Source organism: Cyprinus carpio, chromosome B16, assembly GCF_018340385.1.
Source record: "Cyprinus carpio isolate SPL01 chromosome B16, ASM1834038v1, whole genome shotgun sequence".
Taxonomy (NCBI): domain Eukaryota; kingdom Metazoa; phylum Chordata; class Actinopteri; order Cypriniformes; family Cyprinidae; genus Cyprinus; species Cyprinus carpio.
In genome coordinates, this window is record NC_056612.1 from 12,585,074 (window position 1) to 12,644,749 (window position 59,676).

A 59,676-nucleotide genomic window follows, 5' to 3' on the forward strand; every position below is an offset into this window, starting at 1 on the left:
TACAAAGAATATATATATATATATATATATATATATATATATATATATATATATATATATATATATAATATTGTGATAGAAATTTGAATTGCTGTAATTTATTCCATTTATTATTTTTAAACATAAAAACATTTCTTTCCCCTCTCATGAATTTGCATACCGAAACCACCTTTTCCTTGGAGTTTCAGGTGTTGCAACGCTCACTGCGCAAATAAAAAGGAGGCTTGTGGGTGCTGGAGTCTAACTGAGAACCAGGGAATGACGTTGAATAAAACTGTTTGACTGTTTGGTACTACGTTTCCCAGTGTGCACTTCTCCACTATTCAAGCAGACAGAGGCACACAGAAGTGTAAGGTGTATAGTCGGTGACACTCCCCGACGATTAAAAAGTTCGCACAAGGACTGAGTGGGGAAACTACCATGTTCCAGGTACGTGTTTTAAGTTTAAATAGTTTAAAATAATCTATTTCAGTTATATAGGCTGTTTGTCCAAACTAAGCATGAATATAAAAAGGCGCATTTGACTACATCAAGTCTTTCACGTGTTTTGATTTAAATAGATTGTCTGTGCACGAGTACAGCGTGGAATGTGTGTCCTTATGGCGTTTTAATAGGCTAATCCTTAAATTATTGCATTTATTTATTTAATAGAGAAACTCGCATTAGAATAGAACGCTTATGTTTTTAATATGGGATGACGTTTGCATGCATTACAAAACAAACAGGTGTATTGTGACGTGGCTGATGCAGGGCGTGTTAGCGCGTGTTGATTTGAATAGAGTACTCAGCCCTTCACCACCGAGACAAAGCCTTGTCAAAGACACACTGATATTTAGACAAGACAGACCTGTTTTCATGCATTAATGATAATGAGTCATTGCCGGAGACAGCACAGAGAGGATACTGGACAGTGATTCAGAGACTTAAGACAGAAGAAGTGATTCAAAACAACAAGAGAAGTTTCACTGATTGACTCATTGAGTCTGTTTATCCATAAAGTTTGAGTTATTTGTTTGTAAATGTCTATTGGTGATTGTTTACTGTTTAAATAAACAATAAATCACTCAAATTATTGAGAAGAAAATAAAGCTGAATATTTGTGAAAAGCATAATTTATAAAACATATTTCTCTAGGTCTTTCCAAAAGCATATACTGGTTCAGATAAGCACTCTCCTGAAGAACCTATAACAAACATCAATAAATTAATCTACAATGACCATACAGGCAACTCAAGAACAGTATACAGTAAAAATGATCATGATAGAAAGGGGTACTTACTGAACCCAAGCTGCTGCAGTTAAATCTTTTATTTTTAATAATGTAAATTAGATTTGAACATTAGAACAATATTAAAAAATGTTAATTTGTTCATCCTTTTTCAATAGCTTTGACATTAGAGAAAAGACTGTTGTCATTTCATCTTGGATATTCAAAATGGCAGCTGCCAAAGTAAAGTCAAACAGTCATGCAGGGAATCTGCTTCGGAGTAGATCGGAGGGGACGCTTATAGATATAGACGAGAATGTGACCATCAACAACAACAACCTTCATGGTAAGTATTTGTTAATAATGTGAAGACATTTTTTCTTATTTGCTCCACAAACATACTTTTCAAACTGATCTAGTTTTCCAAAAAAATATATGTATTAGGATTTTGTTTCTTGTCTGTGTTGACATTTGATATCTTCTATTCTCTTAGGGGGCTATGGTTATGAGATTGGAAAAACCTCAGAGTGGCCTGTCCTACCGAAAGAAATTGAAAATCCAAAACAAACTACCAACCCCTTCTGGAATCAGCTGGGCAAGTCAAATCCATTCTTAAATGAAATCGTCCACACCAGCAATTATGACTCTGGTGTGTCGATGCTGAAAGAGGATCCCTTATCTCAGTTTGACAGTATTAACGAGGACTCACTAAGCACATCCTCCGATGAAACAAACTTTGCCCATTTTTTAGCACCCAGACAAAACAATTTAAACCGATCTGGGAGGTGGAGAAGTGCCTCGGATATACTTGACAGCCTTGAGATGAAGGAAGATAAGAGGATGAAGAAACTTAACTCTCAAGAACCCTTCCTGAATCCAGATTTTGAGTGGTTGAAGAATGACAGAGAAGCTTACAAAATGGCTTGGTTGAGTCATAGGCAACTAACCAGGTCCTGTTTGGACCTGAGACTAATGAAACAAAGTCCTGGATGGGCCCAGACTCAGGCCACAGACATTCAAATCTTCTGCAAGATCGACCACAACGGTGGCTCTGTGCAGTTGCCAGAAGCTCATATCACTGCCCATATTCCTCAGGGACATGTCCCCCCAGGTGAGATCCAAGAAATTGGCCTCAAAGTACTACTCGATCCTCCTGCTGGAATAAACAACAACTACACCACAACCCTGAGTCCTCTTTTAGAGGTCAGCCTCAGTAACCAAAATGTTTCGGGGGGCATTTCGCTGGAGATGAGAATGGCTGCCAAAGTAAAAAGTGACCCTACAAGCCACGTCCTGACCTCATTCGTGGGTCTAGCCTCTCAAAGAAAAGAAGGTCCTTATCAGAAGATGAAAGACTGTTACATATACAATGACATGTTACAGATGAAGCTCTTTGATTTAAAATCACGCATGTATGTCATAACTGCTGCCGAGGCCACAGTTTTGGAGCAACCTGCTATGTCAGTGTGGGATTACTTGGATCGCCATATCACGGTGGCCGTCTATGGTCCCAAGCACATACACCCATCGCTCAAAGTGGTGCTGGTCATATCGAGCCATGATAATATTCCACCCAGGCTCCCTTTCTCTGATATCCAGAGGGGTGACAGGAACCTGCCTCCTGTTGTCTTGGAGCTTTGGGGAAAGCATCAGTTCAACCCACATGGTCTTAAAGATCTTCAAATTGCTTCTAGGGTGTTGGATACAAACTTCGAAGTGAAACCAGTGGATCTGAATAAAGAGGTCACGCAGGAGCAGCTTAAAGCAGGAAAAGTGCTTCATCTACCGTTAGATCTGGTCAAGGTGAGTGGAGGTGAAATGTGTCCCTTCAAACTCAACATTCAGGTGAAGGATCCAAACAGTCTCACTTTGGGAGATTTCAACTTCACCTCCCCTGAAGCTACCCCTCTGAGGTCAGAAAAACACAACCACAGGCGAACAGATCGGCAGAGGGAAGTAACTCATTCCACGCCCATACCTGAGGAATCAATCCCAGAGATCCTTACCCAGAAGTTTCGGGACAGACCTGTGGATTTGCATTGGTATGGGATAGCAATGAAATCGATTCTCAGACAACCAAGAGTGGAATATCTTCTGGAATACTTCAAAGGTGATACAATTGCTTTGCTTTCGAAAGAAACCGTTAGATCTGTTGGTCATATGAAGGTAAAGGAATGGTACATTGGCTTTCTTCGAGGAAGAGTTGGCTTGGTGCACTGCAAGAACTTGAAGGTCATAACCAAGGATCAAGTCATCGACTTCACTGGAATTAACCTCACCACATCAGTCCTCTTGGACAATATGACAATTCCTTTTAAAAAACTCACCTACATGTACTCTGGTATTCAGACCCTGGTCACAGAGCATGTCAAGTGCTGGAGAACCTTCGCTGAGGCTCTTGGTTACTCCGAGGTCTCAATTGACACTATCTCCAGGAGACACGCTGACACAGAGGCAGAGAAGGTAGCTTGTGTTCTAGAAAAGCTCAAGGAAGATTGTCATGCAGAGAAGATCAAGAAAAAGTTCCAGCATGAGCTTATCAATGTATGCAACTTTTATTCTGATGTACATTTATGTGTAGAACAAAAATCTGAGGGAAACAAATTTTATTAATGATTGGTATTCCCCACAGGGGCTGTTAAAGATGGATGTTCAAGGTGTAGTAGCCCATCTCATCCAGGATATAGTGATTCTGTCCACAGCAGTCGAGCTGGGAGTGCGATGGCGGGAACTTGCCGAGAGACTCTGGAAGCTCTCCAATGCCCAGATTGCTGCTTATGAGGCACCACACAAAGGGAAAAATGGAGAAGTTAGTGCCCAGGTGAGCTAAAATCAAAAACATACAAGTAAAATAAATCATTAAATACCTTGTTCAATTTACTATCATATTACTCACTTTGACGTTCATCATTGACAGATCGACAGAATAAGCTCTAACCTAAACCTTGTCATGCCCTTTGACATCTAAATATATTTTTACTAGATTTGATTTATTGTTTTACTTCATTCAATAGTCAATGTGGAAGCCTGCATATGACTTCCTGTATTCCTGGAGTAAGCAGTATGGGGATGGCTACAGGGATATGATCCAGGACCTTCACCTGGCCCTGGATAAAATGAAGAGCCCAGTGACCAAGCAGTGGAGACAGATTACTGGAGCTCTCATTACTGTCAACTGTATGGAGGTCCTAAGGGCATCCGCCTTCCTCAGAGATTAGGAGACGACTCCTGGAGCACCTGCACGTCATATTGAGGTGATCCTGCTGAGTTCATACTAATAGCTGTGCCATATTTTTGACGTGATAAATATCGACTTTAGGTGGCATCTACCCTGTTATCTGAAAAGTACTGAATATTTTTTTTACTGTACACCTGTCTGTATATTTTATGTGTTGTATTCATGTGGTATTCACTGTGACATTGAAATTGTGAAAACAGTTGTCTGGTTCTTAAAAGATTCTGAGTTGTTACTAAGTCCCTTATGCAATGTTAAGGCTTTTAAGGGTTGTTGGTGGAAAGAGAAATAGGAGAAGATTTGGTAATTAATTTTGATAGAGATGGAATCTGAAACATTTTCATTATAGATGAACTGCCTCAAGGTTACCTCCTTTCTTTGTTTTACTTAAACAGTTTTGCTTAAACAGTAAGTGTCTAAATAAATACATTTTAATATTTGAAGCTGTATGTAGAATATCTGGTATAAGTGTTACATGCATTTAGGCCCTCTTGGAATGTGACTCATTATTAATCCGTGTCAGTGTATATTGATAATTTCACTATCCAAGGATGTACCATTATACTAGGTTTAACATCTAACGTCATATCTTTGTATGATACTGCAAAACTGTATTTGATATATTTTTATATTTTGTGTATTTCTAGTTGTCATTTTAAATGTACTAACTGCAGTGTTTAAGAGTGAGGGTCCTTGTATAATTGCAAGCCTTTCCTGTGTTAGAAGAGTCTTTAAAATCTGTTTTGTATTGCTGTATTTTTTAATGCTAATACATTTTGAGATTTATTATAATTAAACTTTAATGTTTTGGCATGAAGGAGCTCTATCATAAAGGGCAAAGATGTTAATAATAAAATGTTTTCATGTATTTTAATCTTGAAATTACTTCAGTAAACATTGTTTAAAATATCTTATTTGATTTAATGGGAAATGCACTACATGCAGCATCATTACAACACATGGCACTATATCTACATTGCATTATGAGAAGTGCAGTGATGTGCAACTCAGCCTCAAATATGTCAATTACCAGTGGATTCTCCATTGACCTAGTCTTTTTTACAATACACGATATTCATAAAGCTCATTAGCCTTCAGCTATGCTAGACTATCCAAAGTACGGTTGCTTGGAGATCTCAAGTGCTCTCAGTCACACACAAGCATAGTCTCTTCAAATTCCCAATCTTCCCTAAACGTGCTTGCACATCAAAATGTCCTTCACCCTTTCCTGTGGTGTCTGTTGCTTATTTAACTTGCATGTTTACTTAGGCCTTATCCTGCTAAGAGTTTCATTGTTCAGTGTCACCCTCTTAAAGTTTGGTTAAGCTATATTTGGCCTTTTACCAAGTCATGATTGTGTAGTACTAGTATAAAAGTCCAGGAAAAGGTTAAGAATGTCAAAGGAATTGGTCGCCAATAAGAGTCATTATGAATACCCAATAATAAAGAAACAGTTTGCATGATAGTCTTGACATGTGACTGTCATTTATTACACCTTTTGATTTATCACACCTAGTTTATGACTTCTCTTTAGCTCAGGACTCATTTTATATATAAATAAGTTTCATTCCAAATGATTGAGTCTGCTTTTGGATGATTTTTTCTAGATATATAATAGGCTTATTCCATTTCTGAAGGCATTGACTGTTTACTCTGAATGTTATTTGCACTATGGCAACTGTATAGATCTGTTATTATATAATTTGTTGTTTTTTTAAGTTTAGAAAATGTTTAAAACCTTAATGTGATAAAGAAGCTTTCCCAGACATGACTTGATTTTTAAATCTGAAAGAATTCCAAGAGACACAATCAATGGGTGTTGCTGTGCCTATTTGTAAATGACTGATAATAATACACTACATTAGGTACACCAACATTGTACCAAAAACCTCAGTGACGTTCTGAATTTACCTTTTTACTTTAAGGTTTGGTTGTACACATATGAAATTCGGCAGATCTACTAAAATAGCATGAGGCCCAGTAAAGGCTTGATAAAGCTGGGGATAATAAGAGTGTTTTTCAAAGTGAAAGAAATGAAAAATAGCCAAGCCAATAACTTACTAGAAAGTTTCTGTTCCTTTCCAAACATCATTCACTGCTCTTTGTGTTTTTGGTGAGAAGCCTTAGCCATTGTTTTCATACTGTATGGTGTTACATCATAGCGTCTGGTATGTGAAGAAATGGTACGTTTTACCTCACAAAGAAGCTAAGAAATTCTCAAGGACTGGTTTGTTCCATTCTGCAAGTAGCTCACCCTTGGCATCCATTGCGTAATAGAGCAAAGCCAATTCAGCTTTAAGAATTAAGGTCATTACCTACAGTGAAATGAGGTGGAATAAAAGTCTTTTATGGAGTTTTGGCCAGTTAGGTGTTTGTTATTTAGATTAATAGCTAGGATGAATATGATTTTGTAAGCACAGATGAGTTTAGTGTGTGAATGCCTTTAAGATTAGGTCTCTGTGATTTTGGTTTTAGTTTAGTAAGCTCCATTGAGAGTACAACGGAGCAGCTGTGCATGCAGTGAACAACTACAGGTAAAATGATCTATTTACATAATATCCAAAACAGTATCAAAATATGATAAAAATCAAGATTTTATTGTAGATTTTATTTTCACAACTATCTTGAAAAAACTTGATGTATGAAGAAGCCTAATTTTTGAAAGTGCGATTTCCTGGAATATTCATGTAAATGATTAAGTCTTAAAACTCCATGGGCATTTTCATAATTAATATACAGTTTTCATTTATGCCAAGCTCTAAAATATTCTGTAGGGTGCAAATTATGAGTACAAAGAATTTATATAAATCTTTATCCTATCACAAAAACTAGAAAACTAATGACAGAGCAGAATAAAACAGTGAAACAAAGAATAAATATTTGATTGAAATGAGAGTTTACTCTCCATGCTCCATGAGTATTGTGTGGGCAATATGTCCTGCATGTCCATCCAGTTCAGAACTTGCAGGGCTCCACAGTGCCTGGGACACCCACACGTTAATGAGAAAAACAATGGTAATGACCGGAAAACATACTGGCTTCACACTTCAGAGGCACAAACAGGGAAAACAGCAGGCTTCACACAGCACCGCTTCAACACAGTGACCTCCAGCGCAGTGCAGTCTCTTTTCTAAAATCAGCTAGCAGGTCACAGTAAAGTAAAATCAAAACCTTTTAAAAACAAGGCTTAGAATGCAGTCAAAGAAGCCATTTAAAGGAATAGTTCACCAAAAAATTTTAATTTTGTCATCATTTACTCACCCTCATGTCATTCCAAACCTGTACAAGTTTCTTTCTTATACTGAACACAAAAAATATATTTTATAGAATTTTGAAAAACCAAACAGTTGTCAGTCTCCAATGACTTCCATAGAAATAGAAATTGAAGTCAATGGGGACCATCAACTGTTTGATTACCCAGCATTCTTCAAAATATCTACTTTTATGTTCAACATAAGAAAGAAACTCATACGGGTTTGGAACGACACGAGTGAGAAAATGATGACAAAATTTTCATTTTTGGAGTGAACTATCCCTTTAAGAAGCATAAGGAAGAAAGGGAAAGACATTAAAAATACTGAATGAGAGTATATGGACAGCATTTGTTTTATATTACACAAAAATGGCAACATGAATTGGTTTTATTCTAGTCCATTTTTTTTTTTCATTACTGAATCAACCTCAATATATTAATTTATACAAACAAAACACATTTTGATGGGTTAAATCAGTATAAATATGGAAGTTACCATGTGTTACAGTGTAGAACTACTTTAATAACATCACCAGTTACGTTTTTAGTTTGCTTGTTTGGTCTGAAAAATACAGTGGGGCAATTTAACACTTTTTAATGAAGGTTTGAGGCGGAGAGATCTCTGTATATCTCAGAGAGTGTGTGAGAAGTGCCTGGAGGTAAATCAGCACAGAGCGGTCATACTCGGCAGTATCACAGCCCCTGTTTTCACAAGCACTGAGGCACATCAAACTGAGATTAATGAGATGTGACTGCCTTTGTCGTAGGACCCTTTCACCAGATCACATGCAGAGGGTGACCAAGCAGTGTCACACTCACTGAGGGGATCTGAGCACATCAGTGCGGATAGTAGGCCATGTATCTTGAGTTTATGTAATGATGAAAGATAAAAATAGATCTCTTTCCCCCCACTGAGCTATTTCAGAGTCATGACTGTCATAATGCATTTGTTAAACTACAGTTATATTAAATTTGTCAGATAGAAACAGTGAGGTGTCACCTCCGTCGGATATGTTGCCAATAATGTTTAAATATTTAGACTTAAAGTGAAAGTCCAACCAAAAATGAAAATTCTGTCATCATTTACTCTCATCGTTTAAACTCATGTTGTTCCAAACCTGCAAGACTTTCTTTCTTCTGTGGAACAAAAGATGATATTTTGAAGAATGTTGGTAACTAGTATCTTGGACGTCAGTGGGACCCAAAACTGAAAACTTACCAACATTATTCAAAAAGAAAGAAATGCAGACAGGTTTAAAATTGGTGTCATTTTCATTGTGTTCAGTTCCTGTTTTACCTGCCTGTTATCTAGTTAGTTACCTGCCTGTTATCTTTGTTCTCATTTTCCTGCCACTAGTTTGTTATTATGGTTATTCATTAATTATATCAAACCTGTTTGTATTCTGTTTGTTATCTTGTGTATATAAGTTCCTTTCTTCTACGTCTGCTATTTAAGTGAACACTATTTCATTAATATTCTTCTGTGGATTACCTGCGTTTACTTTGTTTAATAAACCAAGCCATTACTTCTAACCTTCCTAGTCTACCGTCATCCTCTTTGGATCCATAATGTGACAGAAATGACATGAGGATGAAGAAATTATGTTCATTTTGGGGTGGAATATCTCTTTAATTCACATCCCCCACCCCCCAACCCCCCCAAAAAAACACACCATTTATTTGGACCCCACTAACCTGAACCACACGTTCAAAAGAAAGTTCAAGTCATAACCTGAACCATACGTTTTACAGAAGAAGAAAGAAAGTCATTCAGGTTTGAAATGACACGAGGCTGCGTAAATGATAACAGAATTTTCATTTTTGACTGAACTATCCCTCATTCAGGGACCTAGACCATTAGAAGGCTGCATAAGTTTATGGTTTGTGTGTTAAAGGTCAGGTAGTCATGTGACCTGTGTGACCATATCACAAACTGTCCAGCTGCATATAATCAGAGAAACATGCATTTATATTCAATAAAGGACAAGAGCTGCACAGAGATTTAATTTTGATTTTGCTTGTTTTAGGTAACGTGTTATAATTCTTGCAAAACTGAAATCACAGTTTAAACTTTAAACTAAACACTTCATTTTTTCTTAAAGCTGGAATGTGTAACGGAAGATCTGCATAGCTGGCTGGCGAGGTGAGAGAGGGATTTTCTGCCTTTGACTCTTTCTCACAGTGCGAGGAATGATGCCTGGAGGAGCATGTGCACCAAGCGAGTGCTTGTTTGGAGTTTGCTGGTCCTCTCTGTCTTTCATATGGGACTCGGGGTGTCCTGCATCTCTCTGGGTGTGCTGGGGATCACACAACCCTGCAGGCTACAGAAAAGCCAAACCTCCTTCTCCACACCGATATGGAGCGGCGTGTGTGTAAGTAAAAGACCTTAATGTGTCTTCTGCACGAGACTAATATACTATATTAATATATTTATCAGCAAAAATGTATAATGAAAATCTTATATATATAAAATGCAGATAAAATGGTGAATTTTTACCTGAATAAATCTGCTGATTTTTACTCTGCTTATCAAATCAAGTAATTTTAACCCAATTTTTCTCTTAAACCTGACGAGATTTAATGCAGTAATGCAAGTAAACCTTTTACTTGCACATTATTATATTAATTATATTATATTATATTACATACAGGTTTGCAGAATGGATGGATGAATATTATATTTTTCTGTCAATTTAAAAAAAAAAAAATTTATTCAATTGTAAATCAGTCATTCAAGTATAATCATTCACATGACCTACAGTATGTCTTAAAGAACATAATATTATATTATATTATATTATATTATATTATATTATATTATATTATATTATATTATATTATATTATATTATATTATATTATATTATATTATATTTGTATGATTTTAAAGTATTACATTTAAAAAAAAAAACAGTTTACATACTGTTATTATACTTCTTTTTAAGCTTAGAGTCAATCATTGTGATTTCTAACATCACAATTTCCAGTGTGAAACTAAAATATGATATCCAAAATGTGTCATTTGAAATTGTTCTAGAATTAGTAACACATCTCTTGTTTTTCAGTTTCTTGTCTGTGGACTATGTGGGATACTGTGTGCAAAGAAACGAACTGGAGTGACTGTAAGAGTATAGAGACGCAAGGCGCAACATTATAAATATTTCTTATCTAATCTATACACACATTCACAGAGATAACATCCATTGTAAGCCACTGACACCAATTTGTAAACATTGTCTGTAATCCCTGCTTTATCACTCTTGTGATACTAACATGCAATAAGAACCTGTTTCATATAGTTAGTAATGCTGCATAATTACTGTTATCTCATACCCGTTTTGTCCTGCCTCTCATTACAGATGATCCTGTTTTCAGCTTGTTGTGTTTGTGGACTTATTGGGGGAATTCTCAATGTCCAGTTTGTGCATGCAATGGTGAAACGAACAAACAGCCTGTACTATCTGCACCTGGCCTTCCTCTGCCTGGACAGCCTGGGCATCTTGGGCTGCACCCTCTCCACCTGGCTCACCTGCAGACTTGCCAGCTGTGAACAGAAAAGACTGTTTCTGGAAAGGGATCTGTCGCTGCATCATTCTGTGGAGATGGGCGAGAAGGTGAAGGCGATGTGTGGATAATCTGTGAGATCTATTTTACTGTTATTTAAAATGTAAAAGTATATATTTGGTTGAATTGCTTAGTTTGAGTTAAAGGGATACTCCACCCCAAAATGAAAATTTTGCCATGAATCACTTACCCCCATGTTTGTTCCAAACCCGTAAAGGCTTCGTTCGTCTTCGGAACACAATTTAAGATATTTTGGATGAAAACCGTGAGGCCTGTGACTGTCCCATAGACTGCCAAGTAAATAACAGTGTCAAGGTACATAAAAGGTATGAAAGTCGTCATCAGAATACTGCAATCTAGGTTATATGAAGCTTACACTTTTTGTAAGCAAAGAAAACAACTTTATTCAACAATTCCTTTGTCAGCAGTCTCCTCTGTGTCTCTCCATATCACCGTATGCTACGTATGCTCTTCTGTATCAGCCGTGCCACAAGGATGCGCTGTTTTCTTTCAAATCAAAGCTAAATACACATAGAAACAGCGCATCCTTGTGGAGATGAAGTATTCTGACTATGACTTTCATACCTTTTCTGGACCTTGACACTGTTATTTACTTGGCAGTCTATGGGACAATCTCAAGCCTCCTGGTTTTCATCCAAAATATCTTAAATTGTGTTCCAAAGACGAACGAAGCTTTTACGGGTTTGGAACAACATGGGGGTAAGTCATTAATGACAAAATTTTCATTTTGGGGTGGAGTATCCCTTTAAGTTATGATAATTTGTCTCTTGTGAGATAGCAGGTATTCTGTTTAATGTCAAAGTTGTTCTTGTTAAAGTTCTATAAAAATCAATCCTGGAGTATGACCATTCTAAAGGATTTGTTTTGTGCCATAATTTATATCTTTGTTTATTCTACTTTATTCCTGGTTTGCTGATCAATTACAACATTTCAACTGTCAGTGACTGAAGAGTCAGCTGTGTCAGTTTGCAGTATGAAGAATGCAATAAATGTTAAACCCTCAAAAGGTTAAAAGGTCAATATGATCAGTATGTGCTAACCCTGTAGGGGCTAACATATAAAATAATATTCAGAAAATCTTTGTTTTTGTTTTTTAATGGTACAGTTTATTCAATGTTTAGAAGAAATGTTTTTCACAAAATCAGATGTTTTGTGTAGAGTATTATATTTAATACACTTCGGCTTGTATGGAGAAAAGACACCTCAGTTTTATTCATAGGCTCAAACTGAGTAAAAATGTGCATTTGGTGCAGCTGCTGAAACTTATATGTCCAAAATATGATTAAATTCTGAAGCTTGTAACGTAAAACAATGAGACCTTTATTACCATATACCATAAATATCAGCTGTCACTCTATATTTGTCAATGATATGTCTTGAAAGATGATATTTAAATGCTTAGCTTTATTATTAAATCTCTGTAGTTTTTATTTTGGGGTGCGGGTGAAACACATAATGCAATGCAATACAATGATGACTGAGATATGTACAAAGAAATATTCATCAAAAGCCTTGTGTATCATATTTGATTTGATACATTTTAACAGAGGAAAAGGCAAACCAAGTCCAGATGAAATGTTACAAACAATTTAAAAGTTATTTTTACATTTACTTTATAAAAATCAGAAAGCATTTCAAAGCAGAAAGACATGTATTACTTGCTAAAAAAGCATCAATCTGAGGGCAGAAGGCATGTCTTGTGTGCAGCAGGTTATTAAGCAGTTTTGATCATGTTGATAATTTAGAGGCCTTAATGTGTGTATCAAATATGATATGGTAAGCTTTATAGAGAGGAACAGCAAAGGCATACTTTTTATCTCAATGTGTTACTCTCTGTGTATGTGTGAGCGAGAGCTAGAGAGAGGAAATGATTACACTGACTGTTGTCTCTGGCCTGTCAGGAAGTTCAAGTGAAGCATGCCACGCACAACAGGGGCACGTACACCTGGTACTGATTGACTACTAAATGCCAAAAAGCTAAAATATTGCAGTCACAGAAGGAAACCCCCAAGCTGTTACTTAATAACCAAGGACAAACATACCGGTGAATGGCCCTGATGGCTGCTATTCGGAGTTTACAATACAACAGGGACATCTGCTGGAGAAATGCGTCAGGAGCTATCAATGCCTCACAGTAGAAATCAATCAGGGATTCCCTGCAATGCAGTCAATGGCAGTCGAGTCGTTAAAGGAATTTCGGCTTTTAAAGAACTTTTAAAATTGATGCTGAATTGTTTAAAAGTAGGCTAAAGTAAATTCGTTGTTATTCGCGTCCGTCGTACACAACACAAATTTGCGCCAGTAGCCGTTAGCTAACTTCAGTTATCTAAAAGATGTTCAAACAAAACGAAAGGTTCCGTTATCTGTATGTAATGTGTACATCTGCAATGAAGTTTCATATAATTACAGTACTTGTCGTGCTTTATCGATACCACCCTAAACTAATCGTAATGAAAAGATGTGGCGAACGCGACTTATAATCGAACTTGTGTGCTTTTACTTTTTGTTTTGACCACTTTTCCTTCAAGAAATTGACTTTTAATAATGTTTCTGCTTCAGTTTTATATGATGGACTCATGCTAGATAAAACTTTTGTTTTTTGTTTTTTTGTTTTTCTGCACACCTGCATTCTAATACTAGAAGAGAAGGTGTCTCAAACTTACTGATATGCTAATTAATGAGAAGAAGCACATCATTCATTAATTTCAGGCATGAGAAGCGATCACTTCTGGATTTATCAATCCATAAATCCCTCCTTGTTTTAAAAATGAGCCTATTTGACAGGTGAAATGTCTGCTGCGTCTGTGAGGATCCTAGAGGGCGCTGTTCGCAGCCACTATAACTCAAGCCCTGCTCTGCTGCCCCTTTACTCCCTTCTTCCACTTTGTGTCTCTGAAGCTGACAGCCCATGAACCATTCACAAATCATGGTCATGAACAGAAGCATTCCTTTGTCCTCTGGGTATATAGGGCTTCATTTGGTTCATTCCCATGATATATGCTGAGGGCAAGAAGTCGTTTAACACACAATTTATTAGTTTCCAGATTTATAACCCATGTAAAAAAAAATTGGTCCATGGACACCTCCCCCTTTACTCTTCAAATACCCTTTAATAATATTTTAACTAATGATGTGAAAAGGGAAGAAACACAATAAGAGTAACAATACAAAGTACAATAAGAAAACAAATGCAATGCGTGCCTTTTCTTGGTACTTTGATCATCCATAGGCATAAGCATATCCATAATGTCTATATCGTAGCTTTTATGTTTAATGCTCTTTTATACATAAAGGGTTTCATTTTGCTGATCAGAACAATTAAAAATACAGAGCACAACAGTGATCACCCATATTTTTAGTGACCTTGGTCATTGAAAGTATTTTTTCCATTACTCTTCTTGCTATGCATTTAAAAAAAAAAAAAAAAAAAGTTTTAAAAGACAAAAAAAATTTGATCGATGCATTGTATTTGAATGACTCAGGATGACATTTTGGTGGATGGTACAGGATAACATTTTGATGTATTATGAGTATAAAAATAATATAATAAAGTAAAATAAAGTAGAATAAAAAAGTAAGAAAATAAAATAGTGTAATATATCTAAAGCTATATATAATTTTAATACATTACATATTATATATAAAATATATAATTACATTTATGTAACAGAAATTAATAGACATACATTATATTGCTTGATGTTATATAAAGCAGTCTCACTGACTCGCGACTTCTAGAATAGGATACATCTTCACTTTCATGCCATTATTCATGGTATGACTTTCTTGAAAGGTTTGTACATTATCATTAAAAAGCTATTTCTCTATAGAGAAAACGAATGGGATTTTCGGACTATTGCACTCCGTTGCCTGCATCTCACTAACCTTCTAAAGCATCCCCCATTTTATCTTAGATAAACATAAACGCCCTGTTCAGATGGAAAATGTTTTATGGATAGTTATCGGAGGACAACTTGCTCAATCAGCTGGAACAATGTTTCTTTAAATCGGACAGTTTGTTTCTCTTGCTGGTCGTTTTCCACATTCGCTCGTCTGGATGAGCGGCGACCTTGTTCCACTGACTCATACAAGCAAAGATTTTGTGACTCACTGTTGGCGGTGTCTGAGGGATGAGCTGTGTAAATCATCTCTGCTCTCCTCCCCTCCCAGAGCCACTGAGAACTTGGGGTAACCTGCACCAGTGGGATGTTCTCTCCATAACTGTCTCTCTGAGCATTTAACCACACTGCAATCACAATATGAGTGAGTATTTGGAGGAAGCTAGTGGAGACAGGAAGTAGTCCTCTGTATCGTTTGCTGGCTCATCACTCTGGCAGAGGATGCTTGGAAATTTAAATGTGGTTGTGTGGTTAATTTCAGAGGTGCCGCTGAGTTGATTTTGAGTGCAGAAAGTTCTACTGACTGAAGTTCAAAAATAACTGTTGCCCTTGGCTAAGACACTCTATAGAGTTAAACTGATACATTACTGTATATTTAAGGCATAGTGCAGCTTTTGACCACTCAAAACAGATGGCTCTACCAGGTAGCGGCGTGTGTGGTGAGTGTTTTAGATGGAGAAGATGAAGGGAATTCTCTTGTGCCGGGTCACATTGACGTTGTAGCAGCTGATGTCTGCCAACCCCGCCTTTAATGGAGAACACAGACACGGAGAAGTGCACTGAAGGATGTGGTCAGAGGGAGACGAGGCTTACCAAATTTATTAATGACTCATTAATTGTCTGTATGTTAGAGGTGAATTCCCAAAGTACACCCTTTGGTACACCCCATCTGATCCTGGATCAGAGTGGAAATTTGATGAAGAGTTATTTATTTTTACTGATTAAAGGGATACTCCACCTCAAAATGAAAATTCTGTCATTAATGACTTACCCCCATGTCATTCCAAACACGTAAAAGCTTCGTTCGTCTTCGGAACACAATTTAAGATATTTTGGATGAAAACCGGGAGGCTTGTGACTGTCCCATAGACTGCCAAGTAAATAACAGTGTCAAGGTCCAGAAAAGTATTAAAGACAATATCAGAATAGTTCACTGCCATCAGTGGTTCAACCATAATGTTATGAAGCAACGGGAACACTTTTTGTAAGCGAAGAAAACAAAAATAACGACTTTATTCAACAATTCCTTTGTCAACAGTCTCCTCTGTGTCTCTCCATATCACCGTATGCTGCGTACGTATGCTCTTCTGAATCATCCGCGCCACAAGGATGTGCTGTTTCTATGTGTATTTAGCTTTGATTTGAAAGAAAACTGCACATCCTTGTGGCACGGCTATTAAGACCATTTTAAGAATATGTCTTTAAAATAATTTTAAGTTACCAAAAATACTAAAAAATAAGTACCAAAGATTTTAAAATTTTTAAAAAAACTTTCAAATACTTGTAATCAGACTACAGTTACTTTTTTATTGATTACATGATTACATATTATTTACACAATAGCAATAGATTATTCATAATTTATTTTTTTCTCCCTAATTCCTTTCTGAAATAGCCTACTGATTATATACATTCATAAAGTCTTCTAGTTTTGTGTATATTCATACAAAGAATAGGTGGCTAAACAGCATTTGACCACTGGATTTACAAAAATGACTTAACATTTAAGAAGTATTTCAACACTTAATGAACTCCTGATGAACACATTCATTTTTATTTGAATTATCATTCAGTGAGTTGTTTAATCGTGTGTTACTATGTCTTTGGAAAGCTTTAGTCTTTCAAACACATGCACAAATTCACATTAAATTCACATTATGTTAATGGTCACATGACATACAGGTAAACGTAAAACATTTAATCTTTTTAGTGTTTATTTTTCTGATTCTTATTCTGATTTTGGTTTCGTTTTTCAATTAATTATTAACTTTTCATTAAACTCACGAAACCGCTGCGGTTCTTTTATAAACCCCATTTTTTAAACTTGATGGAATGTTAAATGCACTTCATGTTATTCACGACATATGTAACATATTTTCTTACTTTTTGTATTTTTATATCAATATGCTACATAAATATGGTTGTCCTACTTAAAGGGTTAGTTCACCCAAATATTAAAATTATGTCATTAATGACTCTCATGTCGTTCCAAACCCGTGAGACCTCCGTTCATCTTCGGAACACAGTATAAGATATTTTAGATTTAGTCCGAGAGCTTTCTGTCCCTCCATTGAGAATGTATGTACGGTATACTGTCCACGTCCAGAAAGATAATAAAAACATCTTCAAAGTAGTCCATGTGACATCAGAGGGTCCGTTAGAATTTTTTGAAGCATCGAAAATACATTTTGGGTCCAAAAATAGCAAAAACTACGACTTTATTCAGCGTTTTCTTCTCTTCCGTGTCTGTTATGAGCGCGTTCACAGCACTGCAGTTTAGTGATATCCGGTTCGCGAACGAATCACTCGATGTAACCAGATCTTCTTGAACCAGTTCACCAAATCGAACTGAATCGTTTGAAACGGTTCGCGTCTCCAATAAGCATTAATCCACAAATGACTTTTACACACAAATTCATTTACTCAAACAGTACACTGACTGAACTGCTGTGAAGAGAGAACTGAAGATGAACACCTAGCCGAGCCAGATAACGAACGAAAGATTGACTCGCTCTCGAGTCAAGAACCGTTTCTGTCGGACGCGTGCGATTCGAGAACCGAGGAGCTGATGAAACTGCGCATGCGTGATTCAGCGTGAAGCAGACTGACACACAGCGCGTCTGAACCGACCTGGTTCTTTTGGTGATTGATTCTGAACTGATTCTGTGCTAATGTTATGAGCGCGGGTAAACCGAAGGCTTGAATCAAGTGCAATCATCGCCAATGAAGTCATTACGTCGAGCTCAAAAGAACTGGTGAACCGTTTTCTTCAACCGGTTTATTGAATCGAACTGTCTGAAAGAACCGGTTCGCGGAAAAGAACCGAACTTCCCATCACTACCGGTGATCCGAAAACCGATGCAACCGGTTCTTGACTCGAGAACGAGTCAATGCTTCGTTCGTTATCTGGCTCGGCTCGGTTCAGTTCTCTCTTCACAGCAGTTCAGTCAGTGTACTGTTTGAGTAAATGAATTACTCCGGGATATTGGTTTATTTGAACTCAGAGGGAGTGTCAGCCACATTAAAAAAGTTAACAGCTTAAGTCATTTGTGGATTAATGCTTATTGTAGACGTGAACCGTTTCAAACGATTCAGTTCGATTTGGTGAACTGGTTCAAGAAGATCCGGTTACATCGACGTGGACAGTATACCGTACATACATTTTCAATGGAGGGACAGAAAGCTCTCGGACTAAATCTAAAATATCTTATACTGTGTTCCGAAGATGAACGGAGGTCTTACGGGTTTGGAACGACATGAGGGTGAGTCATTAATGACATAATTTTCATTTTTGGGTGAACTAACCCTTTAAATCAATTTTATTAACAAGTTTGGTCAAAAGTTATCTAAAAGTAATTAAAAAGTAGTCTGATTACCTAAAATGTGTAATGTTATGGATTACATTACTAACTACAATTTTTGTCATGTAATTTGGAATCAGTAATGGATTACAATTTGTAAGTTATCTACCTAGCTCTGATTAATTAACTATTCCTTGAAGTACAAACAATGTGGGCTTGTGTCTGTCTATGTATATGTGTGTGTGTGTTAAAGCAGGTATTTGTATGTGCACCTGCAGTTCACGCCTATAACAGCCATCTGCTGGACATTAGAGAGGTGACGGCGGGTCGCTGTTTGTCTGTTCAGGATACAACTGACTCTCAGCACAGTACACCAGGGGCTTGTGTTTAATGGTGAACTATGGGAGAGGCTGAATGACTCACTTAGACAACAATAAATTAGCCTGAATCATACATACACAGTTATCAAAGAATGAAAATATTTACAACTTGTAGTATCTCCAAGTGACACGTTTTTTTTCTTGTTTATTTTTTCTGGCAAAGGCATCACCAAATCCACTGGTAACTGAAAAGAATGGTTACAATTCTCACTATTCGTTGTTTATTAGCATGTCCATTATTAACATATTGGCTGTTTATTAGTGCTTATAAAGCACATATTCTGCATGACCATAGTCTACATCCCTAATCCTACTAATACCTAAACTTAACAACTACCTTACTGTTCATAAGCAACAAATTAGGATTTTATTGAGGTAAAAGTCAAAGTAAATGGTTTGAGAATTGGACCTTAAAATAAAGTGTGACCAAAAGGTTTTATGAAAAAAGAAAAAAAAAATGTTGCAAAACTATCAAATCACATCTTATGTTCAGTTGAAATAAATATGTGGAACTTCAAATTAACATTTTAAAGTAAACAACTAATCTCAGGTGTTTTCATAGTTTACAAACACTTTGCATTTTTCAATGCTACGAGTTGCAACATTAGTTGCTGCAAGATTGATCTTTTTTTAAAAACTTTATTTTCTGAAATACTTGCAAAACTAAAATATCTAGTTCAATATATGTTGGCAATTACACATAAAACACCATAATTAAACACATAAGAGCATATGCACACTAAACACAATCACAACTTACCAACTGTAATGTCAGTCCTCACAAGTCCCTTCTCCTTTGAAAAAAACAACAACAACCGTGTACATATATAGATGCCACTTACTTTTAATTAGTAAAATTAATTAATCAATTAATTAAAAGAGAAGATTGTTTTGTAATTTTTGTAAATTTGCTTAAGGCCAAGTGATTTCACATTTAAGTTACTTTGACAAATCTATAGACTTGAGCTTGATGATTCTCCTTCCCTTGTTTAAAGTATACATATCACCGTGTACCAACGCTCTTCTACAGTGGCTGTAGTAGCATTTCAATTCTCTCCCTTTTTATTGAGCCCCATCTCAGCGGAACCCTACATATCTCAGGAGAAAGTGTCTGTAAGTTCAAAGTGGCGTTTCCAGGAACCGTGGCCTGGAGATCACTCAGGAGGGGTGTAGCTTTCAGTGTCCTGCAGAGAAGGGCTGAAGGGTGGCGGAGTTCTCACTGCTCACTTTGCACCTCTTTCCTTTTGGACTTTCTCTCTCACACTGCCTGTTCCTCTCGCTCACTGTCTGTATCTCTCAAGCTGTTCGTCTCACTCTCACGCTCTGCCTTCCATGATCTATTTGACTCTGTTTGCCTGTCTCATAAACTCTTTGCTTTTCTCCCACTCACGCTGTCTGTCTTCATCACTCTGTCTGTCCGTCTGTCTGTTTGTCTGTCTCCCTTGAGCAACTCAAACTGGCTGAGATGAGAACTCCATAGTCGTGCTGTTAAGTCACTTCATTAAAGTTAAACAAACAAGCCGCCAGAAGCTCTGAGAGGTAACATGATATTCAGCCCAATATCATGAATTCAGATTATTCTGGGCTAAAGTGAGTTTTCACAACACATTTCTGCCAGTGCATAATAAAGAAACTGTGGCTGTCTGCAGATGGTTCCAAGAAAAACATTGTTTAGCATTGATTGTGTACTGACAGGCGGGAGTAGTTTCCTGGGAAAACTAGGCCTGTAGGTGCATTGAACAGTTGGTGTGATGGAAAAATTGTGATGGTGCAGACAAGAGGAGAGATATTGTTGTTGCTCCCACACATTTTTGGAGATCTCCTGCTTATAAAAACCTCTGAAGAATTAATCGTCGGTGTAACACCAGGTCTTAAAGCTGACAAAACAAAAACTATTCAGATGTCGGTGGCTCTAAGTACCCCACTTGAAACGAAAGGGTCACACAAATTTTAATACCTCAGACAACCAATGCTTGACCCCAAACACAATCTCTCTTTCTATATCGCTCCCTCTGTTCCCCCAGCTGCAGAGTTGAGGAGTGTTGGTGGGAGGACGTTGCGGCCGAGCTTCCCTCGAGTGCAGGCTGCAGAGCCAGCGGGAGCATCCGTCCCCTTCCTCTGTTGTTTTTGGCATGGGACGCCCGTCCCCTCCCCTGCTCGCGCTCCCTCAGCCTACAACCCCCAACCTCTGCCTGTTACCCCAACGTCCCATATTCATCCCCACACACAGCTGTAGCACTCTTGATGACCCCGACTGTCATCTCACACACACACCAACAAACACGCATGCAGTAATATACCTCAAGCTCAAACAGAATGCTGATACCTAAGATTCATAGATACAGCCCAAGGGTGCTTAACAACCATAGTGCGATGCACTGTTGGAGACTGTAGTAGCATGGCTACAACCTCCCTCAACAATATAGGACTATTGTTAATGCATAACTCAATCAAATTACTTATTTAACTGCAATATGTAATAGGCATGCTCCTATAGACTATACAGTATATTTGGTTATTTCTCTGAAATACGAAACATGAATTCTGAGAACTACCCAGCAAACACAGAAAGTTCACCTGATGTTCCCATTTGGTTATTTTTTGGGAACTAAATAAGAACATTTCCGGGACCTATAATTGTTAGCTGGGTACGTCACTATTATTGATCCCTCTACATCATTCTCCATGTTTTCCTAATGCATTTATGGACATGCACACTCTTCCACAATTACGCTGATTATTAACACACTAAACTATATCAATTTAAAATTTAAAAAGATATAGAATGTAGTGTATGTTAGCTTGCTTATACTAAAAGAAACTATACTTCTAATCACAGGTCAAGATGCTGTTTGCAAATGTTTCTTGGAACTATGCTATCAGGAAACGCAGAATCATTGAACTATGTTATTAAATGCATTAACCTGAATTCACTATCTGAATCATACAGTGAACTCGGCAACATATTGTAACTGGCATTGGCAACTGTTATCACTATGCCACAGATACTGTGCTATTTACTTTAGTGAAAAAATGTTGTTGCTTTTAAAACTAAAACACCACAGTTTGTGTGTGTGTGTGTGTGTGTGTGTGTGTGGTCTGGCATGACATACTGAGTGATGACTTGGACTGGTATGGAGCGACTCAGTGTCCCCAGGAACATTAAAACAATGGAACAGTGTCTAATCTAAAAACATAAAGGAGACCATGGGCCTCTAACAGATTTATTGTATAATTTCATCGGTTTTACTGAAATTTCATTAAATACATGCTAAACTTTAGCACTTATAAAAAGGGAAATAACTTTAAATGACTTGACTATATAAACAATGTATACTTTATGTGGATATGGTGTATACAATATGTCTACAATGTATGCAATGCATGTCATGCTAAATAATGATTTTACTGTATGAAAATATAATTTATTACAAAACAACTCTACTGTTTTTTGTGTAGCCTATTATCAACTACAAGTTGATAATGAATGTTTATGAATAACCAGTCAGTAATATCAATGAGTAATAAGTTGGAAAATCAAGTACAAAAAACATGAAATTAATAAAACAATTAATGCCACACACTATACACATTTTTGAAACAATTATATGAAAGCCATCTGATTACTGTTAGTATAAGCTAATGTAAGTGACTAATTTTTACCAGTAATGCTGGGTTTGCGCTACATAATTTTTTAGGCCAGATTTTTACTAACCCACAGATTACTGGAGATCAGACAAAAACCCAAAATCCGAGGCAAATGTGCAAGTACAGTGCAAATTTTGCAGTACATCTATTTTAAAATTATGTTTTTGTTGTGGTGCTGGTGATTCCAAAGTTGTGCAGGAAAAACACTTGGCTTCTTTTCACTCTTGGCCTCTTTTTCATCCTGACATTGTGAAAATGTAATGTTATACACTTTATTTTAAAAAGCTCTCTCTATAAATGATGCTTGGTTGGTTGGCTCATGTCTCATTAGTCCATGTGCCACTTCTCTGCTGCTCATCCAGCCACATCCAGACCAGCACAGCCGTCCTCATTGAAAGCACTCATTCATAGTCCAATCCTCAGATCCAGACAGGCTAGATCTGCCTATATTCATCCTCACCTCTCTAATCTTCACCCATATCCTTTCTCTTTTGTGGGCCAGACAGGTCCTATCAGGAGCCGATATGATGTCTGGAGTCTGCCTCTCGTCATGAGGTTAGTTCACTTGAGGGCCTGAATGTAATGAGAATAAACTTCTAACCCCCTCCAGCAAACAGTTCTCCTGTACCTGAAAAAAAAGATGTTAAAAATGATGAAATTAGGATTTTTCCCCAGTGACTTTATTTTGATATTTATGTCTTCAACCTTGTAATCCTATATATGAAAGAAAAATGGGCTTAGGAAACATTATCTATATATCCATCCATCCATCCATCCATCTATCCATCTATCTATCTATCTATCTATCTATCTATCTATCTGTCTGTCTGTCTGTCTGTCTATCCAACTCTGTCTGTTTGCTCATCCATCTATCCATCCATCCATCCATCCACCCACCTACCCATCTATCTATCTATCTATCTATCTATCTATCTATCTATCTATCTATCTATCTATCTATCTATCTATCTATCTATCTATCTATCCATCCAATCATCCATCCATCTACTGTATCTATCTGTCCATCCCTCCATATGACTCTCTGTCTGTCTGCCCATCCGCCTGTCAGTCCTTCCATTCATCCATCCACTGTCTGTCTGTGTGTGTCTGTCTGTCTGTCTGTCTGTCTGTCTGTCTATCTATCTATCTATCTATCTATCTATTCATCCATCCATCCATCCATCCATCCATCCATCTGACTCTGTCTGTCTGCCCATCCACCTGTCCATCCTTCCATTCATCCACTCTATCTATCTATCTATCTATCTATCTATCTATCTATCTATCTATCTATCTATCTATCTATCTATCTATCTATCTATCTATCTATCTATCTATTATTTTCAGCAGTCTATTGCTCAGAATATCCCACCTAGAAATAATTTATAGGCCTATTTGTCCTTCCAAGTATAGCATACAATGTAAGATGGTAAAACAACTTGTAAGGAAATCCAGAGAAAGAGATATTCACGAGCAGAACCCACTGATGAGCCTTCAACATTTTGCCTCCACTTTAAGAATTCTGCTGATAAGGTAGTAGTGAATATGAAAATAGTCAGTTTAGTAATAGTAATGTAGGTATACAGTACAACATTGCTGCTTGTTTCACCACTTGACAGGAGTGAAGGCCCAAAGAGACAAGACTGTTCCTTATACAGTGCTGTTAATACACGATAATGCAGTTATTGGAGCCCTCATTATGTGCTTTGGCTTTAGAGCAGTGCTGGATCTGTCCTTGCACTCTGTGCAGCAGGAGGAGCTGTAAAATATCAGATTCTTGGACTTCTCGAAATTTGAGTCAGAGCGTGAATCATCATCACATACTTAGTGCAAGTCAAAATCCTCACTCACTCAGCAGTCCTGCACAGGGAAATCGATTATATGCCACGTGTGTGGTGTTAGATGTATAATGTGAATCCAGGATTTGTCTTTTAAGAGACCCAAGGAGCTGAAACTGGACTGCACAAACATTGGACTGAGCCGAAGCAAAATCCCCTAACATGTTTATCAGTCCCCCGCCCTAGCTGCACAAATTGTGCAACAACCTTAAATTATGCAAGAGGTGAATATTGGACATTACCAAGATAATTTATGTCCCCTTGATAGGGCTACAGCCCAAGTGTTATAGGGTTATCTGCTGGTGCTCAAATACCTTCAGATATAGTGTGCTGCACTCTGTAATTTTGTCCCTGGATAAAAACATGAAGCATCACTGGGTGAAAATGGGAGATTTGGTTTAGTCTTTGTCTTGAGATAGTTCTGCCTTTAAAATGTGATGAATTGAAATTATTCTCAGGAGAAATGGGAAAAGTGTAAACTGTAAATGTTAAAAGTTGTATTGGATACCTGCCAGTCTTCCAGATCAGTCTGGATTTCTGATGGATAATTCAAGATAATTTGTGTTATTATCTGATTTAGTTCACTGCCAGTTAACTTGTAACTCTAGTATTACGAATTTGGAATGAACAACCAGAATATCACGACCCCTGGTGGAGAACGTTTATCAGTTCCCTTTGTATAAACAAAACTATAAAATTACAAATCTGTGCAGTGTTACAGTGGACAGTATTTTACTGATGTGTTAAAAGTACATAGAATCTGATCATTTACGCTTGACATGTTTAGGTTGTATGTCTTGGTTTGGGTTTCAAATGGTTCTGGCAAGTGAAGGGCTGTCACAATCAAGATAGATTATGTAATATATAATTCATGTAAATTACTGAGTCTGAAAAACACTTATTTGAATCCTAAAATATTATATCGAATTAGAGCTGATATTTTCAGACATACTTCTGCATTTATAATTCCTAATTGATTTCTAAACACAAATCAAGCTGAACCTGGCAGACTATATTCAGGCAAATGTGTTATTATTAATTTTTGGACATAGAGTTTTTCTCAGTGGCTTTTTTGTATTTATTTATTTATTTTCCTTATGGTTTCGTTTCAGTGACCAAATGTTGTTGTGTTCGTTCGTTCGTAAAAGAATATGTTCGTGTGATGAAATAACCAATAACCGAATTAGGTAGGTTATAATTACAAAGGAAATACCGAGTTGATTCTAAAACGCACTGACTGTACATTGTTTTAAAATCTAATCAGAGCACAACGAATCCTTTCATTTAGTTGAGCGTGCAAACGCTATTTTTTTCTGCTTACCAAAGAACTGTCAGACTTGTCAAGGAAAATATCTCTAGTTTAAAAGAAAAGTTTCCCCCACCCTCCTTCTCGCGTCTTGAGCCTTCTTGGCCAATCGTCTCTCTTCTCACAAACACTTTAGCAGACTATAAGAGCTCCCCAACTTTTTCCTTCAACCCAACTCAAAGTTGCTTGGAATCCCGGATACCTAGTTATTTCTCCGAGAATAAGCAACGCACACTTGGAATTGTATTTCACCCTCACGAGGGAATAACGTCTTGGATCGCACGCGCTTTCAGCAGACTTGAACGAGATGCCCGAAGAGCCCGCGCGAGACTCCTCCAGCTCCCCCGTGTCTCCCGCGGACAGCCTCAGCAACAGCGAAGGAGAGCCCGACAGGCCACCGAAGAGGTGCGGAAGAAAAAGACGGTCGAGCAGGAAAAACGGGGAGGATTCCGATAGCTCGACCCTTGGGAAAAGGGGGAAAAAGTCTAGCAACAGCAGCAACAGCCCTCAGTCTTTTGAGGAGCTGCAGACGCAGCGCGTGATGGCGAACGTGCGCGAGCGACAGAGGACGCAGTCTCTCAACGAAGCGTTTGCGGCTTTGCGCAAAATCATCCCCACTTTACCCTCCGACAAACTGAGCAAAATACAGACGCTAAAACTCGCCGCCAGGTACATCGATTTTCTCTGTCAGGTTCTACAGAGTGACGAGCTGGACTCCAAGATGGCAAGTTGTAGTTATGTTGCTCACGAGCGTTTGAGCTACGCGTTCTCAGTTTGGAGGATGGAGGGCGCATGGTCCATGTCTGCATCTCACTAGTGCGCAGGGAAACTTTTTTTGTTTTCAAATGGTACGCTTTCACAATATCCCTCGTGTGTAATGATGTTGTTAACAACTGAGTAAGAGCTCTCTAAACATTTACTTCATTTTACGCGTTTAGTCACAAGTTGGAAAGCCAACAACTGTTGCATGTATTTCAGATCGTCTGGATTTGTTTACTATCTGCATGGCTTTATTTTTACACACTGCCTCTTCCTTTAGATATAGTAATAACGCTAAATAAATAATTAAGTTTGGTCGAAATGTAGCTTAAGTCTATAAAAGCTGGGAGGCTGTTAAACAGCTTTTGCATGAAATGCAACTGAATTGTTTACCAGCACGGCCTACTGTAGCACTTTTTTTTTCACACAATCGATAACAATGATTTTTTCCCCCCTCAAAACAAAAAGGTTACTGTAACTAATGTTTTTCCTATAGCAAAAATTGTCCCGCCTTAATCATGCTGTTATTCGCAGGTGAAAGCCAAGAGCTGGGAAAACTCGAGGACCAATGCGCCGACACAATGCTAGATTCCTTCATAATCTTGGGGAAAACTGCAAATGTTCCAACAGAGGTCATGGCTATTATCGAGAGAAGGCCACGGACAGCGAATTGTTGCGCGTGCGCTGCATATGGACTTCCTCGCGAGTGTTATTATTGACGACGAATGTTGGAAATGTGTGCATATGCATGTTTTTCTATTTTAGTTTTTTGAAGACTCAGTTGTGCATAGCTTTCTTGGAGAAAGTGAAATTGCATCACAAGGACTGTCGATGAGAAGATGGGGAATGAAGCCTCTAGTTCGAATCCTGTGCAAAATGCAAAGTTTTAGTACAATTCTATTTATTTATTAATGACACACTTTTTGAAATGAAGGCAAATGTATCCTGTGTCGAAATGCATTCTTATTTTTTTGTTACTTTTGTAAATACATGTATATTTCTGTAATAAAGATGAAGAACTTTTAAGAAATATACGTTAGTATCAAAATGTATTCACTTCATTTGTGTGTCCGATTTTGGAAAAACTGAAAATTTTAGAAGGGAAACAGTAAATACACGTTATCACCACTCGTTTAGTCTCATTATGAAGAATGATTTTAATAGTTATATTAAAAAATAATTACAAGAGTTGGTTGACATAGGCAGGAAATCAGAGACAAAAATACGTTCAATTAAGTTGAAAAATTAAAACAATACATTTTGATCTAAACAATAAGCCATTGTTTTATTACTTTTAGTAAAAAAAAAAAAAAAAAGGAATATTTTTTAATAGTCCAATACAGACTATGTTTGAGTATAAGAGATAAACTGTGCATTATTATCACATCAGAACGCATTATAGATCAAAACTGCATAATTTTAAATAGTCTTTAACGATTGTATAAGATTCTGATGGAATATCAAGTTTTATTCCGATAGATCTGGTTAATTCCGACTTCTGATTTAGTTGGTTGACATTTATCTAAGCCGGGGTTATAGACGTATAAATTCAATAATATGTACTCTCAGTTCATTTGGGAGAAAAAAAAAGGAAGCAGACAAGAAAATAGCTTTGTATTCATGGCATGTGCTCCAAACATTTTAAAGTCTTTTTTACAGTTGCACTAAACATTATCGTTTTCATTCTGCTAAAACTTCCCAAATACACACGTGCGTCACAGGGTCAAATCCCTGGGGATTGCAATGGACGTATGTCCAGAGGCTGCTCCAAAAATACTGTGTGCAGGGGAAAAAGACAGTGCTACTCAGTTTTGTCTGATTGTTTTGCTATTGTCCAGTTTCGTTCATTTTATAAAAAGAAGTTCCTTGCAATGTAAGTAGCCTACATCCAGTTCACTAAATAAAATAGAAATTATTAATTTATAGGAACAAAAGTCTAAAATGCGTTTTTGTCTTGCTATGACTGCGGAAGGCCAGTGGGATATTTTTGCTATACGTTAGTGGTATGTATTTGGCATTGAACCATATGTAGTATATACTGTCAGTTGCGTTTGGTTTTATATGAAGTCTGGGAAAGTATTTTAGAATCATGGAATATTTGAAATAAAAGCACGTGCACGTTTGAAGGTGTGTAATTGGGTTTTGAGGCATGTGCGGAATTCCCAGATGTCTATGAAATTTAAGCTGCCTTCAGCAGGACACGGGAAGGTGGGGTGGATGAAGCTGGCCTGAATGCTGAGCAACTGTAATGTTAACCTAAATAAAAATCCCCTCGAGAGACACACAAACAAATTACGTCAAGTTTTAACGAATAATTCATTGTGGACAACTTTTTCAATTGCTCTAATATTTGGTTTAAATAATAGCAAACACTTTTATTTTTACATAAACGTCATAAGTGAACTTCAGGAGAAAACTGGACCAAAGTTTGAGTTCATTTCCACTTGTAAGGCATTTGGCAGATGGATGTTAGAGGCACACGAATGAAACTTATTTTGACCAGATGTTAGCATTTTAGAGTCACGTGAATTGAACAGATGTTCAGATGTTGAGGTCCGCCTTTAAATAGACTATACTGAAAATCTTAGAAACAAAGATTCGTTGGCTTTTCTTGAAGGGATAGAGCGCGTGGAGTGACGCTGGTTGTCCTCGGAGACTCGAGCTCTATACGGTGTATTTAAGCTTTTTGCTCTAAATCACGGCCCGTGGGATCCAATGTCGAGAAGAACGCCCGTGGGAGTTTCCCAAATAAAGAAAGCCTTGTATTGCTGTTCTAACAGGTACTGTACATGATGGTGCTGCTTTTCCGACATCATTGTGCATTTGTTTAACGTTTGTTTGTTTGTTTGTTTTTACGTTCTTTCGAAACCGGAATGAGTGTGTGGCCTACTTGTAGTCTAGGTCAGAAAAAATAAATAAAACCTATAGTTTTAAACAGTAGTATTGTGACATTTAACGGTTCAGATAATTCTGATAGTGTCGCATTAAATCACAGCTTATTTTGACCTTGTAATGATTTTTGACTCGTAAAGCTGCTCTGATGTCAGTGTTAACTCCGTTTGATCAGCTTCCCTAAACCAGTAGCCTATTGTGCAGAATTATTTTTACTGGTATTTTTTTTATACTATATACATATCTTTCAGGTCCCTTAGGTCATTTATTAATGTGGTATTTCGGCTCTTAATTACTCAAAAAAAAAAAAAAAAAAAAAAAAAAAAAAACTTACACGAATCTTTTCGTGGGTTGCCAGAGTTCTTAAAAATCTATGAAGTGTATGAATTGTGTTTCTTTGTCGCGTGTAAACCGATGATCAAAATCATTTTTAAAATATAGGCTATAATAATTTGTCTGAAACACATAAGAAGCCAAACGAACCTTTTTGTTGGGGGAAAAAAGTGAAGAAGGAAGTCAAAGCGAGCACTTGTTCATTTACACAGCTGTACAGCTCATAGCTACAACAACTCTCTGGCAATTCACTTTATGAAGGAAAATAATTTTCCACTAAAACGACAAGCAGATCTTCTGCTCCTGGAAACAGGTGCAACTTGCAGAAGTTGCTGCAACCGTTTTAAAATCACACGGAAAAGCCATCGAAACCGAAAGACAGTTTACTGGATGCGCCGGTAACAGGCCTATCTGTAGCCTACTCTACCTTTTATAGGGTACAAAATAAAGATTGCGTGCATGCGTGGGTTGTGATTTAGCGGAAGTGGGCAGTGCAGAAACATGTTTTGCCAATACCTTTTTTTTTTTTTTTTTTTTTGATGAAATTTTTAAAATAATTATTCCCTGATGTAAAAGTTTATTCCCTCGATTCTCGGTATTGCAAGCCATTTTATATTTCTATGATTTTAACATTCTATGTTTTGATTTTAAAATGAGTGTTAACATGTTGCAGCATGATCGTCACAATAACGAACCATTCATCTTTCTCAATTTTTTTGTTTTAAGATCAAACATTTGTGAATATTATGCTTGTATTTGTAAAATAAAAGTGCTTTTGAAAAACCATCTGCCACCTGCCATGCTTTAGTTTCTACATGAAAGGCTTGGGCTCTTTAGACACAGGGACATTACTGTAGAGGGTAACATTAAGAAGTTATAATCAGGAGATGGTGCAGGGTTACAGTTACACTAAGGTCAAGCCTTGTTCCTGGGTAGTGCTAAGGTTAAATAAAACAGATACTGTATAGGCCTACACCTTAAAACCCCTTAACATCCAATTTCCTATCTGAACAAAGAGAGTTATGATATTGATGACTCAATTCAATTGCAATATACTGCTATAACAATTTAAGAGCCAAATCTGAAAATGAATCATGAAAGCAATCAAACTGCATGTTGGTTGTCTATTTAATAAATGTAAAAAAAAAAAAAAAAAAAAAATTGTGGAAAATATGTAATAGCTAAATATAATATCTAAAAGCAAATCTACCTACTAGTTTGCAAATGATAATAGCTGTTTTAATTTTATGTACCTTCATTGCACATTATTGCTTTGTCTTTTCATTACAAAATGGCCTATAAATAGTCTGAAATTCAGAATGTAATTTTGGGAGAATACTATCAGTATCCCAGTGAAAGCTGTCATCTTTTAGCTTTTTGAAATTAGCAAAGATCAACTGTTGCAGCCTGATGGTAGTTAAATTGCAGTTTGGTTGCATTAGGTTTAGTGGTGCAAGTGTTGCATTAAGAGTGACAGAGCATCAAAAGTCCCCTTTCAAACTCATTCAACAAAGAGAGCGCCGAACCCCCATGTTTACGGAATACTTAGCGCACGCCACCCAGGGAGCAGACAAGACACGCATCATGCTGCCGTTAGGGGATACACAATGATGTCACACAGGAAATGGCTGGAGAGACTTGGCACCTCACGGTGGTTGGCCCAGCATCCATTGGCTCAGGAGGGCTGCTGCGAAAATAAACAGGCAATCAGAACGCTGCACGAGAAGTACACAAATCCATTGTGGTGTTTCATGCATAATAAAGGCAGAGTTTTCACATCTAGAGTAGTGTTTATTTGTGCAATCTGCTTGTCCATAAATAGACTTGTCTTTTGCAGGACGGATAAACAGAACGTGGAAGTTAAAGCAGTTTTTGTCCTGCTTTCAAACTTTCCTGTTAATGTTTAGTGATGTTTACTGGATGCTCGTCTGAAAAAGAATAAGAAAAATTAGATTCGTAAATCGGGCATAAGAAATACATCCTGGAAGGGTGGAAGACATCCAGTATGACTGAACCTAAAATTTGATTTTAAGCTACAATCATTGAAATAATCCTGTAATTATATATATATGTATATATATATATATATATATATATATATATATATATATATATATATATATATATATATATATATATATATAGATATATATATATATATACATACATACATTTACCTAGTACATTTACTTCAATGACTTAAGGAAACGTTTTCTTAAAAATTATCATTTTCTTAACCCCATGCCTTTCCAAACTATATATATACTGTATATAACTTTTTTCTTCTGCCACACACACACACACACACACACACACACAAACACGCACACACACACACACACACACACACACTCATACACACACAAGAGAGTGGTTTTTGTTCATAAAGTGTAGGTCACTGGGGACAAAAAGTTTGATCAAAACATTGATCAATTTATGTACATTGTAAAAATTATTTTCCAAAAATTACTGAGCATGTTTTACAAGAAAATATTATTTCATGTCTCCGTGCTTATAATTTAATGTTTAATTCAATGTGCTACTTGCAGTGTAATTTTAATTAATTTTCAAATTTACTAGCAATTCCTAAATAAAAATGATTTCTATATTATTTTAAGTTAAAATATGGTAACATAATATCAGCAACATCAAATCACTAAAAATATTTTTTTTTAGACTTAACTTGTAATTAGACTTAACTTTGGACCCCTGAATTGAATTTCAAATTTTTCTGATCTCCATTTGTGTTCCACAGAACGGCATTAGGGTGAGTAAATGATGCCAGGATTATTCCTTTAATAACATTAGTGTATTATTGATTTACTCAAGTTCTGTCAGTCTGCTTTAGGTTTTTAAGTCAATCGGTGCTTTAAGTTTAGTCACTACATTTTGTTCATGATAAACAAAATACATCCCCAAGACAAAGATTCTGAAAATGTAATAAGCGGCTCATGTTGTATCACTTAACACCATATTGCTCCGGGAAACTCTTTTGTTCTTCTGTTTGGCAGTAAAATCCCCCATCTGGATCCAACCTGTTATGAAGGAGAATATCTAGTGACTATATAGAAATAATACTGCTATGCATAATACAACTTGCGGCTCTGGCACGAAAGAATGCCATTGTCAGGCAAACGAAAAGAGAACTGAACGTCAGCTTTCATGAACGAGACGGACTCATTACAATAGCCAAATTTCTGACGGCCCTGTTAAATAATCACAAGTGCTTTCAGACATCTTAAAGCTTCCACAGAGCACTTTGTTAATATCCATAGATGTCAAATTAATGCACTTTTCCAGAATCATTTAGTAGAGCAAAAAGTGAACCATTAGGTATGTTATGATTGGCTCGTCAGTAAAGACCTCATGGTCTTTTAGCTTCAAATGTTCAGTACTAAGGAATCTTTCATACATTGAGAATTCGACAATGTGTGACTGATGCTCTTAGCAGTCAAGCAGCCTACGTCACTTTCTCCGGCCCAGGGGCGATCACCCTAATGATACCCCCCACTCGCCCTCCTATGGGGTCGGCTCCTGAACAGCTACTAAGCTCCACAGAGTCATTAACCTGGAGTCCACCGGAGCTCTCAAACACAGGCCTATTTTCACCACTATATGAGGAAGATAAGTGATGTGTTGTTTCTTGGGCATTACAATGATTCCCCTTTTCCTTCCTCTGCTGTCAGGAAGCGTAACTGGGGCTAACAACAGCCTTGAGGTTAAAACAGGAGGGTCATTATCATTTAACCTCTACATCCTAATCATGTTTTGCCAAAAAATGCTAATCGTTTCACATTTCATGGTTTTATTTTGAAATTAGGTAGCTAGAGCTTTGTATTCTTAACTAGAGCTCATGTAACATGAAACTATCTTCAAATCTAAAAGGCGCTAATAAAAATGAAATATCACATCAAAAAGTGATGGCTGTATTTTTTAAGAGTCTTATCTGGTGTTGTTAACATACCTTCATGTCAGTTTTGTGGTTGATATGATACAAAAATGATATCTGATATTGCTTTAGGTAAGTCTTAACTTTAAAAAAATCATATAATGGTGATTTTATATGCTGCAGATATTTTTAAACTTTATCTTTATCTTTTTTTATCTAAAAATTTTAAACAGCATAAAGTCTTTTTCCCTAAAGGTTGGTTGCATAAATATGTGAAAAGTAAAGTGTCATATCTAATTGACCATTAGTAGTTGCAGCATGTTATGGGTAAAATAATTTCTCACAATATGCTTTTAAAAAACTAATAGGATTTCTTAGCATTTAGATATATAAAACTCAGTTTTATATTTAAAAGTTTTTAGTGACTATTTTTTTCCTGATGCTGTGGTTGTACAGAGTATCAGACCATCCGTCAGCATCGGTTCTGATGAAGATGATCTCACACAACTTTCAGTTCATTTCCCAGCAGGATGACTGTTATTATAATTCATATATGATTCAAAGGTGTCATGTTTCAGTCCATCTGATCTCAGCCTATAACCTGAGATTCAATAATAACAGAAGTACTTTCAAAATTTTGATTGCAAAAGACAAAAAATAAGATAAGTTGGAAAATAAGATTGGTGCCTTTTGTGAATATTTTTAAGTCTAGGACTATTTTTAAAGTCACATACATTGACTACAAAACAAAAAAAGCCACAATTCTTTAGTTGTGACTAACTACCATTAAACAGCTTAATACAAGGTTCCAATGCATTTTCCAGCTAAATTTAAATAGAAGCACAAAACAATTGTACATATTTTGCATGTTTGTATATAAAAACTAACATATCAAACTCTTGTGGCCGATAAAATTTAAATGAATCAACTGTATAACATTACAAAACATATAAAGCACCTATGACAACTTGTCCTGGCATTAATGAAATTCTGTTGTCCAGACAATAAAGACATTTGTTATTACGGAACAAAAATTCTGTGTGCAGGTTTGAATCTTTGATAGTCAAATGTAAAGTAAACTATTGGGCAAGAGATCAATTCGATGAAATCTTTCCAAACCAACAAATGCAAGAGCAGGAAGTGATAATGTTTAACATGAATCAGTTCAGAGGAAAAAGGTGACGAATCGAATACGTCAGAATGTATTGTTGGTATCGGCACACAGGGTGGTTCTGTTTCTTATTCTCAACAGACCTTTGATGTCGTTTCCCAAAAATCCTGCAATGACATCGGAATTTTGACTGCAGTTTGGTAATGTTGAAAGTCTGATTTTAATTACATATATAAGCCAGCCTAAACGAGACTATTAATATTTGTAAGTTCTATATCTAAGGTCTGAGTGATCTCTGCAGGGCACCTTGTTAGTTAATCTCATGTGTCTTTGTCGTAACGTGGAGGATGACATCAAGCACTGTCTTAAGGGATTGGCGTCCCCAGGGTTCTGGCTCCAACCTGCAGCGAGGCAAACCAAGTCGCTTGTGACCCGGGTACTAAATCAAGTTCAAAGCATCCCACGGCATGCTCGCAGGTATTGTGTTACACATTCGCTGTTGGGATCTGGTCAGCCTGCCTTATGTTTGGTCAACCCCGGGGTTGCCCCTTTGACTCTTTCTCACAGCTTGAAGCCTGGTGGAGTGACATTTCTACAGGCGGGAAATATAAGGAATATTTCGGATTCAATACAAGTAAAGCTCAATGGATAGCATTTGTGACAATGTTGATTACCACAAAATATTAATTTTGTACCTCATGTGATGGCAAAATAGAATTTTCAGCAGCCATTATTCCAGTCTTCAGTGTCACATGATCCTTCAAAGTCGACATTTCTTATGATTATCAATACTGAAAACACACCCAGATCAAACCAGTTTCATTAAAGGTAGAATTCATTAAAGTCTTCAATTTAAAAAGCAAAAAAAAACTTCATAGTCACTCTGGACGCAGAAAAAGCATTCGATAGGGTCAGCTGGAAATTCCTGTTTTCCACATTAGAGAGGTTTGGTTTTGGGGAGTCATTCATTAATTGGATTATAATTCTATATACATCACCTTCAGCCGCTGTCATCACTAGCTAACACTATGTAGCTTCACAAGTTACATGTTAATTTACCAAAACCCATCAGAAAACATATGGCTAGATATTGAGAAAGCAATTTGTAAGGATATTTGAATTTCAGATTTATCATTCTATAGTCAGACAATCAAAAAACACTCCTGTTTTAAAGCACCAACTATAGCAGCAGCTCTGGGAGCCTGGTGAAAATGTCACTGAATCACAAACAGTCCTTTTGCACCATCTAAATACACCCCCATTTTGAATAACCCAGATTATACAGTTAATAAAAAGCACACATGGGCAGAAAAGGGCATCACACAACTCCCAACACATCTTTCATATTAATAATCTGGGCTCATTTTCATACTTGGTCCAGAAATATGGCATCAGGAGTAATAGTTTTTGGAATATCTACAAAACATCTATCCAATCAAAAATTTAACATTTGGACCATGAATCTAGAACTTTCACCTTTAATATCAGAGTTAATTAATATGCAATCCTCTCTCAAAAAAAAAAAAAAAAAAAAAAACTACTCTCCAAAATATACTGAATAATATTAAAATCAAACAATGCATTTACCACATGCTACATGGGAATCAGAACTATCTATTGCTCCTGATGCCGATTTCTTGACAAACATCTGCGAAAAATATATACTTTATGACAAAAATGCTAACTTGCAACTTACAGTATACAGTATAAGGTACTTCACAGATTTCACTTAACTGGAAAGAAATCGTTTAAAATGTGATTCACTTCAGAAACGTGTTCACATTGTACCCAAAATAACCCAGACACATATTTTTACACCCTTTGGTATTGTACCCCAATTAAAACATTTTGGGAAAAGATCATTAAATCATGATCCGTCACTATGGGATGTCACACCCCAATTTCTCCATCACCTTGTTTACTAAGTGATATATCCAATCAATTTAGACAATATAAACAGTCAGTTATTTCTAGTGGCACTAGCTATCACCAATAAAACTATCCTCATGAACTGGAAATCAAGAAATTCCATACATATTGCATCCTGGAAAAATCTACTAATTGATTATATCTCGATGGAAAGTCTATCCTGTTCATCTCATAGTAATACAGTAGAATTACACCTCTTCTGGTCATCTCTCATTACCTTCCAGCAAGTCCAGGAGTGTTGTGTAATGTTGGGTATCATTATATATTTGTTTGTTTTCTCCAAGTGATTCTATATTTGGCACACTTTCTTTACTTATCCTATGTTTTGTATTTATATGTTATATGTTTGGTCCATGAGATTCTGTATTTTTCACATTCTTTACTTAAAAAAAATAAAAATTTAAACAGTTGTGCTGCTTAATATATTCATGAAAACTGATATTTTGATGAATAGAAACAGCATTTGTTTGAAATAGAAATATTAAGAAGCATTTATTTATAAATATCTTTACTGTCACTTTGAACCAATTTAATTAATCATTGCTGAATAAAAGTATTGACTAAAAAATCTCATCTTCATAATAAACTTAATGCTTAAAACAACCATTACAATTATAACAATTTTACGGCTCAAATAATATACAAGTTTTAACAAATAATGCAAGTGCTTTTATGAAATTATCAGCGTCAGCTGATTTCAACCTTCGCCAACCTTGATTTTTGCCTATATTACAGAAAAAAAAAAAAAAAAAAAAAAAAAAGATTTATTTTTGGTGGTAATCAATATTATGCCAAAAATTGCATTAAACCAGTAATATTCCATAAACTATTCCAGTATTAATTATCTTATATATTTAAATGCATACACATTAAAACTACAGTCTGTGAATGTACACTAAAAGTTCTTTATTAGCATCAATGGTTCCATAAAGAACCTTTAACATCCATGGAACCACTAGAGGTTATTCATATTGGAAAAAGGTTTTTGAGATATTCTTCACAGTAAGAAAAAAAAAATGGTTCTTTTAAGAACTTTTCACTAAAAGGTTATTTTGGAAACCCAAAAAGGTTCTTCCATGGAATTACTGTGAAAACCCCCTTTTTGGAATCAAACATTTTAAAAATGTAGAGTGATGTTGATCACAGTGTTGTCAACGCATGAAAAATCCTCAAAAAATGTGAGAATTGCATAACTGACTGAGAACAAAGCGGATGCATTAGGTCAACGGCAGCTCATTACGACTTTGTGCCTGAAATCAACATGTTAAATCTGCCTGAAAGCCTAACTATTTTTCGACTGCACATACCACATGTCTGATAAGATGAAACTATGCTGTGGGGAAACTGGGTAGAAGAGGCATGGCAGAACGTAACGCTGTTTTAAAGCTCAACTGTCTGGCACCATTGATCGTGTTGATTAGCCTGCCCAAGAATGTGGACATTCACGTAAAGTGTGGTCTGCGCCTCAGTGTGGAGCGATCTGAACTGCGCAGTGGCATGGGACAGTAATTACTGCCTTTTCCCTGCGACACACCACATTAACTCTTCATGGGCTGTGGATGAGTGCAAACTACCAGCCTTGAAGGAAAACTCCATTCCAATACGCCATTCTATCCTCCTTCCTCGCCATTTCACTAACATTGTAAAGCTGCATGATGTGTACAAGGATTGACTGAAGAGTTATATTTAAATCATGAGTTTAGATTGGGGAGATATGTAAAGAAAGCATTGATTTCAGAGAATAATGCATATATTGCACAATATAGCTGCAGCTGCATTTATATGCAATTATTTTGCAGTTAAGATTTTAAGATAAATATAAACTTCAGCGCTAAGCCAAAACAATCATGACAATCAGGCAGTTATTGGGTAAGATTTTACAACATTTTCAAGAAATCTTTTCAAGAAATCATTATTTTCAAATATGTTTATATATAATATATATATATAGGCGTAATGATGTTGACATAATATATATATAGACGTAATGATGTTGACATTCTTAAGGATCTGCAGGTGTTCTCTTTATGATGTCTTATCCTGTTTTCTTTTCCATGTTTCTGCATGTTGACTGAACAATTTTACGAACAGAAATTTGAATAAGCAGTAACTCAGTTTTGTTAATTTTTTTCTAAGAAAGAACAATAAAAGATTAAGCAAAACTTTAAGAATTTATTTTTTTATTCTGATATAAAGACCTATACATTTTTTAATATTTTAATATAAAATAATATATAAACAACATTAAATAAGTTAAACCTTATACTTTTTTTAGAATGAAATTCTATTAATGAAGCATTTCTTTCATTCTGATATCAGAACAGTATCAGTATACCCTGATATTTTCACTTCATGCCCTTGAAAAATAAAGTTTTTTTTTTTTTCTATGCATTTTGGAATTATTTAACAAGATGATTGTCATATTACCTTTAAATAATGAGTGCCACATCCTTGACCGATAAACACAAAGTAGTTGTGTTTAGTAAATGTTTTGTTGCACACATTGCTCCGCAGTTTCTTCCTCCACCCACACATGCATGCTAAAACTTCCACCTGAGGAAAGAAAAAAGCCCTTTCCACTTCATTCCCATGAACCTTTGCATCTTTTAAAAGTAGTTGCCTGATCACAATCAAGCATTTTGGACTAGTACAGTTGCTTTTGCTTCTGTGACGGATGCGATTTGGCGATGGCAGCTTTCAAAATCTCAGATTAAACCGGGGTGACCTTTGACACCGGGCCCAAAACCACGCAAATGCCCAAGGCGCATATAATGGCTGCTTTCCTTCATAATAAAGTCAGCATTAATGTGCGCAAATTAGAGTAACCACGGCAACCAAATTAGAAGGCCAACTGTGCTCCGAACACTTTCGCGACTTCAAAAGGTCTGCGAGCTGCAGACTCCAGGGTCTGGCAGAACCAGGCCTGGTTTAAATTAAGAAGCGACTTCCACACGCCTCACAAACGCATACTCAAGAGGGACAGAAAAAATAATAAAAGGAAAACCAAAAAGTGAGAAAGGTCCTGGGGAAAGCCTTGCTGCACCAGCTTTCTGGATTCTATTAGAGCCAATTATCTTATCTGTTTCATTTCAAAGGCTGACCCAAGGGGCTCAATGGCGTTTCAATACTGTGTTCATAAACAGACTGCAGCCTGCCGACTGGGTCATTACAACACTCAGACCCCCTGCCTGGGGTGATCAAATATTTGTGCGCTTTTGTAAATAATGCTTTCTCTTTTTTTGCCTCCCCCGACAGGAAACAAAGGTTCGGTTTTCGTGCAATTTATTTAGCTCGGCGAAGTATACAGTTTATCTTTTTAACTTTTGACATCTGGTACTGATACTAGTGCACATGCATTTATTTCAATAAATTTAATTCTGTATTTGTTTCATACACAAACAAACATTTACTGTCTATCTTTCTCCTGTTGTTTCACAATTCAACCCTTTTTCTTCCGATAGGGTGACAATTTGCAGACCCTCTTGGTTTCATTCCTAGATTCAGTGCAATGGCCCCCAGTTCATGCATCGAGTGTATCAGTGTAAGGAATACAGTCCCTTAACAAACTGATCAGTCCAATAGTATACTATGACAGTTCAAAGTTTCCACCCAGTAGTTACATAACACCCCTATAACTTACAGTGTGATTTTCCACCCATGCTATTCTCACTGCTTTGTTCTTAAACATGTGTCTCAGTAAGTATGAATTTTATTTGCATGAATAGTATATCTGATGAGTAAACAATAGACAGTGTGATATATATTGTTAAAGTGGTAGGAGATGGTATGATATACTCTATTGTGACAAAAATGTAGTTATGGTTCCATGCATGAAAAAAAATAAAGTGAAAAGTGAAACTAAAGTTTTCTTGAAAGGAACATTTAGTGTACTTACCTCATTTATTTGTTAATTTATATAAAAACAACAACATTAAAGATGCAGTTTATATATGTAATGGCCTCAATACATTGCATTTTATTATGAATTTTTGAATTTTAAATTGATTTTGATGTTATTTTGAACCACAAGTTCAACTGTTTCGGTATCATAATGGGGAGAAACCCCTCATTAAAAGAACGACAATATCTGGGGGAAACATTTAACCATTTGGGTATATTATTTTATTATTTCTTCTTATTAAAAATAAATAAATAAATAAAGCTGCTTTACTAAATATTACAAATAACAAAGTCATGTGGTCCTACCAACATGGTCTTTTTATGACAAATCAATGTTTGTTAAGGTTGTAAAATGTCAAATGGTGAGACAATGATGACAATATATGTGTGAATTAATCATTCATATTTGAAAAATACCTTAAAATGTTTTTAATTTAATTATTTAATTATGTTTTAAAATAATGATTAAGATGTGAAAGGAAATGACTGAAGCTGGCAAATATGTTATTACTTTTTACTTGATAGTCACACCGCAGTGCATTTTTCAAATCATTCAACTGAAACTTTTCTTGAAAATTGTATTAAAGTATTAAATTTCCCCCCAAACTGAATAAAACCAACATGAATACAGAGAGTGTTTCTTGGCACAGGTGTTTTAAACTAGAGTTTAAAACTAGATTTTTCGTTTTCATTATTATAGACACACTATTTATCACTTACCTACATACTACAATGATTCTTTGTTCACACAAACACACACACACAGAGAGAGCAATGAAACAAGCTACATCATGGAAAGAAAATTCTACTTTGTCAAAAGGCTGGCAATGCAGTAAGTACTGGATACAAAAACAGCAAGTGCCTAAGCTGTGCCAAGATATTTACCTTAAGGTAGCAACAGACCACCTGCCCAAGCAAAATCTGAATTATTCAAATCTGCATTCCTGCTTCCACATGATGGTTCAGAGAAACATCATCCCAGAAATAACATAGACTGGTCATGCTCTCTTGCCAGCATCATTAAACAGCACATCAAGCAGAGGCCCAAGTCATTGGTCCTGACAGGACCCCTCTCCAGCTCTGAGTGACACCCGGGTGTGGTGGGGTCCCATAGGCCAATTTAGGTAATCATACAATTAAGCAGCTCCGTCACAGAACTTAAACAATGTAAGTCTAATCAGGCAGGAGCTCTGTGGTGATTGAACAGCGCTGGGGGGAAGGGGGGAGAATGAAAGGGGTTTGGGACCTGGAGCCGAAATAGAGACCTGGCCTCATCACGGAGATCCTTGCCCCTAGAAGAGCTCCCTTCATCATGGGCACACCAGGAAATGCAAAGGACGGCGGGGTCACTGCCGATTGGCCTGCTATGTGCCGTTGCCATGGCTACCATCCCTGGGGCCAATGAAAACAGATGACAGGAACAATAATATGAGGTGTAATCACCAAGGTCAGATGCCTTCACTCCAGTCCACCTCACCCTCCAGTCTGAACAAACCCATCTAATATTGCCATTTTTCCAGCATGTCGCAAGAAATTTGGAGGAGTTTTCTGTTGCTCACAGATTCAGTATGAGTTCATACTCCAAGATCCCTGCCCTAACTTTTATATTTATACCTCTTTGTTGCACAATTTTTCAATTTATAGCTAGCAAGCAAAGTCTGCAAACCTCAACTTAAAGGCATGCAAACTGCACTCAAAAATATTTCAGTCTATATTTAAGATCTAACATTCAGTTTTAGAACACATTTACATTAAAAAGTCATCTTTAAAAAGAATGCATATGAAGTAGTTCATTTAAATATGAACTAAGAAAATAAAATGCATAAGTTTTAAACAATACTTACTACTTTTGCTTTTTTTCAGGTGCTGTAAGCAATGCAAATATACACTATATTTGACATTATGTCTAGACTGCAAAGGGGCAAAAAAATTCAGTAAATTTAAAATAAAATAAAAAAGTTTCCAAGAATTCTGTAAAGTTTCAGCTTTCCAAATTTTCTGCCCTTTTACAAGCCTAATTATGTCAAAAATTAAAATTGTATCATCATCATTACTCACCCTCATGACTTTGTTTATTCTTTGGAACACAAATAAAATATTTAGAAAAATGTTTGCGCAATGAACAAAACATTGCACAAAAAACAATCAGTGGGGTTCAATGGTTTTTGAAATCCAATGTCTAAAATATCCCATCCATTGTTCCAGTGAAAACATTCTAAACTTATTTATTTCACTGAATTATATATCTTTTCAAAATGACTTTGATTCAAAACGATTTTAAGGTGTAACAATTTTTCATATTCGGAATCATATATTGCAGTAAAAATCACTAATATGATGTATATTCAAACGTATAGTCTTCACCCAACACCCCAGGTCATACCGATTAAAGATTTCAATAACAGACCCCCTCTGAAAGCACCTAACATTAAAATATATCACAATCATTTTACTTTTATTTTGTCATGCTGCCGAAGTATTTTGAATTACTGTACAGTTTTTCTGAGCATTGTTTTTGTCTTGAAAAAATTATGTCAGAGCTGCAGGGCTAAATCTTTTATCACTTGCCAAAAAGAACTAGGGCAAATAATTGCATCCAGATGTGAGGCGTTCTCATTGATAGCAGCCTTCATTTCCTGCCTCTGCTTTTTCAGACAACCCATTACACCTCAGAGGGAACTGCTGTTAAAATATACCGTCATCTTGTAAATCAACACTAACTTTGGGCAAGTGTCATTTAGGAACATCTAAACACATCTCCAGGTCTGTTATGTTTCACAGCGAGTTTTGTGAGAGTTTCTGAGTGTGCTGTTTACTATCAGTCATGTGTGTTATCGATCTGTCATATCATCAGGATGTGCTAATCAGAGCTCATTAATTACAGCTGTGTAATGAGTTGGGTTTTCTTAACAAAGATCTGGAAGCTTATCATGCCCCATTGGCATCGTTAACAGCTGATGAAATAAAGAATGTATTTTTCCTTCGCATCACCTTGATTCTTTGGTTCTTGGACATTTGGAAATATGCATTTGAATGCAAATACATGCAGAGTTTGTTTCTAAAATTAACTGATCATTTAACGCTTCTTTTTTGAACTTGCAGTTGCATATTTTTATTTGCCATCCATTTTTAGGATATACATCTTCTGCTAATGGTTTTGCTAATAAAGGGAGTGCATTAGTGAAGCTTTTGTTCATAACAAAATGAAGCTTTTTCTGTAAATACTCTTAAAAATAAAGGTTCCAAATAGGGAACCTTGATTTGGGGTTACTTTAAAAGCCTTTCAGTGAACAGTTCTTCAGTAGAGTGAAGAACATTTTATTAATCTAAAGAACAGTTTTCCACAAAATAACCTTTTGTGCAATGATGAGTTTCCATGAATGGTAAAGGTTCTTCATGGAACTATAGATGCCAATAAAGAACCTTCAATGTTAAAACTGTAGATATATATTCCTGACCCAATACACCTGGTCATACTGATCAATAATAGTCCTTTCTGAATGCTTTAACACCCATTGCAATCATTTACATTTATCAACTCATGCTGCTAATCAAAGCTTCATGGATATGTTTTGAGTTTATCTGAAATTGTATACCATAAAAGTTGTATATCGGCCTGTTCTTCACACAAAGTTATTGTAGTGCACAAGCTCTATGGAGAACTTTTGGTCTAAAATGATGCTTTTTGGAGTTTGGCACGAGCTGTATAATGATTCTATATTCATGCTTCACAGGACAAAATACAGGTATAACATTACATAACATCCTTTAATATAACTCAAACCCAAAACTAAACCTGTGTTCAAAAGTATCAGTGGCATCTGATTTCCCTTTTTTTTATTTGCCAGTTTTTATTCTCAAAAAATAAACAGCCCAGGGGCAAAATTCCATCTCAGACTGATGTCGGGATTGTTTGGAAGCAAAAGTAAACAATACAGTGGGGTTGCCTATTTACTCAGATGTCGTGTTTAGACTGTGATTAGTCTTCACGAAATGAGAATTCCTGACAGAGGTTCTGAGACGGCATGGCATGATAAAATAAACGGAGAACTGTGCCGTTTCAAGGCGAGCTCCACAGACCATAAACTTTAAAATCCATAACCCGGCCCCCGCGCTCATTGTCTAAACGGGTGGTCGCCCACCTCTCGCTTTTCATCCCCCTCATTTTCGTCTTTTTAGCGTGTATACATACTCTCCATCTTTTCACCTCCTTTGCTTATTTCCTCCTCTTTCCTCACTCTCTTTCTCCCTTCACACCTCGTCTCTCCCTCATCTTTCACAATCTATCTGGCCTGTATTTGTGTTGCAGCTTCCTGCTTCTCTCCCACCCACTGTGTGGAGGGGCCGGGAGCTTACCTTCCCTGCGTGACACAACTTTTGACTGCGCACAGGGAGATGGTGGAGCATGCTTTACTTCTAACTGTGTCACCATCCACCTGAGCAAACACTTTCTGGCGTTACAAGGGAGAGAGCCAGAGGAATGAAAGTGAGAGAGTGACCTGTCAGGGGACTATCGGTGGAGGCCTGGCATTGGTGCAGCCTATATATCAAAACATTAGTCTTGTGCCGGGCCCAGCTGAGATCTCCTTCTTGACATGGTTCTGCCTAGACTTCTCTTTCTTTTCTTCTTTCCTTTGTATTTTCTTGTGAGGGGCTCCCTCCAACAGAAACACATACTTGTCATGCCCCACTGCTGTCCCTTGTTTGTATTTCACATTACAAACAGCATTACGTTTGCAGGGCTCAAGGCTGGCCAACACACACTAGTCAGATTGTCAGGCCCAATGGTACATTCAGTTGGATCCCAAAAATCCTGGTTAGTGCTGAAGGGAATGATAAAAGACTTGGCATAAAATGTCTTGCACTTAAGAGCAATGTTGGAAGCAATGTTGGAAGGCTACTTGAAACTATAGCTTCCTGAGGTACAAACTACTTGTGATTTAAAGTAGCTGTCAAGTAGTTGTTAACTAAAATGTAGCTAATTGAACGTGTCGTCTATACAGTAGATGTGAACTAAAACTGACCAAACTATTTGGTGGATCCACTAGATGGCAAGACTTACAAAGTTGAGCTGCTGCTTTCAAGATCTACATAGTTGAAAGCAACAGAAAAAAACAACTGATAAAGAACGTGCACTTCTACATCTAGTTAGTAATTACTCAACACCATCTCCAAACTTTTATCTTTTATAAAATAAATATATACAACAGAGTAGTATAAATGTGTGAATGTCTTCAAATGAGCTTCTCTTCATGCAACATGAAATCTTCCACTGATGCATCACCAAATTCCTTAGAAGTGTTGCTGATGTTAGATATGCCTCTTCAAGGCGTTTAACTTAAGACCTTTGCAGACGGGCTATAAAAAGACTTTTGCTGACAGCCATCAAACAAGCAATATATGATTCCTCTGTCAGTCTTTCTTGGCAGATACCAGAGTTTTATTAAAACCAGTACGTTGTCTTTCTCTTGATCCTTTTTTTCATCTTTTGCCAATTCCTGCTATAGAGGCTGTCACTTTGCCATACCTCAGAAGAACAGAGCCCGTCTGTCAAAACAGCTCATCTCTAGGAGCCGTGGAACTTTATGTATTATGGCAAAGAACTCATTATAACTCAAAATAATGACAGTCAAAAATGTCTGTCAGAAAAACACAGTGTCAGAAATGAAAAATCCATTTTTTTCTTCCATGGAACATAAACAGAGATGTTTATGTTCATGCTGCTCTTTTCCATACAGTGAAGGTAAACGGCAACCAGGAGCTGTTAAAATCCAAAAGTTACAAAAAGTACCATAAAAACATTGGTTCTTGTGTGTTAAAGGGATAGTTCACCCAAAATATACATTTTATCATTAATTACTCACCCTGATGTCGTTCCAAGTCTGTAAGTCACAAAGAAAACAAAAATAACAAATTTATTCAACAATATGCATGCATTGTGGTACTTTTGTGAACATTGAAGACTTTGTTGACTTTTTTTTTTTTTTTTTGGCACAAAAACACAAAAACTAACTTTGTCTTCTCAAAAAAACTGGTTGAGAAAATATATTACAAAAAATAAAACAATGCAAATATTACTAAATATGATATTAAGAGTATAAAAGTCACTTGTTTTTTATAAAGTAACACTGTTCAACAGTGAAACCTGCAGCTAAAGTTACAGCTGAGGCTTGCCTCCCTTCAGTCCATGGACTTATAACAGAGACCCCTTAGCGTGCTGTGGGTTTAGTGGGGGGTAACTGAGAATGAATGGGGGGAAAGTCACGTGAGAGGAGGCAATGCCTCCATCGCAATATGATTGGATATAACTGGTTATGATTGGATGTGATTGGTTTGTGTGATAAATCCAGCCTCTTGTTTTTGTGTGAGCTCCGGCTTGAATGAACTTGAAGAAAATTATGGCATTATCGACTAATTATAAAGTAAGTATACCACTAAGGCTATCATTGCTTTGTGTCACGTCAAAATAAAACGTGAAATGGCCAGAAAATGTGATGACTACATCAGTTTTTAGTGAGCATTCAGCTTGATGAAATGAAATATGTATCTTCGTGCTTTTATGATGATGACCTGGAAATAAGTTGACTACTAAAAGAACAGCTGAACATCGGTTCATGAATAAAAAATGGAGTGTCTGTTTACACTAAGTGCGAATAGCCTGCCTTATTGGCAGAGGTCATTTACACTAACTCTGCCCACCAACATGTGACTACTACAGGTTCAGTGGCATAGATGGTAAAGTGCCTCCCAAAGTCTTTTTTTGACATGATAGACCCTGGTTCGAATCCAGCACTTAGTGTAAATAGCATTGCTAAGATAATACTGCTATTTTCACTTAGCGTAAATAGCATATAACTAAGATTAATAAATGCAGTAGAAGTATTGTTCATGTATTGTAAAGTGTTTTCAAAATACTGTTTACATTTTTTTCTGCCTTCAGTTATTATTTTGGAATAAATGTAAAAATGCATAAAAACTCTATGAAATGTATTATTAGTAAAATATTATATAAAATTAAAATAATGTTAATCAAATACAAAATAAAATTATGTTTGTTCTCTCTTTTTATTGTAACGTTCAAGAAAATGTGACAACATTAAGTGTAACATGAACATGAATTTTATACACATAAACAGACTCCTACACATAAACTGCCTCCTCATTTTAAAACACCACTGCTTATTACCTTTCCGGTCTTTATGTGTCAGTTGCGTTGCTGTCTATGCAGGATATCTTAAAAAAATATCATAATTTCTGTTCCGAAGATAAACAAAGGTCTTAAGGGTTTGGAACTTATGACAGAATTTTAATTTTGGGGTAAACTACTGCTTTAAAGTTTAAATATGTGTAGATTCAAATTGCACAAATGTTATTGGAGACCTTTGTGAATAATGAATTAAAATTTTACATTTTTGAAGGTGCTTGACAAACCCTGGTCACCCTCCAATTTCACTGATTGGCAAAAAGCAGCATGCCCAACATTTCCTTTTGCAATCTACAGAAGACAGAAAATCAAATTATGACATGGTGGGGGGACAGAAATTTAATTTTGGGATAAATTATTCTTTTAATCATGCTGCACCAACTATTTAAATGGTGCAAAGTTTCAATTCCATTTCATTCTCAGGCTTTTGAATCTTGTCCCAGGGTAGAGGTTCATTCATCATTCAAACAAAAATTACAGTGTCTCAAGCATTTACTACCCCCCCCCCCACCCTTAGAAAAAGAAAGAAAACACAGTGCCTTCCCTCAGCACAGAACAAGATCCCAAGCAATCTGTTATCAATTTGAGGCCGTGTATCTAGGGAAAAGCACATGATTCCGTCCAAGATATAAACGATAACAAACGTGCTTGAGGTCTTTTGAAGTTACGATGACAACATTCTCTGAACAACAGACATAAACGAATGGAAAAACGTCCAAGATTTCCAGGCCTTCGTTTTTTCCTCAGGTGAAAGTTTAAGCATGTGGGTGGAGGTGGAAATTGGGAGACTATTTTTAGTTTGTAGGCTTCCATTTCTGTGCATTTTCCGCAGAGATTGCATACAGTAAATGGAGAAAACATCTGTCACTCAGTAAATCAGTAAATCCTCCTTAAGGACTTCAACTAATTTTAACACCTCCTTTATTTTTCTTGGCAATGGTCTATCAGGGTTTTTTTTTTTTCAAAGCTGTGGACTTCCATAAATGTTACAATTTAAATAATTAATATTTGGGGGCCTGTGGATAAAAAAATCATTCCCCATCTGCCAAAGTACCAGAACACAACCAGCGATGCAGGCATGTGTTGGCAGTGTCATGTGTGACTCTTCAGGCATTCAGTCGGCATGCCGATGAGGCCTAAGCAAAATTCCAAACAGAAGAATGTCAGTCTCTCCATTCATATGAATGAGACCCACACTAGAGCTCTGATTATGCAGAGGGCAGCTGTGGAAGAAAGCACCTGTTTCCTCGCCAATTCCCAAAGTTCTTGGCATTAGGTAAAATTTTTCATGGCAGAGTACCCTCAGGCCATATGAGTTGGGGGTGCCAGCTGAGTTTCTAAATGTAAATAAGGGCTAGTGTTAACTGCTGTACATTGAGAACTGTGGCATCCAACGACTCAAATCAGTTGATCCCCGTTAATAAAGAGTGATTTCCCAGCATGTTACGACTGGCATGCCATCGCCGTCCTCACCAGAGATTGTGTTCCTGTCAGGATGGCTGTGTTAGCTTCTTATCACCCCAGCTGATGAACTACTTAGTGTAAGGTCCAGGCACATCGTTCCCAAGGAAGGTATCCGGTGCTGGCTGAAGGTTTCTTGCGCGTTTCGGTCCTTTTCAGCGTGTAATTATTCAATTTAAATCCAATTCTAATCTGACTTTTATATTTACTGACTCCATTTAATAATTCATCTGTAGGAGTATCTTTAGGTTGAAAGGCAAAAATCGTCTCAGACATTGGTGTTTACTCTTTACTTTATATATTTACGTTCACGTCGCTCAGGTTGTCCCACGACGGCCGTTCTTCTACGTGTGCCCCACGATCACAAACTCGCCAGTCTAAACAGTAGTCAGAGGTTATGACTAATACTATTTAATAGGTTACCCATACTTACCATATTTGAAAATAGTATTTTCGTTTAGTCCCCCTCAGTTACCCATGTACAACTTAGTTAAAGCTCACCACAATAATCAGCGGTTATGCTAGCACTATCTGTCTAGCCCCCCCGACAGTCATATAACTACGTACAACTTAATTAAAGCTGAGACAATAATCAGAGGTTATGCTAGTACTCTTTGTCTAGCCCCGATAGTTAAGATTAACTACGTACAACTTAAATAAAGCTCAAACAATAATCAGCGGTTATGCTAGCACTACCTGTCTAGCCCCCCGACAGTTATATAACTGCGTACAACTTAATTAAAGCTGAGACAATAACCAGCGGTTATGACCAGTGCTCTGACTAGCCCCCCATAGTTACTGCAACTGAGTACAACTTAACTAAAGTCAAGCGGTTAGCCAGAAATCTAAAACCTCACCTGATGTGCCCCATGCTCCATCTAGCCTGAGTTTTAGTATGCACTTAACCCTGGACGCAGATTTGCGGAAACATAGCCTTCACTTAATCTACTTGAGGAAACAATTCCAGAGTAACTCAGAGTAAATCAAATGTAACAATTTATTATCAGTCAGGTAAGTATTATGCCAATTACATAGCCAATTCAGAGATATCAAATCAATACAAGACATCAAATTCTCAAAGGTGAATCTAAGAGTAAAAGATGCATACCCGACTTTTAGAAAAATACATAAGTATGAAGTGTGTGGACACACTTCATGCTAAGGGCTCATTCTGGCTACAGAAGGCCCTGATCCTTTTGCTGCAATCGTTTAAATACCTCAGACCAAGACAAACATCCCCCGAGATGGAGACAGTAACTAACAATAGGAATTTGCATTAACTCAGGTCCCAAGCCTGGGTGGTTTTACAACTCAATGGGAACAGGAGGTAATTTACATGGAGGACCCTGGGAAGGGGCACTCCCATCACAGTAGGCAAAATATCTCTTAACTCTTAGGATCTGTATTATCTTTTAATCTACTTTTGTAAGATTGAGACCATTGTACCAGTTGCACTGAGACATTTCAAATGATACCAGACATGACTGTTAGTTCACTTGCATTGACATTTTCATGTAATCATTTTGAGCAGATTGAGTAGAAGAAAGCATGGGTGAAGGGATTTAAAATGAAACAAATGGCCAGAAGGGAAGGAGGTCTCCTGCACCTCCACTCTGTGGGGTGTCTCGAAGATGCCCGTGTATGTTTGTATTGTCTGTTTCTCAGGAGATCAAAGTATCTCAGGTTCTTTAATCCTTACAGTCCCCCGTTTGACCCCCAATGGGTCACATTCAGATGAATCCAATGGGGTCACTGTTAGATGATTGTTTATCTTCGAGATGTTATCTCAAAATTGTCTTTGTGATGTTAGCAGCTGTAGAAACCTTCTGAGGGCTGTATTTATCAGCAGAACACTCAGTCTCAGCAGGTGTGTGTCGCTTGAGTTTGGCAGGTGGATGAATGTCTCCGGTGTTTCTACCTGTGATTGAGCTCAGCATGTGAGCACAGTTCAGTGGGTCAATCTGAGCCTTTATGACTTGTTCAGTTTATGTGTCATTCCTTTACGGAGAAACCTCTGCTCCTTGTGGCACCTTCTCTAGGACGATAGTCTGACCCATCTTCGTGAATCCTCTCACCTCCAGTGGTGCGGTTCTCTGGCCAGACTTCAATAGGTGAAAGTGTTCTCCTTGCTTACACACTGATTTGTGTGGGACACCTGAAAAGCATCTTAGTAGCCATTCAATGACTGAATTCTGATCAGCTTAATGTCATCACCCATGGAGTAAGATAGAAAAGTCATAAGTTAACATAAGAACAATAAAAACAAAAAAGAAACCTGATGAATTCATGTCAGCAAGTGCAAGTGGTACATCTGATGTTAAAAGTCTTATGAGGTCAAATATGGTAGAGTGGTCCCATGTAAGCATAAATTTAAATTTTCTTGGTCTGAATGACTCAAAGGAAATGCAGCAAGAGGTCAGTATAACTTAAACATTAATGTAGAGGTATGCATCAATAAACAAGCCATATGGTGACAATAAGAATAATATTCAATCACGATTATGAAGGTATATATAATAATCACACTGTTCATTCAGGAATCTTCCAATGCAATCCACTTATGTAGATCTAAGGTTTCTATGTAGTGACTTAGAACATGATTAAAACATTTTTCTAGAATGGAAATCCTAAATTCCTAGTAACAGGTGTGTGTGTGTGTGTGTGTGTGTGTGTGTGTGTGTGTGTGTGTGTGTGTGTGTGTGTATGTGTGTGTGTGTGTGTATGTGTGTGTGTGAATGGGTATCTGATATGCAGGCTAAGTCACAGTTGATAGTTTGGTAAAATTTTATATTTTTATGATTGATTGATAGAAATGAAGTGCAGGCATTTCACATTTAATAATTTTGATAATGTTTTTTGTTATTAGTGATGTGTTGGGAAACCAGGGGCCCTCTGGCTTGTCAACCACCCTAATAACAATCAGAAAGATTCAATATTTTAAATTGCAAAGGCTCGTCTGCCTCTGTGTTCAAAAATTTGCGCCATCGATCTGTGACAAGTCGTGCAAATGTGTGTTACAGTGTTGTTCCATGAGTTTTCAGATGGTTGCAGATAGTAGATATGTTGTATCTTTTGGAATGTAATTAATTCTGTTGTCCTGTGAGTGTGAGGCTATGTGGTTCTGTCAGTGTGAAGATGGACAATAGATCTTTAGTGGAGTACCACATTTGTAATCCAAGCCATCATTGTCTTCTGTTTGTAGTGTACAGACTGGATAGTCTAAATGAGGTGATGCAGTAGTGGCGGTGTGTGTTCTTTGCTCATGTCTGGGAGATGGATGGAGTCTAATCTATAGCAATCTGTGTTGCAAAAATTTAGTTCCGGTTCTAATCCGGGAGGCCATGTGGATATTTGTGTAGTGATGTTCTGCTGTGAGGTGTGAATGGCCCCTTCAAGTGTCTTCACATCCATCTCCCACATTTCAGGTTATGTTCTAACAATTCTGTTGTCCTGGTTTGATGAAGATGGGACCAGGCACCTTCCTGGTATCTGTTCTCCAAAGAATTGCACTGGTCAACCTGAGACAGAAACAAATACAAAGAGAACCACAGTTAATTTTGAACTTTTCATCAGTTTCATGTTCAGGCATGTGGAATTATTTTAACTACATTCACCCTCATGTATTGTAATTTAAATTCCAGATGTCACATGAAACAGAGTTCCGTTGGTCAGATCTGAATCACTGCTACTGCTTCAGTGCAGTCTGAGTGTGTAACACCTGATGCTGCCCTTGCAGTCGAGCCTTCACAGTCTGCTGTGTCATGAGCATTAGAGACCCCAGTTGTGCTGGGCACATTTTCTAGATTAATCCATGCCGTCATGAAACTCCAATGGACCAATGTCCAAGGCTTTAGTTGCATTTGCTCTCATTACAGTCAGATCTGTGGGCAGAAATGTGTTCACCTGTTTCTGTGTTGTCTGTTTGGCAATTGTTATTTTGTGGTGTTGTGCACACATTCAGATCTCTGTGGCACATAAAGACTTCTTGTATTTTGGTCCTGATGTTTAGTATTTTTACACCCCCCTTTTATCATTTTTCAAGTAAATTTAAAAGATCAAATGGTGTTGTGTGGCTTCATTCGACTGTGGCTGTGTGTAAATACAGTCATGCTCCAAACAAAGGAAAGGAAGTTTTACAATTGTGATGTAAATTTGGTCCTGTTGCTGTAACAGGTAACCAGCCTCCTAATGTTAGTATTTTTTTAGTTTTTAATGAGCAAGATTAGGTGCAAATTCAGAGTTTCTGAATTCTGCATTGAAATTTGGATGTTTCAATTTCCAAGTAATGTTAGCCACTCTCTCTGATCAGATTAATTTTTTTGTTGGTGCTCCTAAGCGAAGGATGAATTGGTTCGCTATCGCTTGTGCCATACTATTGAAATGAAAACTAACCTCCTCCCTTTTTGGGCACTGGGTAGCAGACCAATGAAATTTAATTGTAAGTGTTAGCAAATCATATTTTTCCCATGTAATACCATGCTTGGCGATTATAATATAATGTACATTATAAATTGATTTATAATATAATTATATTATATTAAAATAGTATATATTAAAAATAATATTATTTCTGGTCTCTGGAGAGTCTTTGGAATAATATAGTTGTCAATTTGTTCGTCTTGGAGAGGACCTTGTGATTTGGCCATGTAATCACAGTAGTACACACATGTGCAATGTATAACAACTAGTCCTTCTTAAAGCCAATGAGAGACTCTGAAGTTGTTAACATCCAATGACTGCATGCATACTCGGAGTACATGGTCAAATCACAACTTGTCCGAAATTTTCCATCTGCAATAAGGTCTAAGTTGTCACAAATTGCATTCTCATGTCAATTCATTTGAATATGAAAAGGTGTTGAGGAGCTGGGCAAGCTCAGGGCTGATGCAATGCACAATCACTGTTTTTAGGTCTCAAAGGTTTGTTTATTTAATTTAGTCTGTTTAAAGACTATATGAAGGCCCAGTAGCCATTTGATTTGTGTGTTACAATTTGGCCATAAACACCTCCCATTCAACAGGGAGAGAAACATGAGTCTTCTAAATGGATGTACCCTTGGACTCAGCTTTGAGCCACTCTCAGAAACAAAGCCATTTGTTTTATAAAATCATCACTTTCGATCTGTGTATCAGTTTCAGATTTTTTAATCCTATCATCTATTGTTTAACTGCTGTCAAGAGGAGTTCTGTTTTTTGTAGTAGTTAGTCCTCAAGAGCTTAGGTATCATTTTGGCCTCGGTGAAGCTCTCTTTGAAGCTCTTTTATTGGTGGTGTGATTTTATCACTCTGTTTTGCCCAACTTGTTTTTCATATTTAAATGTATCAAATTAAATTGTCTTCCTTTATCCAATCACAAGTTTCCCAATCGTTTATAATTTAGCATTTTTATTCTCTTTCCTCATTCTCATTAAAATGTTGCTCATTTGTTGCAATGAAGCAAGTAAAACAATATAGAACACAGTTTTCTGATTAAAGCTTTAGGTTCTATTTTGTGACTCTCTGTTGAGTACCAGACAATAATTTGGAGGATGGTATTCCAATTTTAAGTTTCATCTCTTGTTGCTTAGGCAAACAAAGAGATATTTCCATTTCAGAACAAGGGATGTAATTCCTCGTCTACGCTGCCGCTATCATGTCCCTGACAAGTACGTGGTTTCGTCTAATTCTCAAACCCACCGGATCCGGTCTCCGGTCTAACAATATGAGTATTCCGACTCATTCTAGAAATGTGTATATATGGGATGCGTCTGTCTTTCCCTCAATATTTCTAAAAGGCAAATAAAAATTGACTTACCACAGCAGCTGGAGAAAGAGACGGTCAAACCTCTTGTTCGGTACAAATCCATATTGCGCTGAAAGATGCAACTCGCCTGTTTGGGAGATCGCGTCGCCGGTCACCACTTTGTAAGGTCCAGGCACTCGGTCCAAGGAAGGTATCCGGTGCTGGCTGAAGGTTTCTTGCGCGTTCGGTCTTTTCAGCGTGTAGAGTTATTCAATTTAAATCCAATTCTAATCTGACTCCATTTTAATATTTCATCTGACTCCATTTTAATAATTCATCTGACTCCATTTTAGTATGACCTCGAATTTAGGTTGAAAGGCAAATTGGTTGATTGTCTGTCTCTAATTATTATTATTATTATTCTGACATTGGATTATTCTAGTTAACTCTTTACTTTATATTTACTTGTTCATTAGGAATCTATGTCGCTCAGGGTGCCCCCACGACGGCCGTTCTTCTACGTGTGCCCCACGATCACAAACTCGCCAGTCTAAACAGTAGTCAGAGGTTATGACTAATACTATTTAATAGGTTACCCATACTTACCATATTTGAAATAGTATTTTCGTTTAGTCCCCCTCAGTTACCCATGTACAACTTAGTTAAAGCTCACCACAATAATCAGCGGTTATGCTAGCACGATCTGTCTAGCCCCCCCGACAGTCATATAACTACGTACAACTTAATTAAAGCTGAGACAATAATCAGAGGTTATGCTAGTACCCTTTGTCTAGCCCCGATAGTTAAGATTAACTACGTACAACTTAAATAAAGCTCAAACAATAATCAGCGGTTATGCTAGCACTACCTGTCTAGCCCCCCGACAGTTATATAACTGCGTACAACTTAATTAAAGCTGAGACAATAACCAAAGGTTATGACCAGTGCTCTGACTAGCCCCCCATAGTTACTGCAACTGAGTACAACTTAACTAAAGTCAAGCGGTTAGCCAGAAATCTAAAACCTCACCTGATGTGCCCCATGCTCCATCGCCTGAGTTTTAGTATGCACTTAACCCTGGACGCAGATTTGCGGAAACATAGCCTTCACTTAATCTACTTGAGGAAACAATTTCAGAGTAACTCAGAGTAAATCAAATGTAACAATTTATTATCAGTCAGGTAAGTATTATGCCAATTACATAGCCAATTCAGAGATATCAAATCAATACAAGACATCAAATTCTCAAAGGTGAATCTAAGAGTAAAAGATGCATACCTGACTTTTAGAAAAATACATAAGTATGAAGTGTGTGGACACACTTCATGCTAAGGGCTCATTCTGGCTACAGAAGGCCCTGATCCTTTTGCTGCAATCGTTTAAATACCTCAGACCAAGACAAACATCCCCCGAGATGGAGACAGTAACTAACAATAGGAATTTGCATTAACTCAGGTCCCAAGCCTGGGTGGTTTTACAACTCAATGGGAACAGGAGGTAATTTACATGGAGGACCCTGGGAAGGGGCACTCCCATCACAGTAGGCAAAATATCTCTTAACTCTTAGGATCTGTATTATCTTTTAATCTACTTTTGTAAGATTGAGACCATTGTACCAGTTGCACTGAGACATTTCAAATGATACCAGACATGACTGTTAGTTCACTTGCATTGACATTTTCATGTAATCATTTTGAGCAGATTGAGTAGAAGAAAGCATGGGTGAAGGGATTTAAAATGAAACAAACGGCCAGAAGGGAAGGAGGTCTCCTGCACCTCCACTCTGTGGGGTGTCTCGAAGATGCCCATGTATGTTTGTATTGTCTGTTTCTCAGGAGATCAAAGTATCTCAGGTTCTTTAATCCTTACATTAGCATTCATAGCGACAAAATACACTACTGTTCAAAAGCCTGGTGTCAGTATTATTATTTTATTTTTTCTTTAAAAAGTAATTCTTTTATAGCAAGGATGCATTAAATTAGTTTAAAGTGACTTACTTCACCACAACAATAAAAAACAACATAAAAAAATATTAAAAAAGTAGTAATCAATAACTAACAACCACCACGTTCCAAAAAACCAATAAGACCTTTGTTTATCTTCAGAACACAAATTAAGATATTTTTAATGAAATCCGAGAGCTTTATGACCTTGCGCAGACAGCAACGCATCGACCACATTCAAGGCCTAGAAAGGTAGTAAGGAAATTGATAAAATAGTTTTCCTTGCACACAAAAGTATTCTTGTAGCTTCATAAAATTGTGGTTGAACCAGTGATGGCAAATGGACTATTTTAATGATTTCCTTACTACCTTTCTGGGCCTTGAATGTGTCAGTTGCATTGCTGTTGTCTGTGCAGGGTCAGAGAGCTCTCGGATTTCATCAAAAATATCTTAATTTGTGTTCTGAAGATAAACAGTCTTAAGGGTTTGGAAAAACATGAGGGTGAGTAATTAAACATTGAATTTGCAGTATTATAGCCTTAGTGAGCATAAGAGACTTCTTTCAAAAACATTTTAAAAAGTTACAAACCCCTAACTTCAGACTTTAAGAAATACATATCTGGAATGGCAGCTGACAGAATGTTTCTAATCTGTTGTTTGGTGTGACATTGCTGTATTTTGCGCTTGCGGCAGAAAACACCAGGAGACAGCCTTTTAAAACAGTTTTCAGCTCATTTAACCAAGGGGTGTTGGGCAGATGGTGGTGGCAGGGGTACTTACTCAGCTCTGTTAATTCATGTAACAGATGTGAACACTCTTTACTCACACTGTTTTGAAAGCAGTGGTGCTGTGAAGTAAAAGCTTCGGCATCCAGGTACAAGCTTGTGGTAGGCCTCATCATGCTGTAATGGTGGCCTGCAAATTCTAATGTCACAAAATCTGACTAGGTAATCCTCAGAAAATCTCTCATCTAAGATTTTCTTCCGTTATATAATCATATTAACTTGGAGGAAATGTCAAAAACCATACAGGACAGAGCGGGAATGGTTGTCACACAAGCAAGTTCTCTCAAGGGCGATTTCTCCGTAAATTAAAGATTGTGCGTCAAAAGTCCAATTATACAAATTTGTGTTTTGATTTGTTTTTTGAGCAGGGTTTCTGGTCGGTTGGTTCCAAACACCTCATTTACAGGTACTTCTCAAAAAATGTGCATATTGTGATAAAAGTTCATTCTTTTCCATAATGTAATGATAAAATTAAACTTTCATATATTTTAGATTCATTGCACACCAACTGAAATATTTCAATATTGTTTTAATACTGATGATTTTGGCATACAGCTCATGAAAACCCAAAATTCCTATCTCAAAAAATTAGCATATTTCATCCGACCAATAAAAGAAAAGTGTTTTTAATACAAAAAAAAAGTCAACCTTCAAATAATTATGTTCAGTTATGCACTCAATACTTGGTCGGGAATCCTTTTGCAGAAATGACTGCTTCAGTGCGGCGTGGCATGGAGGCAATCAGCCTGTGGCACTGCTGAGGTGTTATGGAGGCCCAGGATGCTTCGATAGCGGCCTTAAGCTCATCCAGAGTGTTGGGTCTTGCGTCTCTCAACTTTCTCTTCACAATATCCCACAGATTCTCTATGGGGTTCAGGTCAGGAGAGTTGGCAGGCCAATTGAGCACAGTAATACCATGGTCAGTAAACCATTTACCAGTGGTTTTGGCACTGTGAGCAGGTGCCAGGTCCTGCTGAAAAATGAAATCTTCATCTCCATAAAGCTTTTCAGCAGATGGAAGCATGAAGTGCTCCAAAATCTCCTGATAGCTAGCTGCATTGACCCTGCCCTTGATAAAACACAGTGGACCAACACCAGCAGCTGACATGGCACCCCAGACCATCACTGACTGTGGGTACTTGACACTGGACTTCAGGCATTTTAGCATTTCCTTCTCCCCAGTCTTCCTCCAGACTCTGGCACCTTGATTTCCGAATGACATGCAAAATTTGCTTTCATCCGAAAAAAGTACTTTGGACCACTGAGCAACAGTCCAGTGCTGCTTCTCTGTAGCCCAGGTCAGGCGCTTCTGCCGCTGCTTTCTGGTTCAAAAGCACACGCCTGTGCACGGTGGCTCTGGATGTTTCTACTCCAGACTCAGTCCACTGCTTCCGCAGGTCCCCCAAGGTCTGGAATCGGTCCTTCTCCACAATCTTCCTCAGGGTCCGGTCACCTCTTCTCGTTGTGTAGCGTTTTTTGCCACACTTTTTCCTTCCCACAGACTTCCCACTGAGGTGCCTTGATACAGCACTCTGGGAACAGCCTATTCGTTCAGAAATTTCTTTCTGTGTCTTACCCTCTCGCTTGAGGGTGTCAATGATGGCCTTCTGGGTTAACCTCTTACCCATGATTGCGGTTTTGAGTAATGAACCAGGCTGGGAGTTTTTAAAAGCCTCAGGAATCTTTTGCAGGTGTTTAGAGTTAATTAGTTGATTCAGATGATTAGGTTAATAGCTCGTTTAGAGAACCTTTTCATGATATGCTAATTTTTTTTGAGATAGGAATTTTTGGGTTTTCATGAGCTGTATGCCAAAATCATCAGTATTAAAACAATAAAAGACCTGAAATATTTCAGTTGGTGTGCAATGAATCTAAAAT

General features: G+C 37.1%; 3 protein-coding genes across 5 annotated transcripts; all 3 read left to right on the top strand.

Moving 5' to 3' along the window:
- The first annotated feature begins 218 nt into the window (after positions 1-218).
- Positions 219-5,351, top strand: macc1 (MET transcriptional regulator MACC1). Its single transcript, XM_019119069.2, has 5 exons — positions 219-429; positions 1,387-1,553; positions 1,701-3,751; positions 3,840-4,028; positions 4,222-5,351. Exons 2-5 carry the CDS (start codon positions 1,436-1,438, stop codon positions 4,423-4,425), a joined length of 2,562 nt encoding a protein of 853 aa, XP_018974614.2. The 5' UTR covers positions 219-429; positions 1,387-1,435; the 3' UTR covers positions 4,426-5,351.
- A 4,277-nt stretch (positions 5,352-9,628) lies between these two features.
- On the top strand, positions 9,629-11,465 carry tmem196b (transmembrane protein 196b). The gene is made up of 3 exons (XM_019119984.2): positions 9,629-10,067; positions 10,760-10,816; positions 11,054-11,465. The coding sequence occupies exons 1-3, from the start codon at positions 9,903-9,905 to the stop codon at positions 11,327-11,329; spliced, it is 498 nt and encodes a 165-aa protein (XP_018975529.1). The 5' UTR covers positions 9,629-9,902; the 3' UTR covers positions 11,330-11,465.
- A 14,531-nt stretch (positions 11,466-25,996) lies between these two features.
- Positions 25,997-27,664, top strand: twist1b (twist family bHLH transcription factor 1b). Of its 3 annotated transcripts, none has more exons than XM_042740809.1 (2): positions 25,997-26,595; positions 27,165-27,664. In XM_042740809.1, exons 1-2 carry the CDS (start codon positions 26,179-26,181, stop codon positions 27,216-27,218), a joined length of 471 nt encoding a protein of 156 aa, XP_042596743.1. In that variant the 5' UTR covers positions 25,997-26,178; the 3' UTR covers positions 27,219-27,664. The 3 variants fall into 3 exon arrangements, with proteins under 3 accessions (XP_042596743.1, XP_042596744.1, XP_018974613.2); XM_042740810.1 differs by having other exon boundaries at positions 25,998-26,540; XM_019119068.2 differs by having other exon boundaries at positions 26,001-26,719.
- The last annotated feature ends 32,012 nt before the right edge of the window (positions 27,665-59,676 follow it).

Coding starts and splice junctions, on each gene's coding strand:
- macc1 (XM_019119069.2), top strand. CDS start 1,436: ATGGCAGCTGCCAAAGTAAAGTCAAACAGTCATGCAGGGAATCTGCTT. Junction 3,752..3,839: donor TCCAGCATGAGCTTATCAAT/GTATGCAACTTT, acceptor TATTCCCCACAG/GGGCTGTTAAAGATGGATGT. Junction 4,029..4,221: donor ATGGAGAAGTTAGTGCCCAG/GTGAGCTAAAAT, acceptor TTCATTCAATAG/TCAATGTGGAAGCCTGCATA.
- twist1b (XM_019119068.2), top strand. CDS start 26,179: ATGCCCGAAGAGCCCGCGCGAGACTCCTCCAGCTCCCCCGTGTCTCCC.
- tmem196b (XM_019119984.2), top strand. CDS start 9,903: ATGTGCACCAAGCGAGTGCTTGTTTGGAGTTTGCTGGTCCTCTCTGTC. Junction 10,068..10,759: donor CGATATGGAGCGGCGTGTGT/GTAAGTAAAAGA, acceptor CTTGTTTTTCAG/TTTCTTGTCTGTGGACTATG. Junction 10,817..11,053: donor AGAAACGAACTGGAGTGACT/GTAAGAGTATAG, acceptor CTCTCATTACAG/ATGATCCTGTTTTCAGCTTG.